Source organism: Arachis ipaensis, chromosome B6 (genome assembly GCF_059453495.1).
Source record: "Arachis ipaensis isolate K30076 ecotype BB chromosome B6, ASM5945349v1, whole genome shotgun sequence".
Taxonomy (NCBI): Eukaryota; Viridiplantae; Streptophyta; class Magnoliopsida; order Fabales; family Fabaceae; genus Arachis; species Arachis ipaensis.
This window is the reverse complement of record NC_142441.1, coordinates 51,052,224-51,124,312: the sequence shown is the minus strand read 5'-3', so window position 1 is coordinate 51,124,312 and position 72,089 is coordinate 51,052,224. Positions and strand designations below refer to the sequence as shown.

The 72,089-nt window shown below is 37.4% G+C and overlaps 3 non-coding genes across 3 annotated transcripts; 1 reads left to right on the top strand and 2 right to left on the bottom strand.

Annotated features, from left to right (window-relative positions):
- Positions 1-26,267: 26,267 nt before the first annotated feature.
- Positions 26,268-26,376, bottom strand: LOC148555539 (small nucleolar RNA R71). Its single transcript, XR_015888280.1, has one exon. It is a non-coding gene; the product is annotated as a small nucleolar RNA R71 (small nucleolar RNA).
- A 20,422-nt stretch (positions 26,377-46,798) lies between these two features.
- Positions 46,799-46,906, top strand: LOC148555538 (small nucleolar RNA R71). The gene has a single exon (XR_015887304.1). It is a non-coding gene; the product is annotated as a small nucleolar RNA R71 (small nucleolar RNA).
- A 7,986-nt stretch (positions 46,907-54,892) lies between these two features.
- On the bottom strand, positions 54,893-55,000 carry LOC148555537 (small nucleolar RNA R71). The gene has a single exon (XR_015888312.1). It is a non-coding gene; the product is annotated as a small nucleolar RNA R71 (small nucleolar RNA).
- Positions 55,001-72,089: the final 17,089 nt, after the last annotated feature.

The window sequence follows — 72,089 nt, the reverse complement described above, 5'->3', positions numbered from 1 at the left end:
ACTAAATCAACCACCAAACTAAAATTGCTCAATCCTTCAATCCCTGTGGGATCGACCTCACCGTGAGTTATTATTACTTGATGCGACCCGGTGCACTTGCCGGTTAGATTTGGGTGTCTTGGAGAAATTCGTTTCTCCGCAAAAATATCCCATCAAGTTTTTGGCGCCGTTGCCGGGGATTGATTAGATTGACAATGACTAAGTGAGGTGGTGATCTAGATCTAGCATTTTTATTTTCTGTTTCTCTAATTTTCAATTAACCCACTAACTGTTTGAATTTTTGCCTGAGATGACTGAAACTTCGCTTTAGCAACAAAGTGAAGTTTTCCGGGAAATTTCTGGCTCTATGCAATGCTCTTGCTTACACAAGAGACGCAATTTCTGCCACTAATCTCCCAAGTCCATCAACTGTTTGATACTTTGTGCCAGCTAACCTTCTGAATCACATTCTGAGCTTGAAAATATTCAATCATCACTTGAATTGTTTGTGACTGTGCAGATCATGGAGGGGAACTCAGCAAATTCTAGCAATCATGAGAGTAATATCCCCACCTTGGATGATAATGTAACCCATAGTTCGAAGCAACTATCCATAGCCATGAATGATGTTGCCCAATGGTTTGAAGCTTTTCCACAAGGAAGCATTATCGGATGGGAAGAACTGATGAGTGGACTCCTAGTCAAGTTGAACTCATCACAGAGAGTTGTTAAGCCAGTGGCAGAAGTGCATCCATTCACACAAGAGAAAGAAATTGAAGGTGCTCGTGCAGTCATAAACCAAAACAAGCAGATGCATCAGCAGACTCTACAACAACTAGACATGATGGCTAGAAAAATCACTGAGTTGAGACATGCTGTAGTACATACATACAACCTGACTCAAAGCTCATATGGGTGTAATCAAGCTGAACACAGTTTTGGGGCCATTAACCATGAGCAACAAAGTTATGAGCAACTACAGTCTCCAAGCAATCACTCTAGCATGCTCCAACACAGGCCTCAGAATGATGTGTACAATCCACCTTGGAGAACTCATTCTAATGGGAGGGGGGTTGAGAACCAAAACCAAAGACCAAGGGACTTCAACAGCAACAATCCCAGCTTCAAAAATCAACTTAAAACACACCCCCACAACAACAATCACACGCACTTCCAACCCCGTCCTACCTCACCATTCGCCCAAAATGACCTTCATCGACCACCACAATTGACACAGCCACAACCACTCCCAACCTTTCAAAGAATCTATATTCTAGAAATGCTGATGGAGAGGTCCATAAAAATTCAAAAAATGATGGCAATAGAGCAGGAAGAAATAAAGAAACATCAAGAGATGATAAGCAAGAACCAAGAGGCTTCACTCAGAAGACTTGAAAGGCAGATAGAACAACTGGTTCAAAACCTTGCTGAATTGGGAGAGAAGAAGGGGACTCTGAACCCAAAGAGCCATGAAAAGGATGCTGGATTAAAAGAGAAGGGAGTCATGGAGGAAAGTAAGAAGGCTATGGAAAGAGAAACAGAAAGAAGGAAGCCCATAGCAAGAGAAGGAAACCTAAGGCAACAGAAGCCTCAACTTCCATGATCAGAGGATGAAGGATGTCAAGCTAGTGACAATAAAAGAGCGCTTGTTGGGAGGCAACCCAACCTGAGGTAGTTTTCTGTTCATAACTATTTTAATAAAAAGGTTAAGTAGTTTTATCTATAATGCAAGAAGCTAAGTTGGTGTTGCACACCAAAACAATCTAAAGGAGAATGCAGGATTCTAAGTTTGGTGTTTCACCAAAATCCCATTATAAAACACATTCTCACTTTCTGCATAATGCTGGCTTCAAGCATGTTGGATGAACTAGTTAACTATTCTGCTGTTTCCTAGTTTTCAGTTTTATTGCTTTTGAAAAAGAAGAAGGAAAGAAAAAAAAAGTTATCACACATGGTTAATTTGATGCATGAAACCCATTGGCAAGGTACTAAGTTTGGTGTTCTCACACCAAAGTAAGTTCAAAAGCCCATAAATAAATCAGCCAGACTAACCATTGTTTCCAAGTGCTTGGGGAACAAGCAACTTTCTATATCATTGCAGAGGTCCATACAAGCTTTTGGAAGGATTAAGCATCATCAACCAAAGAAATGAAAGAGAAATGTGTGGATCAGTGATGATGATGATGAGGAGTAAAGCAAGCAATCTCCAAAAGGTTGTATTGTTAAGTGATTATCTTACATCAAACACTGCTATGATTGAGAGTGGTTTAGTTTCCCTGATTATCTGTCTGTTTAGCATGGTTTCTTTTCTGTAATTTAATAAGCAAGATGCTTGATCATTCACAACATTTTTCTCTTCAAAACTTGTTTGCACTCAATGTTCAAAAAAATTTTCATCACATGAAAGTTATTTGAAAAGAAGGATTGAAGAATTAAACAATTTTGAGGCAAGCAAAAGATTAGGAGAAGTGGCGGTTCTAGTTGTATGATTATGTATTGAGGTTGCATGCTTGTGAAAACTTGCATGGGAGCTCATAGGCAGGACATGAAGTTCAAAGAAGTATTGTGTAGATTCTCAAAAATCTATTGATCCAAGAAGCAGCAAACAAAACAAAAGAAAAGAAAGAAAATACAAAAACAAAAAGAACATGGCCCAAGGCTTTGAGCATCAATTACTAGGCAGAAAAGAAAGAAGAAACAATGACTCAGAGTTGTTAGCCTAGTAAATGCTTGTGGTTGAGTTGTGTCAAAGAAAGAAGCTTGAGCAAGTAAATCCATAGGGGTGCTTTAACACCTAATACCTTAAAACTAACTGGTTTAGGAGTATTGATTGAAAGCTTATTTAAAGAGCCGCTTTGAGACATGACACTTAGAGTCAAGGCCAAAGCAAAGAAACTATAAGCTGCTTCAAGGTGACTACATATAAAGAGATCTCCATGATACCATTTGGATGAAAATCCTAAGACCTAAGACTCCCAATATGTGAGGACTAGTGAGCACTGAAGTCCTTGCAAGAGCATATGATTTAGAGTTCACCCCATTGACACTTAATCACTTCACTCACAGGACCTTACAATTTATTCTTCAATCCGTCTTAAGTGAAAGAACCTATGAGCATAATTCATTTCTTGCTTGGGGACAAGCAAGCCTTAAGTTTGGTGTTGTGATGACAAGTCATCTTAGCCTAGTTTCACTAGCCTTTTTCTTTTGTTTTCAATTGAATTATGCACTTTCTTGAGCCAAAAGCAAGCCAATTGGGTAGATTTTCATGTTTCCTTTGATTTAATCAACCATGTATGAATTCATGCTATTTCATGAAGTTTTATGCTATAATTGTCATATATTATGAAAGAATGAATATCTCATGATTTTGAGCATAGCTTTGATGTGTTTGGTTGATTGATGATAGGTGAAGAAAGCTTGGAGAAAGGTTGATGCAAGAAGGAATGGCTAGGAGGAATGACTTGAGTCTTGAATTAATTATGAACCAGGAAGCAAAAGCTGGAGCAAAAGTTAGCCCCTAACTTTTTGGCTAACTTTTGGGCAAAAGTTGGAGCAAAAGTTAGCCCCTAACTTTTTGGCTAACTTTTGGCATGAAAAACACTCCCTGGATGCACCAAAAGTTTGCGCCAACGTTAGCCCCTAACTTTTTGGCTAACGTTGGCGCTTGAAAAACTCCCTAGGCTAGCAAAAGTTTGCGCCAACGTTAGCCCCTAACTTTCTGGCTAACATTGGCGCCATGAATAACTAAGGGGAGGCCAACGTTGGAGCAAAAGTTAGACCCCTAACTTTTGCCCCAACGTTGGTATCAGCAAAACAAGGGTGCTGATGTGAAAAGTTGGAGCAAAAGTTAGACCCTAACTTTTACTCCAACTTTTACTCAAGCTTTCATGATTCCAACCCGGTTCAATTCGGTTCTTCTCCAAACTCCAAGAGCAATCAACCAAGGCCTCTCTCAACCCAATTCCACCAAGAGCAAAGGCCCAATTGAAGGCTTGAAGACCATTTGAAGAAAGTGTATAAATAGATTAGAATTTAAGTTTTAAGAGAGCTTCCCTTTGAGTTTTCGGAGAGCTTTTCTTTTCTGGTTTGATTGAGAGCTCACTTTTATTTTTCTGAGCATTGTTGTTTTAATTCAAGAGAATTTGGGAGGAGAATTGATCTCTCTTCTTCCTTGTTCTTGCCCAGCACTCTTTACTTTTCTTGTCTTGGATTTTGGGTGGAGAATTGAAGAAATTCTGTTTCAATCTCACCTTGGAATCTTGTTTAATTTTCTGATTAATTGAATTTCAGTTTCGGTTAATTGTTCTTCATCTACTTTCTTTGCAATTTACAATTTCCTTTGCAATTGTTCTTGTTGGATCTAGGAAGGCATTGAGATCTAGACTTGGTTTTCTAGTCTCTTGGGTCCTGAGATCCGGATCCCATTCCCTGTTTACCGTTTTCATGCTCATTTACAATTCTGTTTCTAGATCTGATTCAATCCAAGTGTTCTTCTATTCCTCTGCTTGTTGAATTTTAATTTCCCTTGTTTAATTCCTGCAAATCCAACTCCCAATTCCCTTTACAATTCAAGCCATTTACATTTCTTGCACTTTAAGATTCTGCAATTTACATTTCTTGCGTTCTAAGTTTCTGCCATTTAATTTCTTGTTCTTTAAGATTCAGCACTTTAAATTTCAGCTCTCTTTAATTTCATGCCAATTGCCCATTCCCTTTACTTTCTATGCAATTTAAATTCTGCAAATCACAAATTTCTCAACCAAATCTTGATTCGCTTGACTAAATCAACCACCAAACTAAAATTGCTCAATCCTTCAATCCCTGTGGGATCGACCTCACTCCCGTGAGTTATTATTACTTGATGCGACCCGGTGCACTTGCCGGTTAGATTTGGGTGTCTTGGAGAAATTCGTTTCTCCGCAAAAATATCCCATCAGTTAGCGTGCCACACCTCTTGCACGTCTTCAAGGATCCTTCTCTGGAAAAGATGCCTGGCGTGCCATGCCCAGTGATGGGTTGGAAACGGATTCCAACACCTAAACTCACCGGTAAGTATACCGGGTCACATCAAGTAGTAAAACTCACATGAGTGAGGTCAATCCCACAGGAATTGATGGATCAAGCAACTTTAGTGGGTGATTAGTTTAGTCAAGCTAACATTGGTGATTTGAGTGAAATTGAGTAACAGAAAGGAAATTGCAAGGAATTTAAAATGCAAAAGGTAAATTGCAGTAAAAGTAAAGTGCAGAAAAGATAAATTGCAAGTAACTTAAAGAACAAGAAGTAAAATCTTAAATTGCTTGAAGAATAAAGGGATTTGGGTGCTGGGATTTAAAACTGAGCAAGAAAATATAAATTGCAGTGAACCAGAGAAATGTAAGATGAAGGGAATTACAGAAAAACTAAAACAGAATTTAAAAATTGCAAAAGTAGTAAAACAAGAACAATTGAGATCAGATCTTCAAATTCATGAAAACAAAAACAAAGGGAAATCAAAGGAAGACTCAACAATGGAGAGATCCAGAAGAATTCTCCAATCAAAGCTCCAAATTCAATGTCAGAAAGAAAATGGGAGTTGCAGAAGATAATGAAAATGAAAATAGCAAATGAAATTTGATCAAATTCCTTAATTCTCAGAATTATGCAGAAGGAGAACAAAAATGAATTTCAGATCAAGAATTGAAATAGAATTCCTTCAATCTCAATCCAAAATTTCAAGCAGAAAATAGAGGTTGCAGAAGAAATTAAAATGAAAACTAGAGAGCAAGACTCAGATCCAATCCCAGTTTCAGAGCTCTCTATCCTACTCCAAATGCTCTATAGTAGAGCCAGCCTTCTTACAAAAATGAAAATGATGCCTTATATAGGCTTTTTACAAAATTCTAAATTGAAATTGAAAATAAATTACAATTGAAATGAAATTCCTAATCTAATTGATCCTTGTGCCTTTGAGTCAATGGGCTTTGCTTGCTTTGGATTTGAAGAGGAGTGGATCCATTTGGCTTTTGATTGAAATTGAAAAATGGACCAAGGCACCTCCAGGGGAGCGTTCAGTTAACTAATCCAACTGAGTGCCCCCTTTGCTTTTGGCCTTCAAAAATTTGTTACGTCCAAGTTCCTTGTGCGTGCCTTCATAGCGCTAAGTTAACAAAGTTAACTCAGCGCCCTTGGTGCCTTGAGGTTCCCAGCTTCGAATTCTTGATGAGGCCACTTTGGGGCCAATTTCCCTTGGAGTTAAAGTAGTGGCGCTTCCTCTTAGTTCCTCATGTGCAAGGTTCGATCCTTGGTGGCTTCACTAGCAAATATTGCGCCTTGCATTTTCTCTTGCCAAGCCACAATAAAGTTAACTCTCTTAACTGAGCGTTATTGATTTTCATGGGTTCCTTGGGTGCTCAGTTAAGAGAGTTCACTTAGCGCCAAGCCTTTGCTCCCTTGGCCTTGGTGAAGCAAACTTGACACCAATAATTCATGAGGAGTGGTGCTCAGTGAAGTAAGGGAACTGAGCGCCCTTTATTGTGGAATGGAGCTCCAACTTCGAGCCTTGCCTCCAACATTTTCCTTGTGCCAATTTCCTTGTGAAGCATTGGCGCTCAGTTAAAACATTTAACTTAACGCCCTTGCTTTCCCTTGGTGCGCGTTGCTTTTTCCTTGGCCTAGCAATTCTTGGTGGCCCGAGGAAGTTAAATTATTGAACGGAGCGCTCCCTTTGATTTGATGAATACTAGCTCATTCATTTCCTTGCCCAATGAACGCTGGCCAATTGGTTTCATTCATTGGCATTTAAATGCATGCTTTGAATAATGCTTTGCCTAATGCATGCATGCTTTACCGTGAAGCTCTCTTTTATTTGTCAATTCATGCATGCATGTATAATGCTATTAATGCCTTGGCATTAATTTAAATCATTCTCAATTAAATGCATGCATGCTTTATTAGTTAGTAATGCCATTTTAGCGTGCATTCATGGATTGGCGTTAATTAAATGTATGCATAAATGATTAATGCATGCCATGGTTTCATGGTCATGGGGCACGCTTTTAAAAGCGTGGCCTATAGTTCCAAAGCGTACTCAAACTTCAAAGCGTGCCCCAAAATTCCTCTTTTCTTCTTTTTAGCTTATTTTGTGCTATTTTGCTTCTTTTTCTTCTTATTTCCTACAAAGTTTATCAAATCAAAAGGTCAAAGAAATATACCATTTAATCCCAAAAAAATGCAATATTTAAGCACTAATTATTAATTTCTTGTATGAAAAAGCATAGAAAAATATGACATGATGACATGTCATCACCCAGCAGTGGCGTGCCACGCCCATTGTAAATCTTAGAGTCCCTTCTCTGGAAAAGATAACTGGTGTGCCACGCCTGGCCTTGGCGTGCCATGCCCATTGAAATCTTCATGGACTCTCTCTAAAAGCAATAGCTGGCATGCCACGCCCTACTCTGGCATGCTACGCCTATAGAAACTTCTTCCATGTTGCTTCCTGGAATTGATAGCTAGCGTGCCACGCCCATTCAGATTGTTGGCGTTTGCACCAAGTGGCACGCGCACTACACACGCCCAGCTTATTTTTCTTACTTTCTTCCTCTTTTGTTGCTATTTTCATCTGAAATTAAAACAAGGTCCATTTCAAAGCAATGTACCATAAAATTCATCATTAGTTCAAGTAATTGCATCGATTGAATGAGATTTTACTACTTCTATGGTCCTTTTAGATAAGAAAAAGATGTAGATGATGTAAGTCATCACAACACCAAACTTAAGTTTTACTTGTCCCCAAGCAAATCACTGTGAATTATTCTTAATTGATTGAGACTTGACCCTTAAGAGAATATACTCACCATTAAGGATAGAGGCTAAGTATCAACTCATGCATGAACCCTATTATTACTTTCAAATCACAATGAACTCCTAGACTTTTGAGGACACTTTTAAGTGCTTGCTTCTAGAGTTCTTTCTATTGATTGTCACCTTGAAGTAGTAAGGTTTGTTATTATTTTTCTTTTCATTTCTCTTTTATTTCCTTGATTGACCATGACTCTAAGTGTTTTGTCTCAAGACGACCCTTTAGGTTAAGCTTTCAATTAGCACTCCCAAACCAGTTGGTTTTAGGGTACTAGGTGTTGAAACACCCCTAAGAATTTACTTGCGCAGGTCTTTCTTCTTGACACATCTTCACCACAAGCATCTACTAGGATTTTGGCTCTTTGAGCTATTTGTTTCTTTCCCTTATCCTAGTAGTTGATGCTCAGAGCCTTGGGTCTTACTTACTACTTCTTGGTTCTATGGATATCTAAGGGTCATCTTTAGCATCTACTTGTTATGTCCTCTATGTCTAATTGTTCATTATGGTCTATTCACTTCCAGATTTTTATTCATGATTCCATACTTGTTCCTCATCTCTAAATTTTGAATTATCTCACTTGGGTCTTAGTCTCTATCTCTTATTTTTGTAACAACACATCATTGATTCTTTTGGAAACAAACTACTTTTATTGATATGATGAAAACTTAACAAAAGGACATTTTCTTTCTCAATTTAAAAGAATGAAACTTAAAGGACTCATAGAAGGACTCTAAACTCATAAATAAATAACAACTACTATATCAAAATAAACTACTAAGCAGTAAATTCAGAAGATAAATTTCAACCATAGGACTCAACAACCTTGTACTCTTGAGCAGCTTCAATGCATAGGTCCCTTCCCCTTATCCTTCTTCTTGGAAGACTCATCACCATCCTTCTTCTTTGTGGAGGCTCCTTCTTGTGCAGGGGTGTCTTTTGGCTTCCAAAAGCCTAGCCTCCTCATGAAGGTCCTTTCATCTTCTTTGTGTTTGGCTAGTATCTCCTCTTGCCTAGCATTCAGCTCCTCCATTCCTTGCATAAAAGTTGGATAATTGGGATTGAGAGTTGCCACCACATTACACAAGTGATTCAGCTTTGCTTGTGTGTTTATGTCATATTGCCTTCTTGAAGTGGTCGTAGCCTCATAGAGGGACCTAAATTCAGCAAGGTTCCTCTGTTGCACTTGTTGTTGCTCCATGATCTTGTTGAGGTTGACTTGCATTTCTCCCCAATGAAACTGTCCTTGCTGCTCTTTCATATACTCTACACTCCCTTGGAGTTGTTGGATACCCTCTTGCATTTGCTCCCATTGTTTTTGCTGCTCCTTTAGTTGAGTGATGTTTTCTTGCATAAGGTTGATGTTCCCTTGTATTTAGTGAATGTTTCCCTACATTTCTTCCCAATTAAAGCCTTCTGGAAATTATGCTTGAAATTGTGGAGTTGGTGCTGGAAACTGTGGAAATGGTGCTTGAACATAGGCTTCTTCTTGTTGTGGTGGCCCCTGTGGCTCTTGCACATGAGCCCTATGTTCCCTGGCTCTTTGTAGTGGGTTGATGTCTACCACTTTCTACATCTTCTTAGCAATTATGGGCTTGTCTTGTTCAAGCAAGGTCTCATTTATCACCTTCTCCACTCCAGCCTCATCACAAAGTTGCTAAATGATGCTTGAGAAGGCAAGTCTTGTGCTATCTTTAGTGTTCTTCAGCACCCTGTGGATATTGGTTGCTATCATCTCCCCCACATTGATGTTCTCCCCCTTCATTATGCTGTAGATTAGTACAGCCCTTTCCAAAGTAACCTCCAAAGTGTTGGAGGTGGGATGAGGGATCTCCTCACAAAGTCTAGCCAACCTCTAGCTTGAGGGCACAAATATCTTCTTCTCAGCTGGTTTCGCCTCCCATCTTTATCATCAGTCTATTGGACTTTGAGAACACAAATTTCATTCAAGATCTCTTCAAAACCTGGATCAAGTCTCTTCATCCTTTCTTCATAGCTCCGGATGGAACTTGTGCGCCTCACCTCTAGCATCCTCTCATAGCTTTGGTAATCAATTCTCTTCCCCCTCACATAGCTTTGGTAATCTGGTTGTTGGCCTAGTTGTGGCATGGCATTGGCATAGAACTCCCTCACTAGACTTTTTACCACCTTCTTTGGTGGGTTGCATAGGATAGCCCAGCCCCTGTTGTTGATCTCATTAGTGATTTCCCTATGCTCATCTCTTCCTAGCTGGAAGCCCACTTTAGAGATTATTTTCCTATCACTCACCCACCCATAAAATCGGTTATGGTTGAAGGATGAAAGGAACTTATACTGATTATAGCTCACAGAGCCTGAGGAAGCTTCCTTGGTCTTGCTCTTCTTTGAAGTGGTGGCTTTTGGTGGTGCCATTTGAGTGTGATGAGAGGGGTAAAAAGGGTGATGAAAAGGGTAAAAAAAGAAAGAAAAGCAAGGAGTTTGCTCCAACACCAAACTTAGGACTTGATTGTCCCAATCAAGAATCAAAGAAAGAAGGAAGGAACGTAGAGAAAGGAGTGTGAAGGTTTTGGATGAGAGGAGGGAAGTTTGTAGTGTGGAGAAGAGGGGTGGGTGAGTGCATTATATAGAGGTGGAGGGAAAAGTTTGGAATGTGTGAATCGGAAAAAAAAAAATTAAAGCTTTCACACTTGGAAGTGGCGCCCAGCGTGGGGAGAAGCGCCAACCTAATATGTTCAGCTTTCCTCAGGCTTTTGAGTTCCAAAGTGTGAAGTATGCTTTGAACTCTTAACTTCTTGAGTGTTCAATGCCATGTGGGTCCCACCTCTCCTGAAAATTCAGTTACAAAATTCCTTAGTGATGAGCAGATAATTTATACGCTTTTTGGCATTGTTTTTAGTATGTTTTTAGTAGGATCTAGTCACTTTTAGGGATGTTTTTATTAATTTTATGTTAAATTCACATTTTTGGACTTTACTATGAGTTTGTGTGTTTTTCTGTGATTTCAGGTATTTTCTGGTTGAAATTGAGGGACTTGAGCAAAAATTAGATTCAAAGGTTGAAGAAGGACTGCTGATGCTGTTGGATTCTGACCTCTCTGCACTCAAAGTAGATTTTCTGGAGCTACAGAACTCAAAATGGCGCGCTTCCAATTGCGTTGGAAAGTAGACATCCAGGGATTTCCAGCAATATATAATAGCCTATAATTTTGCTGAGTTTATATGACACAAAAGGGCATTAAACGCCAGTTCTACGCTACAGTCTGGAGTTGAACGCCAGAAACACGTCACGAACCAGAGTTGAACGCCAGAAACACGTTACAACCTGGCGTTCAACTCCAGAAAGAGCCTCTGCACGTGTAAACTTCAAGCTCAGCCCAAGCACACACCAAGTGGGCCCCGGAAGTGGATTTATGCATCAATTACTTACTTTTGTAAACCCTAGTAACTAGTTTAGTATAAATAGGACTTTTTACTATTGTATAGACATCTTCGGATCATCTTAGGATTTTTTAGTTCATCTTTGGATCATATTGATCATGTTTGGGGGCTGGCCATTCGGCCATGCCTGAACCTTCATCACTTATGTATTTTCAACGGTAGAGTTTCTACACTCCATAGACTAAGGTGTGGAGCTCTGCTGTTCCTCATGAATTAATGCAAAGTACTACTGTTTTTCTATTCAATTCAACTTATTTCGCTTCTAAGATATTCATTTGCACTTCAATATGAATGTGATGAATGTGACAATCATCATCATTCTCCCACGAACGTGTGCCTGACAACCACTTCCGTTCCACCTTAGATTGGATGAGTATCTCTTGGATCTCTTAATCAGAATCTTCGTGGTATAAGCTAGATTGATGGTGGCATTCATGAGAATCCGGAAAGTCTAAACCTTGTCTATGGTATTCCGAGTAGGATTCAGGGATTGAATGACTGTGATGAACTTCAAACTCGCGAGTGCTGGGCGTAGTGACAGACGCAAAAGGATAGTAAATCCTATTCCAGTATGATCGAGAACCTCCAGATGATTAGCCATGCAGTGATAGCGCAATGGACCATTTTCACAGAGAGGATGGGATGCAGCCATTGACAACGGTGATGCCTCCAGATGATTAGCCATGCAGTGATAGCGCATCGGACCATTTTCACAGAGAGGATGAAAAGTAGCCATTGACAACGGTGATGCCCTTACATAAAGCCAGCCATGGAAAGGAGCAAGATTGATTGGATGAAGACAGCAGGAACGAACGCATCTCCATAAACTTATCTGAAATTCTCACCAAAGATATACATAAGTATTTCTATCTTTCTTTTCTGTCTATTTATTATTTATTTTTGAAAACTCCATAATAAATTATTATCCGCCTGACTGAGATTTACAAGATGACCATAGTTTGCTTCATACCAACAATCTCCGTGGGATCGACCCTTACTCACGTAAGGTTTTATTACTTGGACGACCCAGTGCACTTGCTGGTTAATTGTATCGAAGTTGTGAATGAAAAACGATTTATTAAGACGTGCGTACAGAGTTTTTGGCGCCGTTGCCTGAGATCACAATTTTGTGCACCAAGTTTTTGGAGCCGTTGCCGGGGATTGTTCGAGTTTGGAGAACTGACGGTTCATCATGTTGCTCAGATTGGGTAATTTTCTTCTTATTTTATTTTCAAAAAGTTTTCAAAAAAAAATTTTTCAAAAATCTTTCAAAAAAATTTCTCCTTTATTTTTGAAAAAAAATAAATAAAACAAAAAAAATTTCTTTTCAAAAAATTTTTATTATGTTCTTCAGAATTTTAAAAATGAATTCTAGTGTTTCATGAATTATGTTGAAGCCTTACTGGCTGTAAAGCCATGTCTAAATTCATTTGGAATGGGGCTCCCAACCCAATATTATCAAGAGCAAGCTAGTTGTTGCTAATCCACCTGCTGCTGTTCCTGATCCAAAAGATTTACATGCTAAAGCTTGACTGGCTATTAAACCATGTCTAACCCTCAGATTGGAGCTTTAGACTAAGAGTGCAAGATTCCTGGAATTCATATTAAAAATTTTGGAATCCTTATTTTTCTTTTTCAAAAATAATTTTCGAAAAGTACAAAAGAAATTAGAAAATCATAAAAATCAAAAATATTTTGTGTTTCTTGTTTGAGTCTTGAGTCAATTCTTAAGTTTGGTGTCAATAAAAAAAATTTTATGCATATTTTTTCGAAAAATTCATGCATTCATAGTGTTCTTCATGATCTTCAAGTTGTTCTTGGTAAATCTTCTTGTTTGATCTTGATGTTTTCTTGTTTTGTGTCTTTTCTTGTTTCTCATGTGCATTTTTGCATCCATAGAGTATAAGCATCAAAGATTTCTAAGTTTGGTGTCTTGCATGTTTTCTTTGCATAAAAAATTTTTCAAAAATAAGTTCTTGGTGTCCATCTTGATCTTCAAAGTGTTCTTGGTGTTCATCTTGACATTCATAGCATTCTTGCATGCATTCATTGTTTTGATCTAAAAATTTTCATGCATTGCATCATTTTCATGTTTTTCTCTCTCATCATAAAAATTCAAAAATAAAAAAAAATATCTTTCCTTTTTTCTCTCATAAATTTTGAAAATTTGGATTGACTTTTTCAAAAATTTTTAAAATTCAATTGTTTCTTATGAGTCAAATCAAATTTTCAATTTAAAAATCTTATCTTTTTCAAAATCTTTTTCAAAAATCAAATCTTTTTCATTTTTTTTATTTTCAAAAATTTTAAAAATAATTTTTTAAAAATCTTTTCTTAATTTTACATCATATTTTCGAAAATATCATCAACAATTAATGTTTTGATTTAAAAATTTCAAGTTTGTTACTCGTTAAAAAAGATTCAAACTTTAAGTTCTAGAATCATATCTTGTGAATTCTTGTGAATCAAGTCATTAATTGTGATTTTAAAAAAATCAAATCTTTTTCAAAACTAATTTCAATCATATCTTCTCAAAAATATCTTTTTATCTTATCTTTTTCAAAATCATATCTTTTTAAAACATATCTTTTTCAAAAATTTGATTTTAAAATATCTTTTCTAACCTCTTATCTTCTTATCTTTTCAAATTTGATTTTCAAAATTTGTTTCAACTAACCAACTAACTTTTTGTTTGTTTCTTATCTCTTTCAAAACTACCTAACTAACTATCCCTCTCTAATTTTCAAAAATACTTCCCTCTTTTTCAAAAATTCTTTTTAATTAATTAATTGTTTCAATTTTTAATTTTAATTTTAACTTTTTCCTAATTTTCGAAAATCACTAACCCCTTTTCAAAATTTTATTTTCGAAAATCCTCTTTCTCTCTCTTCTCCTTCTATTTATTTATTCATCTACTAACACTTCATCTCACCCAAATTCGAGCCCCCTCTTCCATTTGTGTTCGAATTTTCTCTTCTTCCCTTCTTTACATTAGATTCTTTTCTTCTTCTACTCACACAGGGGAACCTCTATACCTGGGCAAAAAGGATCCCTATTATTATTCTTCTTCTGTTCCCTCTTTTTCATATGAGCAGGAGCAAGGACAAGAACACTATTGTTGAAGCAGATCCTGAACCTGAAAGGACTCTGAAAAGGAAACTAAGAGAAGCTAAAATACAACAATCCAGAGATAACCTTACAGAAATTTTCGAATAGGAAGAGGAGATGGCAGCCGAAAATAATAATAATGCAAGGAGGATGCTTGGTGACTTTACTGCACTTAATTCCAATTTACATGGAAGAAGCATCTCCATCCCCACCATTGGAGTAAACAATTTTGAGTTGAAACCTCAATTAGTTTCTCTGATGCAACAAAACTGCAAGTTTCATGGACTTCCATCTGAAGATCCTTTTCAGTTCTTAACTGAATTCTTGCAGATCTGTGATACTGTTAAGACTAATGGAGTAGATCCTGAAGTCTACAGGCTCATGCTTTTCCTGTTTGCTGTAAGAGACAGAGCTAGAGTGTAGTTGGACTCTCAACCCAAAGATAGCCTGAACTCTTGGGATAAGCTGGTCACGGCTTTCTTAGCCGAGTTCCTTCCTCCTCAAAAGCTGAGTAAGCTTAGAGTGGATGTTCAAACCTTCAGACAGAAAGAAGGTTAATCCCTCTATGAAGCTTGGGAGCTATACAAGCAACTGACCAAAAAGTGTCCTTCTGACATGCTTTCAGAATGGACCATCCTGGATATATTCTATGATGGTCTATCTGAATTAGCTAAGATGTCATTGGATACTTCTGCAGGTGGATCCATTCACCTAAAGAAAATGCCTGCAGAAGCTCAAGAACTCATTGACATGGTTGCTAATAACCAGTTCATGTACACTTCTGAGAGGAATCCTGTGAGTAATGGGACGCCTCAGAAGAAGGGAGTTCTTGAAATTGATACTCTGAATGCCATATTGGCTCAGAACAAAATATTGACTCAGCAAGTCAATATGATTTCTCAGAGTCTGAATGGAATGCAAGCTGCATCCAACAGTACTCAAGAGGCATCTTCTGAAGAAGAAGCTTATGATCCTGAGAACCCTGTAATAGCAGAGGTGAATTACATGGGTGAACCATATGGAAACACCTATAATCCCTCATAGAGAAATCACCCAAATCTCTCATAGAAGGATCAACAAAAGCCTCAACAAGGCTTTAATAATGGTGGAAGAAATAGGTTTAGCAATAGCAAACCTTTTCCATCATCCACTCAGCAACAGACAGAGAACTCTGAACAAAGTACCTCTAATTTAGCAAACTTAGTCTCTGATCTATCTAAGGCCACTGTGAGTTTCATGAATGAAACAAGATCCTTCATTAGAAATTTGGAGGCACAAGTGGGACAGCTGAGTAAGAAAATCACTGAAATCCCTCCTAGTGCTCTCCCAAGCAATACAGAAGAAAATCCAAAAGGAGAGTGCAAGGCCATTGACATAGTCAACACGGCTGAACCTAGAGAGGAAGGGGAGGACATGAATCCCAAGGAGGAAGACCTCCTGGGACGTCCAGTGATCAATAAGGAGTTTCCCTCTGAGGCTCATCTAGAGGTCATAGAGATTCCATTGAACCTCCTTACACCCTTCATGAGCTCTGATGCGTATTCTTCTTCTGAAGAGTATGATAATGTTACTGAAGAGCAGGTTGCCAAGTTCCTTGGTGCAATCATGAAGCTGAATGCCAACTTATTTGGTAAAGAGACTTGGGGAGATGAACCTCCCCTGTTCACCAATGAACTAAATGCATTGGATCAACTAAGATTGCCTCAGAAGAAACAGGATCCTGGAAAGTTCCTAATACCTTGTACCATAGGCACCATGACCTTTGAGAAGGCTCTATGTGACCTTGGGTCAGGAATAAACCTCATGCCACTCTCTGTAATGGAGAAACTGGGAATCTTTGAGGTGCAAGCTGCTAGAATCTCATTAGAGATGGCAGACAATTCAAGAAAAAAGGCTTATGGACAAGTAGAGGACGTACTAGTAAAGGTTGAAGGCCTTTACATCCCTACTGATTTCATAATCCTAGATACTGGGAAGGATGAGGAGGAATCCATCATCCTTGGAAGACCCTTCCTAGCCACAGCAAGAGCTGTGATTGATGTTAATAGAGGTGAACTAGTCCTTCAATTGAATGAGGACTCCCTTGAGTTTAAAACTCAAGGACATCCTTCTGTAAACATGGAAAAGAGGCACAGTAAGCTTCTCTCAAATCAGAGTCAACCAGAGCCCCCACAGTCAAACGCTAAGTTTAGTGTTGGGAGGCCACAACCAAACTCTAAGTTTGGTGTTGAACTCCCATATCCAAACTCTAAGTTTGGTGTTGGGGAGTCTCAACAATGCTCTGAACATCTGTGAGGCTCCATGAGAGCCCACTGTCAAGCTATTGACATTAAAGAAGCACTTGTTGGGAGGCAACCCAATTTTTAATTAATTATATTTTTTATTAGTTATATGTCTTCATAGGTTCATGATCATGTGGAGTCACAAAAACAACTGAAAAAAATTGAAGAAAAATAAAAAACAGCATTAAAAACAGCACACCCTGGAGGAGGAGTTCACTGGCGTTCAAACGCCAGTAAGGAGCATCTGGCTGGTGTTCAACACCAGAACAGAGCATGGAGCTAGCGCTGAATGCCAGAAACAAGCATGAAGCTGGCATTCAATGCCAGAAATATGCTGTATCTGGGCATTGAACACCCAGAATTGCATGCAAAGGCATTTTACATGCCTAATTGGTGCAGGGATATAAATCCTTGACACCTCAAGATCTGTGAACCTCACAAGATCATCTCAGGATCTGTGGATCCCACAGGATCCCTACCTTCCCTCCTCATAATCCTAGTTTCTTCCACATCTTCTTCTTCATCTATTCTTTCTTCTCCTGCTCGAGGGCGAGCAACATTCTAAGTTTGGTGTGGTAAAAGCATTGCTTATTTTGCTTTTCCATAACCATTGATGGCACCTAAGGCCAGAGAAACCTCAAAAAAAAAAGAGAGAAGAGAAAAGGGAAGACAAAAGCTTCCACCTCCAAGTCATGGGAGATGGAGAGATTCATGTAAAGGATCTATAGCTCAGTGGTAGAACATTTGACTGCAAATCAAGAGATCCCTGAGATACCTCAGGGGATACATTTTCCCCCACACAATTATTGGGAGCAACTAAGGATAGGAGCACCAAAATCACTAGGGATCAAGCAACAGAGACAAGGAAGTGACATAGAAGAGCTCAAGGACATCATTGGTTCCTCAAGGAGAAAACACCACCATCACTAAGGTGGACTCATTCCTTGTTCTTAAATTTTCTATTTTTCGTTTTCTTATGTTAAATGTTTATCTATGTTTGTGTCTTTATTACATGATCATTAGTGTCTAAGTGTCTATGCCTTAAAGTAGTAAATATGAATCCATCACCTCTCTTAAATGAAAAATGTTTTTAATTCAAAAGAACAAGAAGTACATGAGTTTCGAATTTATCCTTGAACTTAGTTTAATTATATTGATGTGGTGACAATACTTTTTATTTTCTGAATGAATGCTTGAACAGTGCATATGTCTTTTGAAGTTGTTGTTTATGAATGTTAAATATGTTGGCTCTTGAAAGAATGATGACAAGGAGACATGTTATTTGATAATCTGAAAAATCATAAACTTGATTCTTGAAGCATGAAAAAGCAGTGAATACAGGAAGCTTGCGAAAAAAAATAGAAAGAAAAAGAAAAAGCAAGCAAAAAAAGCCAAAAGCTCTTAAAACCAAACGGAAAGAGTAAAAAGCCAATAACCCTTAAAACTAAAAGGCAAGGGTAATAAAAAGGATCCCAAGGCTTTGAGCATCAGTGGATAGGAGGGCCTAAAGGAATAAAATCCTGGCCTAAGCGGCTAAACCAAGCTGTCCCTAACCATGTGCTTGTGGCGTGAAGGTGTCAAGTGAAAACTTGAGACTAAGCGGTTAAAGTCAAGGTCCAAAGCAAAAAAAAAAAAAAGAGTGTGCTTAAGAACCCTGGACACCTCTAATTGGGGACTTTAGCAAAGCTGTGTCACAATCTGAAAAGGTTCACCCAGTTATGTGTCTGTGGCATTTATGTATCCAGTGGTAATACTGGAAAACAAAGTGCTTAGGGCCACGGCCAAGACTCATAAAGTAGCTGTGTTCAAGAATCAACATACTGAACTAGGAGAATCAATAACACTATCTGAACTCTGAGTTCCTATAGATGCCAATCATTCTGAACTTCAATGGATAAAGTGAGATGCCAAAACTATTCAAGAGGCAAAGAGCTACAAGTCCCGCTCATCTGATTGGAGCTATGTTTCATTGATATTTTGCAATTTATAGTATATTCTCTTCTTTTTATCCTATTTGATTTTCATTTGCTTGGGGACAAGCAACAATTTAAGTTTGGTGTTGTGATGAGCGGATAATTTATACGCTTTTTGGCATTGTTTTTAGTATGTTTTTAGTAGGATCTAGTTACTTTTAGGGATGTTTTTATTAATTTTATGTTAAATTCACATTTCTGGACTTTACTATGAGTTTGGGTGTTTTTCTGTGATTTCAGGTATTTTCTGGCTGAAATTGAGGGACTTGAGCAAAAATCAGATTCAGAGGTTGTAAAAGGACTGCTGATGCTGTTGGATTCTGACCTCTCTGCACTCAAAGTGGATTTTCTGGAGCTACAGAACTCAAAATGGCGCGCTTCCAATTGCGTTGGAAAGTGGACATCCAGGGATTTCCAGCAATAGTTAATAGTCCATACTTTGGCCGAGTTTATATGATTCAAAAGGGCGTTGAACGCCAGTTCTACGCTACAGTCTAGAGTTAAAAGCCAGAAACACGTCACGAACCAGAGTTGAACGCCAGAAACACGTTACAACCTGGCGTTCAACTCCTGAAAGAGCCTCTGCACGTGTAACTTCAAGCTCAGCCCAAGCACACACCAAGTGGGCCCCAGAAGTGGATTTATGCATCAATTACTTACTTTTGTAAACCCTAGTAACTAGTTTAGTATAAATAGGACTTTTTACTATTGTATAGACATCTTCGGATCATCTTAGGATTTTTTAGTTCATCTTTGGATCATATTGATCATGTTTGGGGGTAGGCCATTTGGCCATGCCTGAACCTTCATCACTTATGTATTTTCAACGGTAGAGTTTATATACTCCATAGACTAAGGTGTGGAGCTCTGCTGTTCCTCATGAATTAATGCAAAGTACTACTGTTTTTCTATTCAATTCAACTTATTCCACTTCTAAGATATTCATTCGCACTTCAATATGAATGTGATGAACGTGACAATCATCATCATTCTCCCACGAACGCGTGCCTGACAACCACTTCCGTTCCACCTTAGATTGGATGAGTATCTCTTGGATCTCTTAATCAGAATCTTCGTGGTATAAGCTAGATTGATGGCGGTATTCATGAGAATCCGGAAAGTCTAAACCTTGTCTGTGGTATTTCGAGTAGGATTCAGGGATTGAATAACTGTGACGAACTTCAAACTCGCGAGTGCTGGGCATAGTGACAGACGCAAAAGGATAGTAAATCCTATTCCAGTATGATCGAGAACCTCTAGATGATTAGCCATGCAGTGACAGCGCATTGGACCATTTTCACAGAGAGGATGGGATGCAGCCATTGACAACGGTGATGCCTCCAGATGATTAGCCATGCAGTGACAGCGCATCGGACCATTTTCACAGAGAGGATGAAAAGTAGCCATTGACAACGGTGATGCCCTTACATAAAGCCAGCCATGGAAAGGAGTAAGATTGATTGGATGAAGACAGCAGGAAAGCAGAAGTTCAGAGGAACGAACGCATCTCCATACACTTATCTGAAATTCTCACCAATGATATACATAAGTATTTCTATCTTTTTTTTCTGTCTATTTATTATTTATTTTCGAAAACTCCATAATCAATTATTGTCCACCTGACTGAGATTTACAAGATGACCATAGTTTGCTTCATACCAACAATCTCCGTGGGATCGACCCTTACTCACGTAAGGTTTTATTACTTGGACGACCCAGTGCACTTGCTGGTTAGTTGTATCGAAGTTGTGAATGAAAAATGATTTATTAAGACATGCGTACAGAGTTTTTGGCACCGTTGCCTGAGATCACAATTTTGTGCACCACTTAGTGATCAAAACTTGCTTCAAATTCCTCTAATTAAATAGCAATTAATTCGTGTCTCTTGGACACCAAACTTAAGTTCATTGTATATAGTAATTGGTTTCATGATTGAACTTTATTGTGTACATTATGAATGGAATAAAATTAATTCCTTCATACTCTTCTACTTTCACTTCAGATGTATACAATTAAGTAGCCCTTTCATTCACCCCACTAATATACTATATACAATAGGATATTAATTAATTGGGCTGATCTTTGAAAGCACGCATGGATCTTTCCTGGTGGTGGCCACACCAAACTTAGTTTTGGGTTTGCTCTTGAGATCAATTTAGCTTTGTTATGTAAGCTCAAAATAAGTGGGTTGGTGGCCACACCAAACTTAGCTTTTTAGCCAGTTTCTCAACCCAATTAACAACATCATGTATTGTAGCAAGTAAGGTTGCACTTTTAACACACTAGAAACTTTTGGAGCTTAAATCAAAGAAATTATCAACTAAATAACTAACAACTGAAACTGAAAAATAAACAACCTAAGTGACTAAATATAAGCTAATCTAAAAATCTTGAAATTGAAAGGATATGAATGTTGGAGTTCCTCTCAACTAGCACTTCTTTAACGTCACTAGCTTGACGATTCTTCCTCTTCAACTGAGGTTATAGTTAATTCTTTGCTCATCCAATGAGTCTCCAAGTAGTGTTTAAGCCTATGGCCAATGACAGTAAAAGTCCTCTGTGTTTTGTCATCCATGAGCTCCACATGACCATAGGGAGAGGCCTTGATGACTGTGAATGGTCTAGAGCATCTTGACTTCAACTTCCCTGGGAAAAATTTGAGTATTGAGTTGTATAGCAGCACCTTTTGCCCCTCTAAAAACTCTCTTCTTGCTAGCTTTTGATCATGTCATTTCTTTGCTTTCTCCTTGTAAATCTTGGCATTTTCGTAGACCTGAGATCTGAATTCTTCTAACTTATTGAACTGCAGCAATCTTCTTTCACCAGCAGCTTGATTATCAAAGTTCAACAACTTTAGAGCCCAAAATGCTCTATGTTCAAGCTTCACTGGTAGATGACAAGCTTTTTCAAACACTAATTGGTATGGAAACATGCTAATAGGTGTCTTAAAAACTGTTCTATAAGCCTACAATACATCATCTAGCTTCTTGGACCAATCTTTTCTTGAGTTCCCAACAGTCTTCTCAAAGATTCTCTTGAGCTCTCTATTTGAAATTTCAGCTTGACCATTGGTTTGTGGATGTTGATGACCGGAATTCACTCCCCATATAAAATGAATTCGTTCTTTGGCAAGCACACCAAATATCATCAAGTAATAACCCAGCAGGAGTGGGGTCGAATCCCACAAAGATTAACGGATTAAGCAAGCAATAGTTAGTTGATTAGCCTAGTTAGACTATCATAATTGGATGATGAGCAACAAGAAAATATAAATGACATAAAAGTAAAGAAAAGCAATAAAGTGCAAGAAAGTAAATGGCAAAGAAAGTAAAGTACAAGAAAGTAAAGTGCTGAAAATGTAAAGTGCAAAAAATGTAAATAACCATAAAGTAAATAAAAGAAAGAAAGATAAACTAAACATTGGGATCAAGAGATATTGCATACTTCGGATTATTTGATTTCATCTCATCTTCAATCACGCAACTCATTGACCTCTTGGCAATCATGATTGATTGAGCCCTAATTCCTTGGTGACTCAATCTCTCAAATCTTGATCAATAGCCAATTCCTTGGTCTAATTGCTCATTGATGAGCGGATATTTTATACCTATTTTGGCATTGTTTTTACATAGTTTTTAGTATGTTTTAGTTATTTTTATTATATTTTTATTAGTTTTTATACAAAAATCACATTTCTGGACTTTACTATGAGTGTGTTTATTTTTCTGTAATTTTAGGTATTTTCTGGCTGAAATTGAGGGACTTGAGCAAAAATATGATTCAGAGGCTGAGAAAGGACTGCAGATGCTATTGGATTCAGACCCTCCTGCACTCAAAGTGGATTTTCTGGAGCTACAGAAGCCCAATTGGCACGCTCTCAACCGCGTTAGAAATTAGACATCTTGGGCTTTCCAGAAATATATAATAGTCCTTGCTTTGCTCGAGATTTGATGGCCTAAACTGGCGTAAAACGCCAGCCAGAGACCTCTTTTTTGGCGTAAAACGCCAGAACTGGCACCAAAACTGGAGTTAAACGCCCAAACTGGCACCCAAGCTGGCGTTTAACTCTAGAAATGGACTATGCACGTGTAAAGCTCAATGCTCAGCCCAAGCACACAACAAGTGGGCCCCGGGAGTGAATTTCTGCACTATCTGCACTTAGTTACTAATTTTCTGTAAACCCTAGTAACTAGTTTAGTATAAATAGCACCTATTACTATTATATTCGTATCTTTTGATCATCAAGCTTATGCCATTGTTCACGTTTGGAGGCTGGCCATTCACCCATGCCTAGACTTTCTTCTCTTATGTATTTTCTACGGTGGAGTTTTTACACCTCGTAGATTAAGGTGAGGAGCTCTACTGTTCTTCATGAATTAACGCAAGTACTATGATTTTTCTTTCAATTCATGCTTACTTCTTCTCCAAGATATACTCTCGTACTTAATTTAGTTAAGTCAGAATGAAAGGGTTACCCGTGACAATCACCCACTATCTTCGTTACTCGCTTAGCCAAGATCCGCGTGCCTGACAACCACAAGCGGTCTACATGATGTTCAACGTAGTCATTGGATGATAGCCGGAGTATATTCTCTTGGGTCTCTAATCCACGATTTGCATCGACTCTCCAGACAACAGAGCATCTAAATCCGTGATTAGAACCTTCGTGGTATAGGCTAGAACCAATTGGCAGCATTCCTGAGATCCCGAAAGTCTAAACCTTGTCTGTGGTATTCCGAGTAGAATCTGGGAAGGGATGACTGTGACGAGCTTCAGACTTGCGAATGTTGGGCGCAGTTACAGTGTGTAAAAGGATAGAGAGATCCTATTCCGACGCTAGTGAGAACCGACAGATGATTACCCGTGCGGTAGCTGTACCTGGTATTTTTCATCCGAGACGAGAAATCCGACAGTTGATTATCTTATTTTATGTTTTATTTATCTTTTAATTATCAAAACCTCATAACCATTTGAATCCGCCTGACTAAGATTTACAGGATGACCGTAGCTTGCTTCAAGCCGGCAATCTCCGTGGGATCGACCCTTACTCACGTAAGGTATTACTTGGACGTCCCAGTGCACTTGCTGGTTAGTTGTGCGGAGTTGTGAAAAGTGTGATCACAGTTTCATGCACCAAGTTTTTGGCGCCGTTGCCGGGGATTATTCGAGTTTGGACAACTGACGGTTCATCTTGTTGCTTAGATTGGGTAATTTTATTTTATGTTTAAGCTTTTTTATTTTTAATTTTCAAAAAAAAATGTGTTCTTCAAAATTTTTTAAGAATGAATTCTAGAGCTTCATGGGATATGTTGAAGCCTGGCTGGCTGTTAAGCCATGTCTAATCTTTTGGACTGAGGTTTCCACTTTTCACTGTAGAAAGGACATGTCTGTATTTGTTATGCTAAAGCTTGACTGGCCATTTGGCCATATGTAATTCTTTTGGACCGGAGCTTTAGAATAACATTGCATGAGCCTTTGGATTCTTAAATCTAATATTGTTATTTACAATGTTTTGCTAAAGCTTGGCTGGCCATTTGGCCATGTCTAATTCTTTTGGACCGAAGCCTTATACTAACATTGCATGAATCCTGGAATTCTTATTAAAAAAATTATGAATTTCTTTATTTTCTTTTTCCAAAATAATTTCGAAAAATATACAAAAAATCAATAAAATCATAAAACCAAAAAAAAAAAAATTTGTGTTTCTTGTTTGAGTCCTGTGTTAAATTTTAAGTTTGGTGTCAATTGCATTTTTTTTACTTTACTTAAAATTTTCAAAATATATGCATTGTGTTCTTCATGATCTTCAAGTTGTTCTTGATGATTTTATTTGCTTAATCTTGTGATTTTCTTGTTTTGTGTTCTTTGTTGTTTTTCATATGCATTTTCGAATTCATAGTGTCTAAACATTAAAAATTTTTAAGTTTGGTGTCTTGCATGTGTTTCTTTTCTTAAAAATTTTCAAAAATATGTTCTTGATATTCATCATGATCTTCAAAGTGTTCTTGGTGTTCATCTTGACATTCAAAGTATTCTTGCATGCATTATTTGTTTTGATCTTAAATTTTTATGTTTTGTTTCATTTTGATGTTTTTCTCTCTTCTCATTAAAAATTCAAAAATAAAAAAATATCTTTTCCATATTTCACTCATAATTTTCGAAATTTTGGGTTGACTTAGTCAAAAATTTTTAAAACTTAGTTGTTTCTTCTTAGTCAAGTCAAAATTTCAATTTAAAAATTCTATCTTTTCAAATATTTTTCATTTTCTTTTAATATTTTCGACTTCTTTCTTAAAATTTTTCTAAATTTTCTCATTTTTTCTTTTAATGTTTTCGAAAATCTTTAAACAAACTTTTTAAATCTTTTTCCTAATTTTATTTCATAATTTTCGAAATCTTTGCTAGCATTCAATGCTTTGATTCAGAAATTTCAAGTTTGTTACTTTTCTGTTAAAAAAAGTTCAATCTTTAAATGCTAGAATCATATCTTTTAGTTTCTTGTTAGCCAAGTCATCAACTTTAATCTTGAAATTCAAATCTTTTTAATTTCTTTTTCAATCTTTTTCAAAATAAATTTCAAATCATATCTTTTTCAAAATTTTAATTTCAAAATCTTTTTCTAACTTCTTATCTTTTCAAAATTTTCAAATCTTTTTCAATTAACTACTTGACTTTTTGTTTGTTTTAATTTTAAAAGGTTTACTATTTCTTATCTTTTTAAGAACAACCTAACTACTTTTCTCTCTCCAATTTTCAAAATCCACTAATAACTTTTTTACAAAATTCTTTTTAATTAAATAATTATTTTAAATTCTAATTTTATTTTATTTCTTTTAATATTTTCGAATTCTAACTTATAATTAAAATAAAAACAAAAATATTTTTCTTTTCTTTTAGACTAATATTCGAATACTCTCTCTCTCATCTCTTTCTATTTATTTATTTATTTACTAACATTTCTCTTCTTTTCATAATTCGAACCCTCTCCCTCTCTCTGTGATCGAATTCTTCTTATTCTCTCTCTACCTCATTCTTCTATTCTTCTAATCCTCTACTTACATAAAGGAATCTCTATACTGTGACATAGAGGATTCTTCTTCTTTTCTGTTCTCTTCTTTTTTATATGAGCAGGAGCAGGGAGAAAGACATCCTTGTTGAAGCTGATCCTGAACCTGAAAGGACTCTGAAGAGGAAGCTAAGAGAAGCTAAAGAACAACACTCTAGAGAATACCTTACAGAAATTTTTTAAAAAGAAGTAGACATGGCAGCCGAACCCAATAACAATGATGGAGAAGCAAAGAAGATGCTTGGTAACTTTACTGTACCAACTTCTGACTTCTATGGAAGAAGCATCTCAATTCCTGCAATTGGAGCAAACAACTTTGAGCTTAAGCCTCAATTAGTTTCTCTAATGCAGCAGAATTGCAAGTTTCATGGACTTCCATTAGAAGATCCTCATCAGTTTTTAGCTGAATTCTTGCAAACCTGTGACACTGTTAAGACCAATGGGGTTAATCCCGAGGTCTACAGACTTATACTTTTCCCCTTTGCTGTAAGAGATAGAGCTAGGATATGGTTGGACTCACAACCTAAAGAAAGCCTGAACTTTTGGGAAAACTTGGTCAATAATTTCTTGGCCAAATTCTTTCCACCTCAAAAGATGAGCAAGCTTAGAGTGGAAGTCCAAACCTTCAGACAGAAGGAATGTGAATCCCTCTATGAAGCTTGGGAAAGATACAAGCAATTAATCAAAAGGTGTCCTTCTGACATGATTTCAGAATGGAGCATCTTATGTATATTCTATGATGGTCTGTCTGAATTGTCCAAGAGGTCATTAGACCACTCTGCTGGCGGATCTCTTCATCTGAAGAAAACGCCTGCAGAAGCCCAGGAACTCATTGAAATGGTTGCAAATAACCAGTTCATGTACACTTCTGAAATAAATTCTGTGAATAAAGGGATGACTTAGAAGAAAGGAGTTCTTGAGATTGATACTCTGAATGCCATATTGGCTCAAAATAAAATATTGACTCAGCAAGTTAATATGATTTCTCAGAATCTAACTGGATTGCAAGCTGTATCTGGCAATACTAAAGAAGCCTCCTCTGAATGAGAAGCTTATGATCTTGAGAATCCTGGAATGGAAGAAGTGAATTATATAGGAGAATCCTATGGAAACACTTACAATCTTTCATGGAGGAATCATCCAAATTTCTCATGGAAGGATCAACAAAAGCCTCAACAAGGCTTCAATAATAATAATGGTGGAAGAAATAGGTTTGGCAATAGCAAGCCTTTTCCATCATCTGACTTAGCAACCATAGTCTCTGATCTATCTAAGACCACTCTCAGTTTTATGATGGAAACAAGGTCCTCCATTAGAAATTTGGAGGCACAAGTGGGTCAGCTGAGTAAAAGAGTTACTGAAACTCCTCCTAGTACTCTCCCAAGCAGTACAGAAGAGAATCCCAAAAGAGAGTGCAAGGCCATCAATATACCCAAAGTGGCCGAACCTATAGAGGAGGAAGAGGCAGTGATTTCTAGTGAGGAAGACCTCAATGGACGTCCACTGACCACTAAGGAGTTCCCTAATGAGGAACCAAAGGAATCTGAGGCTCATACAGAGACCATATAGACTCTACTGAACTTACTGTTGCCATTCATGAACTCTAATGACTATTCTTCCTCTGAAGAGGATGAAAATATTGTTGAAGAGCAGGTTGCTCAGTTTCTAGGAGCAATCATGAAGCTGAATGCCAAGCTATTTGGTAATGAGACTTGGGAGGATGAACCTCCATTGCTCATTAATGAACTGAATGCTTTGGTTCAACTAAAATTACCTCAGAAGAAACCGGATCCTAAAAAATTCTTAATACCCTGTACCATAGGCACTATGACCTTTGAGAAGGCTTTGTGTAACCTGGGGTCAGGAATAAACCTCATGCCACTCTCTGTAATGGAGAAACTAGGGATCTTTGAGGTACAAGCTACAAGAATCTCACTAGAAATGGCAGACAAATCAAGGAAATAGGCTTATGGACTTGTAGAGGATGTCTTAGTGAAGGTTGATGGCCAGTACATCCCTGCTGATTTCATAATCCTAGACACTGGGAAGGATGAGGATGAATCCATTATCCTTGGAAGACCCTTCCTAGCCACAGCAAAAGCTGTAATTGATGTGGACAGAGGAGAGTTAATCCTTCAATTGAATGAGGACTACCTTGTGTTTAAGGCTCAAGGATCTTCTTCTGTAACCATGGAGAGGAAGCATGAAAAGCTTCTCTCAATAGAGTCAAACAGAGCCCCCACACTCAACTTCTAAGTTTGGTGTTTGGAGGCCACCATTAAGCTTTGAGTCTCTGTGAAGCTCTCTAAGAGCTCACCGTCAAGCTATTGACATTAAAGAAGCGCTTATTGGGAGGCAACCCAATGTTAGTTAATTATATTTATTTTTATAAACATTTTTTCCATTATCATGTTATGTTTTCTTTAGGTAGATGATCATGTGGAGTCACAAAAATAACTACAGAATTAAAATGGAATAAAAAATAGCATAAAAAATAGCACACCCTGGAGGACAGGCTTACTGGCGTTTAAACGCTAGTAAGGATAGCAGAATGGGCGTTTAACGCCCAGTCTGGCAGCATTCTGGGTGTTAAACACCAGAATTGGCAGACAGACTGGCGTTTAACGCCAAAAAAGGGTGTCTAGCTGTCTCACCGGTGTTAAACGCAAGAATTGGCAGACAGATTGGTGTTTAACGCCAGAAAAGGGTGTCTGGTTGGCGTTAAATACCAAAAAAGGGCATCAGCCTGGCGTTTAACACTAGGAAAGGTAGCAGAGTTGGCGTTAAATGCTAGAATTGGCACACAGAGGGCGTTTAAACGCCAGAAAGATGCAGGGACCTAATTTTCTTGACACCTCAGGATCTGTGGACACCACAGGATCCCTACCTACCCCACTGCTCTTTCTCTCCATTTCACACATTTCCATAACACTCTTCCCCAAACAACATTCACCTATCAAATCCTACCCTCTTCCCCATAATCTCTTCACCACTCATATCCGTCTACTATTCCCCAAAACCCATCATAAAACCCCACCTACCTTACCATTCAAATTCAAAACATTTCCCTTCCAAACCCAACCCCTCCATACACGACTTATCTCTCTCTCTTACCCTATAAATATCCTTCCTTACCACCTTCACTTTCACACATCATACACACTTAAAACCCCTACTTGGCCGAATCCAAAACACCACTCTATCTCCTCCATTTCTTTTTCTTCTCCTCCTTTCTTTCTTCTTTTGCTCGAGAACGAGCAAACCTTTTAAGTTTGGTGTGGGAAAAAGCTCTGCTTTTTGTTTTTTCATAACCATTAATGGCACTAAGGCCAGAGAAACCTCTAGAAAGAGGAAAGGGAAGGCAATTGCTTCCACCTCCGAGTCATGGGAGATGGAGAGATTCATCTCAAAAGTCCATCAAGACCACTTCTATGAAGTTGTGGCAAAGAAAAAGGTGATCTTCGAGGTCCCCTTCATGCTCAAAAATAGTGAATATCCGGAGATCTGACGTTATGTTCGGAGAAGAGGTTAGGAAACTCTCACCAACCCCATCCAACAAGTCGGAATCTTAATGGTTCAAGAGTTCTATGCTAATGCATGGATCACTAAGAACCATGATCAAAGTTTGAACCCGAACCCAAAGGATTGGCTCACAATGGTTCGGGGGAAATTCTTGGATTTCAGTCTGAAAACTGTAAGGTTGGCATTCAACTTGCCAATAATGAGAGGAGTTCCTCATCCTTTCACTAGAACCGTCAACTTTGATCAAAGGTTGGACCAAGTCCTCATGGACATCTGTGTGGAAGGAGTGCAATGGAAGAGAGACTCCAAAGGCAAGCCGGTTCAACTGAGAAGGCCTAACCTTAAGCCCGTGGCTAGAGGATGGTTGGAGTTCATCCAACGCTCTATCTTTACTACTAGCAACAGATCCGAAGTAACTGTAGACCGGGCTATCATGATCCATAGTATCATGATTGGAGAGGTAGTAGAAGTTCATGAGATCATATCTCTAAAACTATACAAAGTAGCTGACAAGCCCTCCACTTTGGCAAGATTAGCCTTTCCCCATCTCATCTGTCACCTATGCAATTCAGCTGGAGTTGTCATAGAGGAAGACATCCTCATTAAAGGGGACAAACCCATCACTAAGAAAAAGATGGAGCAAACAAGAGATCCCACTCATGGACCTCAACAAGAGCATGAGGAAGTCCCTCATTAAGAAATCCCTAAGATGCCTCAAAGGATGCATTTCCCTCCACACAACTATTGGGAGCAACTCAACACCTCTTTAGGAGATTTGAGTTCTAACATGGATCAACTAAGGATGGAGCACCAAGAGCACTCCATTATCCTTAATGAAATCAGAGAGGACCAAAAGGCCATGAGAGAGGAGCAACAAAGACAAGGAAGAGACGTGATGCCAGGGCATTTTGGCCAATTTCACTGACCTTTTATTTACTATTTTTAAGGTAGTTTCATGCATTTTATTAGAAAATAAGCGAGTTTTGGGTAGATATTCACTTACATCTTGATTCAAGCAAACATTGTGCACTTTACATGATTTCATGAGAATTTTGCATGAATTATATGATAAATTGGATGATGCATGATCTCATGATTAAGAGCAAGACTTTGATGCACTTTGTTTGATTGATTTCAGGCCAAAAGAAGAAGAGAAGAGCCACGTTAGTGGCTACGTTAGTTACACTAACATGGGCATTAATGTGGAAGGAAGGAAATCCCCAACGTTAGGGAGAAAAGTTAGTGGCATTAACTTTGAAGAAGGAGAGCATGGAACGATAGCAAGGAAGACCCACGTTAAGAGTCATGTTAGCTACACTAACGTGAACTCTAACGTAGGGACAAAAGGCACCAAGCAACGTTAATGGGGAAGGTGAGCCCCAATAACGCTTGCGAAAAGGGTATATGCCAACGTTAGTGGAAAAAGAGAGTGCCACTAATGTTTGCGAAGGCTAGAAGACCCAGGTTAGTCTCCACGTTAGTGAGATTAACGTGGGAACTAACGTGGAAGGAAAGGGGAATGCCAACGTTAGTGGAAAAGGTGAGTTCCACTAACGTTGGCGAAGCAAAAAGACCCACGTTAACTTCCATGTTAACTAAGTTAACGTGGTAGTTAACGTGGGGAAAAGTTCCACCTGGCAGCCTGACCATGCCTTCTTCAAACACGCATAACTTGAGCCACAAAGCTCCAAATGAGGTGATTCTAGTGGCATTAGAAAGTAGGATTCCAGAGCTTTCCAAGCATATATGGCACTACATGGTTGAACTAAATTTGAGGGAGAAAACCTACCCTGAAAGTGCAATGATAAACATGGTATCAACCTGTATTAAGGCCAACTGACCTCTTCACCTTCCAAGAAGTGTAACTCGAGTTGTAGAGCTCCAAATGATGCGCTTCCAAAGGCGTTGGAAAGTAGACATCCAGAGCTTTCCAAAAATATATAATAGTATGGGGTGGACATTGATTTTGAGCTCCAGAACCTGGAAATATTAAGCCCCTGGTCGCTAGCGTTATCGGGACTCACGTTTTCCATTAACGCTAGCGACTATGCCAGCGACCATGTCCACTTCAAAGGAGCATAACTTGAGTTATAGAGATCCAATTGAGGTGATTCCAGTTGCATTAGAAATCTGACATTTAAAGCTTTCCAACGATATATTATACTCTATAGTGGGCATGAAATTGGAGCACAAACAAGAGGCATCTTTTAAGCCCCAAAAACACCAACTGGGCAGCAAGTGCAACGTTAGCCACAATAACTTTAGCACTAACGCCACACTTGTAGCGTTAGTGTGGCTAACTTTAGTACTAACTTTAGCACCTGGACCTCAACTTGACTCACTTCTCCCTCAAGTCCACTTCAAAGCTCAAGCAAGCAAGCCCACAATTGTCAACCAATCAAGACCACAAGAAGCATCTAGAATAGGAATTTTCATTTAATTGTAATTTGCTTTTAATTTCATTTTTAATTTAGGAGAGCCTATATAAAGGCCTTAGTTTTTACATTGAAAGCATTCTGGAAATTGAAGGAAGGGGTAGAGAGTGAAGACCAATTCGAACTTCAGTGAATTGGCACACTGCAAGGGGAGTGGGTCTTCGGACCCCTCCCCTCCTACACTCTTCTTCCTTTTCTCTTCTTTTTCTTTACTTAGTAGTAGTTTAATTCTAGTTTGTATTTTTCATTTATGAACTTTGAAGTTTCAATTTCAGTTTTAATCTTCATCTTTACTTTTCTGCACTTTCTTTCTTTTCTATTTTGGTCGAGCAATGATCAACTAACTCTTTTCATTGGGTTAGAGAGCTCTATTGTGATTCAATGGATTAAGTGTAGTTCTTATTCTTCTTCTTCTATCTTTTCTTTTGATTTTGCTTGAAAGCTTTTGATCTTCATCCAATTGGGTAGTTATCTTGGAAAAGAAGCTATTCATACTTGGATCTCTTCTGAACCTTGAAAGAGGAATGAAGAGATCATGCTAGAAATGCTTTCTCATGCTGGACCAAATTGGGTTTGGAAGGATATGTGACTATAATCCTACCAACACTTGATTTGGGAAATGCATGTGGTATAATCAGTGACCATACTTCATCTCTTCTCATGAGCAATTGACCAAGGAATTGGCTATTGATCAAGATTTGAGAGATTGAATTCCAAGAAATTGGAATTCGATCAATTAAGATTGCCAAGGAGATCAATGAATGCATTGATTGAGGAAGAGATGGAATGAACTTGATCCGAAGGATTGCAATATCTCTTGATCCCAATGTTCATTTTATTTTTTAGTTCTTACATTTACTTTTCTTGCCATTTTACTTTTCTGCACTTTATTGCTTTCTTTACATTCATGTAATTTACATTCTCTTTTTACTCATCATCCAAATCTGAATCATCTAACTAGGATAATCAATCAACTATTGATTGCTTAATCCGTTAATCTCTGTGGGATTTGACCTCACTCTTTTGTGAGTTATTACATGACGACAAATTCGGTACACTTGCTGAAGGAAATTTGTTATGAGACAAGTTTCCACGCATATCAAGACATAGAGGAGCTCAAGCACTCCATGGGATCTTCAAGAGGAAGAACTAGCCACCGTCACTAAGGTGGACCCGTTCTTTAATTTCCTTGTTCTTATTTTTCTATTTTTCGTCTCTATGCTTCATGTTTTGTCTATGTTTGTGTCTTCATTACATGATCATTGGTGTTTAGTATCTATGTCTTAAAGTTATGGATGATTCCATGAATCTTTCACCTTTCTTAAATGAAAAATGTTTTTATTTGCAAAAGAACAAGAAGTGCATAATTTTGAAATTTATCTTCAAAATAGTTTAATTATTTTGATGTGGTGGCAATACATTTTGTTTTCTGAATGAATGCTTGAATAGTGCATATTTTTGATAGTGAAGTTTATGAATGTTAAAATTGTTGGCTCTTGAAAGAATAATAAAAAAAGAGAAATGTTATTAATAATCTGAAAAATCATAAAATTGATTCTTAAAATAAGAAAAAGCAGTGAAAAACACAAAGCTTGCAAAAAAACAACAAAAAAAAACAAAAAAAAAACAAAAAAAAATGGCAAAAAAATAAAGAAAAAGAAAAAAAAAGAAAAAGCAAGCAGAAAAAGCCAATAGCTCTTTAAACCAAAAGGCAAGAGCAAAAAGCCAATAAACCTTTAAACTAAAAGGTAAGGGTAAAAATGATCCAAGGCTTTGAGCATTAATGGATAGGATGGGCCCAAAGGAATAAAATCTTGGCCTAAGCGGCTAAATCAAGCTGTCCATAACCATATGCTTGTGGCGTGAAGGTGTCAAGTGAAAAGCTTGAGACTGAGCGGTTAAAGTCATGGTCCAAAGCAAAAAGAGTGTACTTAAGAACTCTGGGCACCTCTAACTTGGGACTCTAGCAAAGCTGAGTCACAATCTAAAAAGGTTCACCCAGTTATGTGTTTGTGGCATTTATGTATCCGGTGGTAATACTGGAAAACAAGATGCTTAGGGTCACGGCCAAGACTCATAAAGTAGCTGTGTTCAAGAATCAACATACTGAACTAGGAGAATCAATAACACTATCTGAGTTCTGAGTTCCTATGGATGCCAACCATTCTGAACTTCAAAGGATAAAGTGAGATGCCAAAACTATTCAGAAGCAAAAAGCTACTAGTCCCACTCATCTAATTAAAACTAAGCTTCATTGATATTTTGAAACTTATTGTATCTTCTCTTCTTTTTAACCTATTTTGTTTTTAGTCGCTTGGGTACAAGCAACAATTTAAGTTTGGTATTGTGATGAGCGGATATTTTATACCCTTTTTGGCATTGTTTTTACATAGTTGTTAGTATGTTTAGTTACTTTTTATTATATTTTTATTAGTTTTTATGAAAAAATCACATTTTTGGACTTTACTATGAATGTGTGTGTTTTTCTATAATTTCAGGTATTTTCTGGCTGAAATTGAGGGACCTGAGCAAAAATCTGATTCAGAGGCTGATAAAGGACTGCAGATGCTGTTGGATTCTGACCCTGTTGCACTCGAAGTGGATTTTCTGGAGATAAAGAAACCCAATTGGTGCGCTCTCAATTGTGTTGGAAATTAGACATCTTGGGCTTTCCAGCAATATATAATAGTCTATGCTTTGCCCGAGATTTGATGGCACAAACTGGCGTAAAACGCCAGTGAGAGACCCCTTTTTTGGCGTAAAACACCAGAACTGGCACCAAAACTGGAGTTAAATGCTCAAACTGGCAACCAAGCTGGCGTTCAACTCTAGAAATGGCCTATGCATGTGTAAAGCTCAATGCTCAGTCCAAGCACACACCTAGTGGGCTCCAGGAGTGGATTTCTGCACTATCTGCACTTAGTTACTTATTTTCTGTAAACCCTAGTAACTAGTTTAGTATAAATAGCACTTTTTACTATTATATTCATATCTTTTGATCATCAAGCTTATGCCATTGTTCACATTTGGACGCTGGCCATTCGGCCATGCCTAGACCTTCTTCTCTTATGTATTTTCTACGGTGGAGTTTCTACACCTCAGAGATTAAGGTAAGGAGCGCTCGCTGTTCTTCATGAATTAATGCAAGTACTATTGTTTTTCTTTCAATTCATGCTTACTTCTTCTCCAAGATATACACTCGTACTTAATTCAGTTAAGTCAGAATAAAGGGGTGACCCGTGACAATCACCCACTATCTTCGTTACTCGCTTAGCCAAGATCCGCGTGCTTGACAACCACAAGCGGTCTACATGATGTTCAACGTAGTCATTGGACGACAGCCGGAGTATATTCTCTTGGGTCTCTAATCCATGATTTGCATCATCTCTCCTGACAATAGAGCATCCAAATTCGTGATTAGAACCTTCGTGGTACAGGCTAGAACCAATTGGCAGCATTCCTGAGATCCGGAAAGTCTAAACCTTGTCTGTGGTATTCCGAGTAGGATATGGGAAGGGATGACTGTGACGAGCTTCAAAATTGCGAATGTTGGGCATAGTGACAGTGTGCAAAAGGATAGAGAGGTCTTATTCCGACGCTAGTGAGAACCGACAGATGATTAGCCGTGCGGTAGCTGTACCTGGTATTTTTCATCCGAGACAAGAAATCCGACAGTTGATTAGCCGTGCAGAAATTGTACCTGGTATTTTTCATCCGAGAGGATCATATAGCTTGCCATGGAAGCGAGCACGCATGATAGGAAGAAGACAATAGGAAGGCAGAGGTTCAGAGGTAATAAAGCATCTCCAAATGCTTATCTGAAATTCCTACCAATGAATTACATAAGTATCTTTATCTTATTTTATGTTTTATTTATCTTTTAATTATCAAAACCTCATAACCATTTGAATCCACCTGACTAAGATTTACAGGATGACCATAGCTTGCTTCAAGCCGACAATCTCTGTGAGATCGACCCTTACCCACGTAAGGTATTACTTGGACGACCTAATGCACTTGCTGGTTAGTTGTGCGGAGTTGTGAAAAGTGTGATCACAGTTTCGTGCACCAAGCTTTTGGCGCCATTGCCGGGGATTATTCGAGTTTGGACAACTGACGGTTCATCTTGTTGCTTAGATTGGGTAATTTTATTTTCTGTTTAAGCTTTTTTATTTTTATTTTTCAAAAAAAAATGTGTTCTTCAAAATTTTTTAAGAATGAATTCTGGAGCTTCATGGGATATGTTAAAGCCTGGCTGGCTGTTAAGCCATGTCTAATATTTTAGACTGAGATTTCCACTTTCCACTATAGAAAGGACATGTCTGTATTTATTATGCTAAAGCTTGGCTGGCCATTTGGCGATATGTAATTCTTTTGGACCGGAGCTTTAGAATAACATTGCATGAGCCTTTGGATTCTTAAATCTAATATTGTTATTTACAATGTTTTGCTAAAGCTTGGCTGGCCATTTGGCCATGTCTAATTCTTTTGGACCGAAGCTTTAGACTAACATTGCATGAATCCTGGAATTCTCATTAAAAAAATTTTGAATTTCTTTATTTTCTTTTTCCAAAATAATTTCGAAAAATATACAAAAAATCAATAAAATCATAAAACAAAAAAAAATTTGTGTTTCTTGTTTGAGTCTTGTATCAAATTTTAAGTTTGGTGTCAATTGAATTTTTTTTACTTTACTTAAAATTTTCGAAAATATATGCATTGTGTTCTTCATGATCTTCAAGTTGTTCTTGATGATTTCCTTTGCTTAATCTTATGATTTTCTTGTTTTGTGTTCTTTGTTGTTTTTCATATGCATTTTCGAATTCATAGTGTCTAAACATTAAAAATTTTTAAGTTTGGTGTCTTGCATGTGTTTCTTTTCTTAAAAATTTTCAAAAATATGTTCTTGATGTTCATCATGATCTTCAAAGTGTTCTTGGTGTTCATCTTGACATTCAAAGTGTTCTTGCATGCATTATTTGTTTTGATCTTAAATTTTTATGTTTTGTTTCATTTTGATGTTTTTCTCTCTCCTTATTAAAAATTCAAAAATCAAAAAAATATCTTTTCCATATTTCACTCATAATTTTCGAAATTTTTGGTTGACTTAGTCAAAAATTTTTAAAACTTAGTTGTTTCTTCTTAGTCAAATCAAAATTTCAATTTAAAAATTCTATCTTTTCAAATCTTTTTCATTTTTCTTTTAATATTTTTGAATTCTTTCTTAAAATTTTTCTAAATTGTTTTCATTTTTTTCTTTTAATGTTTTCGAAAATCTTTAAACAAATTTTTTAAATCTTTTTCTTAATTTTATTTCATAATTTTCGAAATCTTTGCTAGCATTCAATTCTTTGATTCAGAAATTTCAAGTTTGTTACTTTCCTGTTAAGAAAAGTTCAATCTTTAAATGCTAGAATCATATCTGATGACATGTCACCGTGTCATGTTTTTCTATGCTTTTTCATACAAGAAATTTATAATTAGTGCTTAAATATTACATTCTTTGGTGCTTAAATGGTATATTTCTTTGATCTTTTGATTTGATAAACTTTGTAGGAAATAAGAAGAAAAAGAAGCAAAAAGAGCACAAAATAAGCTAAAAAGAAGAAAAGAGGAATTTTGGGCACACTTTGAAGTTGGAGAACACTTTGGAGGCTTAGGCCACGCTTTTAAAAGCATGGCCCATGACCAAATCAAGGAAGAGAAGTGTGGCCCAAAGGAAGAAAACCGTGGCTCAAAACAAGGAGCAAGAACACAAAGCTCTTGCCAAGAGCTTAAAAGCTCTTGCCAAGAGCTTTATCAAGAACACATGAAGAAGGAACCAAGAGCCAAGCTCTTGGCAAAGAGCTTTGAAGCTCTTGCCAAAGAGCTTTTTCGGGCTTGCCTCAAGGAAAATGAGCTTGGAGGCAAAAATTTTCGCTAAGTTAAACTTGGGCACTTACAGCATGACCATGCCTCCTTCAAAGGGCCATAACCTGAGCTACTGAAGTCTGATTGATGTGCTTCTAGTTGTGTTGGAAAGATGACATTCAGAGCTTTCCAACGATGTATGGCAATCCATATTTGGCATGAAATTGAGGCACAAGTGAAAGGCATCTTTAAGGGCTAAAAACAAGCAAAAATGAATCAAAGTGCTTCCACCAGGATTTGACGAGGGATACCAAGGGAAGACACTAGGCGCTACTCTTGTGCCAAGGAAAATGGCCAGCAAATGCTTCACCCAAGACTTGAACCATGGACCTCAAGGACAAGTAAAGCTCTTGGGCAAGAGCTTTTAAGCTCTTGCAAAGAGCTTTGTTCTCTTGTCACACTTTGGCAAGGAAGGGAACCAAAGCTCTTGGCCAAAGCTCTTGCCAAGAGCCGAGCTTTCCCCTGGGAGGTGGACCATGGGCCAAAATTCAACCAAAATTTCAATTAAATTCAATTCTTCACCAAATTGAATTGAGGCCAACCAAACCCATCTCTCTTCAACTCCAAAGCAAGCAAAGCCCACATCATCACTCAAAGGCACAAGAACAAGCTAGAATTAGGATTTTTATTTAATTTATTTTTCATTTCAATTTCATTTTATTTTGTAAAAAGCCTATATAAAGGCATCACTCTCATTTTCAAAAGGGGAGCTCCATTAGAGAGAGGAGGAGGCTGGCTCCACTGAGGAGCATTAGAATTTGAGAGCTCTCTCTTAGTTTTCATTTCTGTTTTAAATTTTGGATCAAGAATTGAAGGAATTCTGTTTCACTTGATCTGAAATCTCTTTGTTCCTCTTCTGCATAAAATCTGAGTTTCCTTTATTGCTTTCATCTTCTTTTTCTTCTGCAATATTGTTTTCTTGTTGGATCAAGGAAGGATTTGAGATCTAGACTTGTTTTCTAGTCTCTTCCACTCCTGAGATCTTCAACCTTCTTTTAAATTGCTGCAAATTAAGCATAGTCTTTCTATTTTCATTCTTCAAGCAGTTTCACTTTCTGTTGCATTGCTTCCAATTTACATTTCCTGCAATTTACAACTCTTGCAATTGCTCTAAGTTCTTATTCACTAAAATTTTGCTTCTCTGTTTACATTGCTTCCAGCACCCAGCCCTTTACATTTTATGCAATTTACATTTCTTGTCATTTAAGATTCTTGCAATTTACATTTCTTGCTCTTTAAGTTTCAATGCAATTTATTTTCTGCAACTTCAATTTCTCTTGCCATTTACTTTCTGTTGCTTCAATTGTCACTCGAATCACTCAATGTTAGCTTGACTAAACTAATCACCCACTAAAGTTTCTTGATCCATCAATCCCTGTGAGATCGACCTCACTCTAAGTGAGTTTTACTACTTGATACGACCCGGTACACTTGCCGGTTAGTTTTAGGTGTTTTGGATAATTCGTTTTTCCACAAAAATACCATCAAGTTTTTGGTGCCGTTGCCGGGGATTGATTTAGATCAACAATGATTAAGTGGGTGAGAAGTCTAGATCAAGCATTTTATTTATTTTTGTTCTTTGTTCTAAGTTGAAACCAAGGTGTTTGAGTTATTGCCTCACTAAGAAATTCATCTCTGAGATATGAATTTCAATTTTCCTTGGTGTTGTGTTTTACAATATTCAAATGGAGTTCAACTCATCTTATGATCAAACTAATTTTCTGGGATATCTCCTACCATCACAAATCTCTAATGGTGGCTGGGAATATCACCAAGAATTTACAGATTCTAAGCACTCCAATCCATGGATATGTGCTTCAGAGCCACAAGATGAGCAAGAGAATCATATGGGATACTTCCCACCACCACAAAATGATTCAAGTCATTATTCTAATGGTGGCTGGGAGTATCACCAAGGAATGAAAGAGCATCCACCCTCACATCCCAGTTTCTCATTTGAAAGTTCTTCATCACTTGATTTTGCCTCAACACAAACCTCCACGAGCCAAAGACTCTCAAAACTTGAGTCCAGGTTCAACAGAATGGCAGAGGAATATCAACAATCCCGGAGGGAACTAGAAATCCTTTCTCAGGAGACGGATAAGCAATTGGAGGACACAGATAAACACTTAGAACTACTAAGCAAGGAAAATGAAGACCAATTGATGGATGTGAAGGATAAAGTGAAAGAGCAAGATGAGGAGGCTACTACATCAAGTGAACTTTCAATGAAGAATGAGGTGGTTGAAAATGAAACTGCACTTGAGGTGACAAGGGAACATGAAGACTCACAACTCTCACAAACCTCCCTGACCCAAAAACTCTCAACAATTGAATCTGTGATTGAAAAATATGAAGAGGAGATGAAGAAATGTTGGGAAGATCAACAAACCTCCTCAATGAAAAAGCTATTAAGTCAAATGTTGGGTGCAAAGAAAGGAGTGGAGGAGCAAGAAAGTGAGGAAGTCATTCCAAAAAATTTACACTCAAGTGAGGCAGAGAAGTACATGAAGGAAGAGTTCATGGAACCACCAATTCAAAAGGCTCAGGATGAAGACAAAACTCCAATAATCACACAGCAACCAAGTCTTGAATCCAAAGGAGTGAAGGCAACTAGCAAGAGCACCAACCCTGTCCCTGATCCAGCAAGCAAGGTCAATCAAGCCATGTGCAAAAGGAAGCTTGCTGAGGAAAGGCTAAAACAAGGGACAGTAGCTGAATATTCTCCCCCCTTAAGGTCATTCCTCTTAACAAACTAGAAGAAGAGGAAGAAAGTGAACAACATGTCAACCGTAGGTATAATTTCTCTTCTCTGCTTTGTTTTCTCTCTTTACTTTGTTTAAATTCAATAAAATGGCATATGGTTACATTCTAAGTTTGGTGTTGGCTTGCAACAAATTATTTTCAATCTTTTTGGATGATTGCATCAAATAAAAAAAATGAAAGTGACACACCAAGATTCTAAGTTTGGTGTGCCACTTATTTTTCGATGCAAATCATTCAGCAACACCACTTGTTTGCATAATCATAATGTTCTTTGAACTATTATTTTTCTTTTAGTTAGACAATTTTAGTTTTCTATTTATTTTTAGTCATTTCTTTGTTTTAAATGCTTTCTTTTATTTACTGTGTTTGTTAATACACTACCAAGAGAGCTTTATTCATGACAGATTCTTGGCTTGGTGATTGTATTTAACATATAACAGTTTCTTTCGTTTAGTTTTATTTCAAATAAATTGACATGTGGTTGCATTCTAAGTTTGGTGTTGCTATGCAACAAAATTTGGTTCTAATCCTTACAAGATACTTGCATCAATTCCAAGTGAAAGTGTCACAATAAGTTTGGTGTGCCACTTATTCTTTATGCAAAGTATTATGCTCACCTTCTTAAGTTTGCAATCACAATGTCTCTGTCTCTTGTAACTTGATTATTATCTTTAATTTTGCTTGCTTAGAACACATGTACTACTAACTTTTCATTGTGTAAGACATTCATGGTCCATCTTAGCCCCATAGCCATTGTTCTAATTGTTGCTTGAGGATGAGCAAGCATTTTGAGTTTGGCAAGGGAAGGAGGAAGAATAGAGGAAAAAGGACAACAATAATGAAGATGAACTACAAGGTTGTAGAGTTCCTTTTCTCCTCATTTGTTTCCAACACTTAAAATGCATGATTGTCTTTATATTCTCTGTATGCATGTGTGGTATGAATAAGCATAGCTTGAATATTGATTTGTAACATGTTGCCATGCCATTATGACTACTGGTGCACGAAATTGTGATGTCCAGGCTCTAACAATCCCTGGTAATGGCTCCAAATCTTGGTGCTTTGATCTTAATTCATAATTGTCACAACTTCGATACAACTAACCAGCAAGTGCACTGGGTCGTCCAAGTAATACCTTACGTGAGTAAGGGTCGAATCCCACGGAGATTGTTGGTATGAAGCAAGCTATGGTCACCTTGCAAATCTCAGTCAGGCGGATTTAAACATGATACTTTATTAGATTAAAATAAACAATAAAAGGGATAGAGATACTTATGTAGATTCATTGGCAGGGATTTCAGATAAGCGAATGGAGATGCTTTTCGTTCCTCTGAACCTCTGCTTTCCTGCTATCTTCATCCAATCAGTCTTACTCCTTTCCATGGCTGGCTGTATGCAAGGGCATCACCGTTGTCAGTGGCTACATCCCCTCCTCTCAGTGAATCATATGCTCACGCACCCTGTCACGGCACGGCTATTCATCTGTCGGTTCTCGATCATGCTGGAATAGGATTCACCCTCCTTTTGCGTCTGTCACTAACGCCCAGCACTCGCGAGTTTGAAGCTCGTCACAGTCATTCAATCATTGAATCCTACTCAGAATACCACAGACAAGGTTTAGACCTTCCGGATTCTCTTGAATGCCGCCATCATTCTAGCTTACGCCACGAAGATTCCTGTTAGGAGATCTAAGAGATACTCATTCTAGCTTAATTCATGTAGAACAGAAGTGTTTGTCAGGCACGCGTTCATAAGGGAGAAGGATGATGAGCGTCACACATAATCATCACCTTCATCACGTTCTTGGGTGCGAATGGCTATCTTAGAAGCGAAATAAGAAGAATTGAATAGAAAACAGTAGTACTTTGCATTAATCTTTGAGGAACAGCAGAGCTCCACACCTTAATCTATGGAGTGTAGAAACTCTACCGTATGAAAATACATAAGTGAAGGTCCAGGCATGGCCGAGATGGCCAGCCCCCTATTGTGATCTAAGATAGTATACAACTGATCCAAGATTAAAAGCTGATCAAAAGATGCTCAAAAAGACTAGTAAGAGGTCCTATTTATAATAAACTAGTCACTAGGGTTTACATGAGTAAGTAATTGATGCATAAATCCACTTCCGGGGCCCACTTGGTGTGTGTTTGGGCTGAGCTTAAGTGTAGCACGTGCAGAGGCCATTTGTGGAGTTGAACGCCAGTTTCTGTGCCAGTTTGGGCGTTCAACTCTGGTTTTGGATCCTTTTCTGGCGCTGGACGCCAGATTTGGGCAGAAGGCTAGCGTTGAACGCCAGTTTACGTCGTCTATTCTTGGCCAAAGTATGGACTATTATATATTTCTGGAATTCCCCGGATGTCTACTTTCCAACGCAATTGGAAGCGCGCCATTTCGAGTTCTGTAGCTCCAGAAAATCCACTTTGAGTGCAGGGAGGTCAGAATCCAACAGCATCAGCAGTCCTTTTTCAACCTCTGAATCTGGTTTCTGCTCAAGTCCCTCAATTTCAGCCAGAAAATACCTGAAATCACAGAAAAACACACAAACTCATAGTAAAGTCCAGAAATGTGAATTTAACACAAAATCTATTAAAAACATCCCTAAAAGTAACTAGATCCTACTAAAAACATACTAAAAACAATGTCAAAAAGCGTATAAATTATCCGCTCATCACAACACCAAACTTAAATTGTTGCTTGTCCCCAAGCAACTGAAAATCAAAATAGGATAAAAAGAATAGAATATACTATAAATTCCAAACTATCAATGAAACAGAGCTTCAATCATATGAGCGGGACTTATAGCTTTTTGCCTCTTGAATAGTTTTGGCATCTCACTTTATCCATTGAGGTTCAGAATGATTGGCATCTATAGGAACTTCAGATTTCGAATAGTGTTATTGACTCTCTTAGTTCAGCATGATGATTCTTGAACACAGCTTCTTTATGAGTCTTGGTCGTGGCCCTAAGCATTTTGTTTTCCAGTATTACCACCGGATACATAAATGCCACAGACACATAATTGGGTGAACCTTTTCAGATTGTGACTCAGCTTTGCTAAAGTCCCCAATTAGAGGTGTCCAGGGTTCTTAAGCACACTCTTTTTTTTGCTTTGGACCTTGACTTTAACCGCTCAGTCTCAAGTTTTCACTTGACACCTACACGCCACAAGCACATGGTTAGGGACAGCTTGGTTTAGCCGCTTAGACCAGGATTTTATTCCTTTAGGCCCTCCTATCCACTGATGCTCAAAGCCTTGGGATCCTTTTTATTTGCCCTTGCCTTTTGGTTTTAAGGGTTATTGGCTTTTTGCTCTTGCCTCTTGGTTTTAAGAGCTTTTGGCTTTTTCTGCTTGCTTTTTCTTTCTATTTTTTTTTTCTGCAAGCTTTGCTCTTTGCTGCTTTTTCTTGCTTCAAGAATCATTTTTATGATTTTTCAGATTATCAAATAACATGTCTCCTAGTCATCATTCTTTCAAGAGCCAACATATTTAACATTCTTAAACAACAACTTCAAAAGACATATGCACTGTTCAAGCATACATTCAGAAAACAAGAAGCATTATCACCACATCAATATAATTAAACTAAGTTCAAGGATAAATTCAAAACTCATGTACTTCTTGTTCTTTTGAATTAAAACAGTTTTTATTTTAAGAGAGGTGATGGATTCATAGGACATTCATAACTTTAAGACAGAGTTACTAACTACTAATGATCATGTAATGAAGACACAAACATAGATAAGCACATAACATAGAGAATGAAAAACAGAGAAAGTAAGAACAAGGAATGAGTCCACCTTAGTGATGTCCTTGAGCTCTTTTATGTCTCTTCCTTGCCTTGGCTGCTCCTCCTTCATTGCTTTTAGATCTTCTCTGATTTCATGAAGGATGATGGAGTGCTCTTGATGTTCCACCCTTAGTTGCTTCCAATAATTGTGTGGAAGAAAATGTATCCCCTGAGGTATCTCAGGGATCTCTTGATTTGCAGTCAAATGTTCTACCACTGAGCTATAGACCCTTGATGGAAGCTTTTGTCTTCCCTTTCCTCTTTCTAGAGGTTTCTCTGGCCTTAGGTGCCATCAATGGTTATGGAAAAAACAAAAAAGCTATGCTTTTACCACACCAAACTTAGAATGTTGCTCGCCCTCGAGCAAAAGAAGAAAGAATAGAAGAAGAAGAAGAGGATATGGAGGAGATGGATGGAGGTGTGTATTCGGCTATATGGGTGGGATTGGGTGGGAGAGAGATGTTGAATTTTGAAGGTAGTGGTTGTATGGATGTGAGTGGTAAATGGAAAAAAAAAGAAGGGATGATCATGAATGGAAAGAGAGATGATGAGGTAGGTGGGGATCCTGTGGGGTCCACAGATCCTGAGGTGTCAAGGCATTTACATCCCTGCACCAATTTAGGCATGTAAAATGCCCTTGCACACAACTCTGGGCGTTTAGCGCCAGGTTGGTGCCCATTTTTGGCGTTCAACGCCCCTTTGCTGCCATTTCTGGCGTTGAACGCCAGAACCATGCTTGTTCTGGGCGTTCAGCGCCAGGATGCTCCCATTCTGGGCGTTCAGCGCCAGAACTATGCTCTGTTCTGGCGTTTGAACGCCAGACAGATGCTCCTCCAGGGTGTGATTTTTCTTCTGCTGTTTTTGATTCCGTTTTCAATTTTTATATTTATTTTGTGACTCCACATGATCATGAACCTAAAAAAACATGAAAAACAATAAAAATAAGAATTAGATAAACATTGGGTTGCCTCCCAACAAGCGCTTCTTTAATGTCAATAGCTTGACAGTGGGCTCTCATGGAGCCTCACAGATGTGCAGAGCTTTGTTGAGACTCTCCAACACCAAACTTAGAGTTTGGATATGGGAGTTCAACACCAAACTTAGAGTTTGGTTGTGGCCTCCCAACACCAAACTTAGAGTTTGACTGTGGGGGCTCTGGTTGACTCTGCTTGGAGAGAAGCTTTTCCTGCTTCCTCTCCATGGTTGCAGAGGGAGATCCTTGAGTTTTGAATACAAAGGAGTTCTCATTCCATTGAAGGACTATTTCACCTCTGTCAACATCAATCACAGCTCTTGCTGTGGCCAGGAAAGGTCTTCCTAGGATGATGGATTCATCCTCTTCCTTTCCAGTATCCAGGACTATGAAATCAGCAGGGATGTAAAGGCCCTCAACCTTTACTAAAATGTCCTCTACTTGTCCATATGCCTGTTTTCTTGAGCTGTCTGCCATCTCTAATGAGATTTTAGCAGCTTGCACCCCATAGATTCCCAGTTTCTCTATTACAGAGAGGGGCATGAGGTTTATCCCTGAACCAAGGTCACACAGAGCCTTAAAGATCATGGTGCCTATGGTACAAGGGATTATGAACTTTCCAGGATCCTGTCTCTTCTGAGGCAATGTCAGTTGATCCAGATCACTTAGTTCATTGATCAACAAGGGAGGTTCAACTTCCCAAGCATCAATGCCAAATAATTTGGCATTCAGCTTCATGATTGCACCAAGAAACTTGGCAGTTTGCTCTTCAGTAACATCCTCATTCTCTTCAGAAGAGGAATACTCATCAGAGCTCATGAAGGGCATAAGGAGGTTCAATGGAATCTCTATGGTCTCTAGATGAGTCTCAGATTCCTTTGGTTCCCCAGAGGGAAGCTCCTTATTGATCACTGGACGTCCCAGGAGGTCTTCCTCCTTGGGATTCACGTCCTCTCCTCTCCTCACAGGTTCGGCCATGGCGCTTATGTCAATGGCCTTGCACTCTCCTTTTGGATTCTCTTCTGTATTGCTTGGGAGAGTACTAGGAGAGATTTCAGTGATCCTTTTACTCAGCTGGCCCACTTGTGCTTCCAGATTTCTAATGGAAGATCTTGTTTCATTCATGAAACTGACAGTGGCCTTAGATAGATTAGAGACTAGATTTGCTAAATTAGAAGCATTTTGTTCAGAGTTCTCTGTCTGTTGCTGAGTTGATGATGGAAAAGGTTTGCTATTGCTAAACCTGTTTCTTCCACCATTATTAAAGCCTTGTTGGGGCTTTTGATCCTTCCATGAGAAATTTGGATGATTTCTCCATGTTGAGTTATAGGTGTTTCCATAAGGTTCACCTAAGTAGTTCACCTCTGCTATTGCAGGGTTCTCAGGATCATAGGCTTCTTCTTCAGAGGATGCCTCTTGAGTACTGTTGGATGCAGCTTGCATTCCATGCAGACTCTGAGAGATCATATTGACTTGCTGAGTCAATATTTTATTCTGAGCCAATATGGCATTCAGAGTATCAACTTCAAGAACTCCCTTCTTCATAGGCGTCCCATTACTCACAGGATTCCTTTCAGAAGTGTACATGAACTGGTTATTAGCAACCATGTCAATGAGTTCTTGAGCTTCTGCAGGCGTTTTCTTTAGGTGAATGGATCCACCTGCAGAAGTGTCCAGTGACATCTTTGATAGCTCAGATAAACCATCATAGAATATATCCAGGATGGTCCATTCTGAAAGCATGTCAGAAGGACACTTTTTGGTCAACTGTTTGTATCTTTCCCAAGCTTCATAGAGGGATTCACCTTCTTTCTGTCTGAAGGTTTGAACATCAGCTCTAAGCTTGCTCAGCTTTTGAGGAGGAAAGTACTTGGCTAAGAAAGCCGTGACCAGCTTATCCTAAGAGTTCAGGCTGTCTTTGGGTTGAGAATCCAACCACAATCTAGCTCTGTCTCTTACAGCAAAAGGGAAAAGCAAGAGCCTGTAGACTTCAGGATCTACTCCATTAGTCTTAACAGTATCACATATCTGCAAGAATTCAGTTAAGAACTGAAAAGGATCTTCAGATGGAAGTCCATGAAACTTGCAGTTCTGCTGCATCAGAGAAACTAATTGAGGTTTCAGCTCAAAGTTGTTTGCTCCAATGGCAGGAATGGAGATGCTTCTTCCATGTAAATTGGAATTAGGTGTAGTAAAGTCACCAAGCATCTTCCTTACATTATTATTATTTTCGGTTGCCATCTCCTCTGCCTGTTCGAAAATTTCTGAAAGGTTATCTCTGGATTGTTGTATTTTAGCTTCTCTTAATTTTCTCTTCAGAGTCCTTTCAGGTTCTGGATCTGCTTCCACAAGAATGTTCTTATCCTTGCTCCTGCTCATATGACAAGGAAGAATGGACAGAAAAATGATAATAATAATAGAGATCCTTTATACCACAGTATAGGGATCCCTTTGTGAGTGGAAGAGAAGGGGGAGACAAAGAATGTGATGTAAAGGAAGAAATGCAACTGTACGAATGGAAGAGATGTGAGATGAGATGTTAGGATATGAATGAATAAATAGAATGAGATGGGGGAGGGATAATTTTCGAAAATTATTTTGAAAAAGAGTTAGTGATTTTTGAAAATGGTTTTTTTGAAAATTGTTAGTATATTTTTTTTTTTTTCGAAAATTTTTGAAATTAAAAATAAAAAATAATTAGTTAATTAAAAAGAAATTTTTGAAAAAAAGGGGGAGATATTTTCGAAAATTAGAGAGAGAGAGTTAGTTAGGTAGTTTTGAAAAAGTTAAGAAACAAACAAAAAGTTAGTTAGTTAGTTGAAACAAATTTTGAAAAGATAAGAAGTTAGGAAGTTAGAAAAGATATTTTGAAAAGATATTTTTGAAAAAGATAAGATAAGAAGATATTTTTGAAAAGATATGGTAAAATTAGTTTTGAAAAAGATTTGATTTTTTTAAAATCACAATTAATGACTTGATTCATAAGAAATCACAAGATATGATTCTAGAACTTAAAGTTTGAATCTTTCTTAACAAGCAAGTAACAAACTTCAAATTTTTGAATCAAAACATTAATTGATTATGTTATTTTCGAAAATTTAGTCTAAAAATAAGACAAAGATTTTTGAAAAATATTTTTGAAATTTTCGAAAATAACTAAGAATTTTGAAAAAGATTTGATTTTTGAAAAAGATTTTGAAAAAGATAAGATTTTCAAATTGAAAATTTGATTTGACTCATAAGAAACAACTTGATTTTAAAAATTTTTGAAAAAGTCAACCCAAATTTTCGAATTTGATGAGAGAAAAAGGGAAAGATATTTTTTTGATTTTTTGAATTTTTATGAAAACATGAAAATTATGCAATGCATGAAATTTTTAGATAAAAACAATGAATGCATGCAAGAATGCTATGAATGTCAAGATGAACACCAAGAACACTATGAAGATCATGATGAACATCAAGAACATATTTTGAAAAATTTTTAATGCAAAGAAAACATGCAAGACACCAAACTTAGAATTCTTTAATGCTTAGACACTAAGAATTCAAGAATGCATATGATAAACATGAAAAGACACAAAACAAAAAATCATCAAGATCAAACAAGAAGACTTATCAAGAACAACTTGAAGATCATGAAGAACACTATGAATGCATGATATTTTCGAAAAAATGCAAGATGCATATGCAAGTGACACCAAACTTATGATATGACTCAAGACTCAAACAAGAAATAGAAAAATATTTTTGATTTTTATGATTTTCTAATTTTTTTTTTTTTGGATTTTTTTTTCATATTTTTCGAAAAAATTATATGAAAAAGAAAAAATAAGGATTCCAAAATTTTTAATATGAATTCCAGGAATCTTGCCATGTTAGTCTAAAGCTTCAGTCCAGGAATTAGACATGGCTCACTAGCCAGCCAAGCTTTCAATGAAAGCTCCAGTCCAAAACACTAGACATGGCCAATGGCCAGCCAAGCTTTAGTCTTTAACACGAGAGTATATTGCTCTTTGATAACAAATTGCAAGCCTCAGTCCAAAAGAATTTAGACATGGCTTTACAGCCAGCCAGGCTTCTCATGCTTCATGAAACACTAGAATTCATTCTTAAAAATTTTGAATAAATTTTTGAAAACATTTTTAATTTTTTCGAAAACAGATGAGAAAAGTTTTGAAATATTTTTGAAAAATTTTTAAAAAGAAAATAAAAAGAAAATTACCTAATCTGAGCAACAAGATGAACCGTCAGTTGTCCAAACTCAAAAAATCCCCAGCAACGGCGCCAAAAACTTGGTGCACGAAATTGTGATGTCCAGGCTCTAACAATCCCTGGTAATGGCTCCAAAGCTTGGTGCTTTGATCTTAATTCATAATTGTCACAACTTCGATACAACTAACCAGCAAGTGCACTGGGTCGTCCAAGTAATACCTTACGTGAGTAAGGGTCGAATCCCACGGAGATTGTTGGTATGAAGCAAGCTATGGTCACCTTGTAAATCTCAGTCAGGCGGATTTAAACATGATACTTTATTAGATTAAAATAAACAATAACAGGGATAGAGATACTTATGTAGATTCATTGGCAGGGATTTCAGATAAGCGAATGGAGATGCTTTTCGTTCCTCTGAACCTCTGCTTTCCTGCTATCTTCATCCAATCAGTCTTACTCCTTTCCATGGCTGGCTGTATGCAAGGGCATCACCGTTGTCAGTGGCTACATCCCCTCCTCTCAGTGAATCATATGCTCACGCACCCTGTCACGGCACGGCTATTCATCTGTCGGTTCTCGATCATGCTGGAATAGGATTCACCCTCCTTTTGCGTCTGTCACTAACGCCCAGCACTCGCGAGTTTGAAGCTCGTCACAGTCATTCAATCATTGAATCCTACTCAGAATACCACAGACAAGGTTTAGACCTTCCGGATTCTCTTGAATGCCGCCATCATTCTAGCTTACGCCACGAAGATTCCTGTTAGGAGATCTAAGAGATACTCATTCTAGCTTAATTCATGTAGAACATAAGTGTTTGTCAGGCACGCGTTCATAAGGGAGAAGGATGATGAGCGTCACACATAATCATCACGTTCTTGGGTGCGAATGGCTATCTTAGAAGCGAAATAAGAAGAATTGAATAGAAAACAGTAGTACTTTGCATTAATCTTTGAGGAACAGCAGAGCTCCACACCTTAATCTATGGAGTGTAGAAACTCTACCGTATGAAAATACATAAGTGAAGGTCCAGGCATGGCCGAGATGGCCAGCCCCCTATTGTGATCTAAGATAGTATACAACTGATCCAAGATTAAAAGCTGATCAAAAGATGCTCAAAAAGACTAGTAAGAGGTCCTATTTATAATAAACTAGTCACTAGGGTTTACATGAGTAAGTAATTGATGCATAAATCCACTTCCGGGACCCACTTGGTGTGTGTTTGGGCTGAGCTTAAGTGTAGCACGTGCAGAGGCCATTTGTGGAGTTGAACGCCAGTTTCTGTGCCAGTTTGGGCGTTCAACTCTGGTTTTGGATCCTTTTCTGGCGCTGGACGCCAGATTTGGGCAGAAGGCTGGCGTTGAACGCCAGTTTATGTCATCTATTCTTGGCCAAAGTATGGATTATTATATATTTCTGGAAAGCCCTGGATGTCTACTTTCCAACGCAATTGGAAGCGCGCCATTTCGAGTTCTGTAGCTCCAGAAAATCCACTTTGAGTGCAGGGAGGTCAGAATCCAACAGCATCAGCAGTCCTTTTTCAACCTCTGAATCTGATTTCTGCTCAAGTCCCTCAATTTCAGCCAGAAAATACCTGAAATCACAGAAAAACACACAAACTCATAGTAAAGTCCAGAAATGTGAATTTAACACAAAATCTATTAAAAACATCCCTAAAAGTAACTTGATCCTACTAAAAACATACTAAAAACAATGTCAAAAAGCGTATAAATTATCCGCTCATCAACTACCAACTTGAGTTTTGTAAAGCTTAAAGCAGTAAAGTATCATGATCATAAACAAACAAGGAATTAAAGAAGAGTTTAGCATGTGCATATAAGTTTTGGAAAGCTAGTATGATTAATTGTTGCTCAATTGCATTGGATTTTATTTAATTGAAGTTTTTATCTAGTACATTTTGTGAAATCTTTTGAAAATCATAAAAACCTTGAAGAAGCAAATACAAATTAAGGCAAAAAAAAAAAAAGAAAAAGGGAAAGAATGAGAAAGCTGAAGGCTCTGAGTACCAATGGCAATTTATTTGATAAGTACTTGTGGTGTTTATGTATCAATCCAAATGCTTGAAAACAAAACACTTAGAAGTCAAGGCTAGGCTCAAGTGCAAAAGCACTCCCTCAAAGCTCAAGGTTCTGAGCATCAATGATTAGAGAGTCAAGAAAAGAAAAGAAAAATAAGCTTAATGAAGTCCTCTAAATCAAATGCTTGTGGTGCTTATGTATCAAGTGGTAATACTTGAAAACAAAGCATTTAGAATCGTAGCTTTGTTATCAACTCATGGGGCAAAGCACCCAAAAGGAGAAGCTAATAAGAAAATCAAAAGCTTGTTTCAAGGAAGAAAATATAAGAGAAAGATTTCATAAAATGAGCTAGATAGAAGCATCAATCATTTATATCTCTTTTGTGATTGTAGCATGCTTAGAAAACTAGCCTACCATGAACATTGAGTTGCTATTCTTCTTACCTTGGATTGTCAATCTTAATTGCATGATTCTTTTCTTGCTTGGGGACAAGCAAGGTTTAAGTTTGGTGTTGTGATAACATGTCACCATGTCATGTTTTTCTATGCTTTTTCATACAAGAAATTTATAATTAGTGCTTAAATATTGCATTCTTTGGTGCTTAAATGGTATATTTCTTTGATCTTTTGATTTGATAAACTTTGTAGGAAATAAGAAGAAAAAGAAGCAAAAAGAGCACAAAATAAGCTAAAAAGAAGAAAAGAGGAATTTTGGGCACACTTTGAAGTTGGAGTACACTTTGGAGGCTTAGGCCACACTTTTAAAAGCATGGCCCATGACCAAATCAAGGAAGAGAAGTGTGGCCCAAAGGAAGAAAAGCGTGGCTCAAAACAAGGAGCAAGAATACAAAGCTCTTGCCAAGAGCTTAAAAGCTCTTGCCAAGAGCTTTATCAAGAACACATGAAGAAGGAACCAAGAGCCAAGCTCTTGGCAAAGAGCTTTGAAGCTCTTCCCAAAGAGCTTTTTCGGGCTTGCCTCAAGGAAAATGAGCTTGGAGGCAAAAATTTTCGCTAAGTTAAACTTGGGCACTTACAGCATGACCATGCCTCCTTCAAAGGGCCATAACTTAAGTCCGATTGATGTACTTCCAGTTGCGTTGGAAAGCTGAGATTCAGAGCTTTCCAACGATGTATGGCAATCTATATTTGGCATGAAATTGAGGCACGAGTGAAAGGCATCTTTAAGGGCTAAAAACAAGCAAAAATGAATCAAAGTGCTTCCACCAGGATTCGAAGAGGGATACCAAGGGAAGACACTAGGCGCTACTCTTGTGCCAAGGAAAATGGCCAGCAAATGCTTCCTTTGTTCTCTTGTCACAAGGAAGGAACGTGCGCACACTTTGGCAAGGAAGGGAACCAAAGCTCTTAGCCAAAGCTCTTGCCAAGAGCCGAGCTTTCCCCTCGGAGGTGGACCATGGGCCAAAATTCAACCAAAATTCCAATTAAATTCAATTCTTCACCAAATTGAATTGAGGCCAACCAAACCCATCTCTCTTCAAATCCAAAGCAAGCAAAGCCCACATCATCACTCAAAGGCACAAGAACAAGCTAGAATTAGGATTTTCATTTAATTTGTTTTTCATTTCAATTTCATTTTATTTTGTAAAAAGCCTATATAAAGGCATCACTCTCATTTTCAAAAGGGGAGCTCCATTAGAGAGAGGAGGAGGCTGGCTCCACTGAGGAGCATTAGAATTTGAGAGCTCTCTCTTAGTTTTCATTTCTGTTTTAAATTTTGGATCAAGAATTGAAGGAATTTTGTTTCACTTGATCTGAAATCTCTTTGTTCCTCTTCTGCATAAAATCTGAGTTTCCTTTATTGCTTTCATCTTCTTTTTCTTCTGCAATATTGTTTTCTTGTTGGATCAAGGAAGGATTTGAGATCTAGACTTGTTTTCTAGTCTCTTCCACTCCTGAGATCTTCAACCTTCTTTTAAATTGCTACAAATTAAGCATAGTCTTTCTGTTTTCATTCTTTAAGTAGTTTCACTTTCTGTTGCATTGCTTCCAATTTATATTTCCTGCAATTTACAACTCTTGCAATTGCTCTAAGTTCTTATTCACTGAAATTTTGCTTCTCTATTTACATTGCTTCTAGCACCCAGCCCTTTACATTTTATGCAATTTACATTTCTTGTCATTTAAGATTCTTGCAATTTACATTTCTTGCTCTTTAAGTTTCAATGCAATTTATTTTCTGCAACTTCAATTTCTCTTGTCATTTTCTTTCTGTTGCTTCAATTGTCACTCGAATCACTCAATGTTAGCTTGACTAAACTAATCACCCACTAAAGTTGCTTGATCCATCAATCCCTGTGGGATCGACCTCACTCTAAGTGAGTTTTACTACTTGATACGACCCGGTACATTTGCCGGTTAGTTTTAGGTGTTTTGGAAAATTCGTTTTTCCACAAAAATACCATCAATATCTTTTAGTTTCTTGTTAGCCAAGTCATCAACTTTAATCTTGAAATTCAAATCTTTTTAATTTCTTTTTCAATCTTTTTCAAAATTTTAATTTCAAAATCTTTTTCTAACTTCTTATCTTTTCAAAATTTTCAAATCTTTTTCAATTAACTACTTAACTTTTAGTTTGTTTTAATTTTAAAAAGTTTACTATTTCTTATCTTTTTAAGAACCACCTAACTACTTTTCTCTCTCTAATTTTCGAAAACCACTAATAACTTTTTTTTCAAAATTCTTTTTAATTAACTAATTGTTTTAAATTCTAATTTTATTTTATTTCTTTTAATGTTTTCAAATTCTAACTTATAATTAAAATAAAAACAAAAATATTTTTCTTTTCTTTTAAACTAATATTCGAATACTCTCTCTCATCTCTTTCTATTTATTTATTTATTTACTAACATTTCTCTTCTACTCATAATTCGAACCCTCTCCCTCTCTGTGTGATCGAATTCTTCTTATTCTCTCTCTACCTCATTCTTCTATTCTTCTAATCCTCTACTTACATAAAAGAATCTTTATATTGTGACATAGAGGATTCCTCTTCTTTTCTGTTCTCTTCTTTTTCATATGAGCAGGAACAGGGATAAAGACATCTTGTTGAAGCTGATCCTAAACTTGAAAGGACTCTGAAGAGGAAGCTAAGAGAAGCTAAAGCACAACACTGTAGAGAAGACCTTACAGAAACTTTTGAAAAAGAAGTAGACATGGCAGTCAAACCCAATAACAATGATGGAGATGCAAGGAAGATGCTTGGTGACTTTACTGCACCAACTTCCGACTTCTATGGAAGAAGCATCTCAATTCCTGCAATTGGAGCAAACAACTTTGAGCTTAAGCCTCAATTAGTTTCTCTAATGCAGCAGAATTGCAAGTTTCATGGACTTCCATTAGAAGATCCTCATCAGTTCTTAGCTGAACTCTTGCAAACCTGTGACACTGTTAAGACCAATAGGGTTAATCCTGAGGTCTACAGACTTATGCTTTTCCCTTTTGCTGAAAGAGACAGAGCTAGGATATGGTTAGACTCACAACCTAAAGAAAGCCTGAACTCTTAGGAAAAATTGGTCAATGCTTTCTTGGCCAAATTCTTTCTACCTCAAAAGATGAGCAAGCTTAGAGTGGAAGTCCAAACCTTCAGACAGAAGGAAAGTGAATCCCTCTATGAAGCTTGGGAAAGATACAAGAAATTAATCAAAAGGTGTCTTTCTGACATGCTTTCAGAATGGAGCATCTTATGTATATTCTATGATGGTCTGTCTGAATTGTCCAAGATGTCATTGGACCACTCTGCTGGCGGATCTCTTCATCTGAAGAAAACGCCTGCAGAAGCCCAGGAACTCATTGAAATTGTTGCAAATAACCAGTTCATGTACACTTCTGAAATAAATTCTATGAATAATGGGATGACTCAGAAGAAACACTACAAGAAAAACGCGTATTTGTAACAAAAAAATTGTTACAAAACGTTGAAATTTTGAAACAAAAATTTTTTGTAACAAAAAAAGGGGCTGTTGCAGTACGTCCCGTTACAAAAAGTTTTTGTAACGAAAAATGGAACTGTTACGATTCAATATGATATTTTGTAACAATTTTTTCTGATACAAAAACCAGAAGCCGTTACAAAAGTGGTAACAAATTTTGATCTTCAAGGTATTTTTCGTGACAATCTATTTTTTCCTATAAAAAAATTTTGTTACAAAATATAACTTGATTTTGTAACATTTTTTTCTTTAGTTACAAAAGTAAAATAATTATTTTGTAACATTTTTTTAATTAACTAATATATTAACTATTTTATTAAGCTAGTCTACATTTATATAATATGTAAAAACATACATAATTCAAACATACCTCATTTAGCTAAAATTATTTTAAAACAAAATAACATTAGTGAGTACATTGATTAGTTCTACAAGTTATATGTCTTGCACAAGTTCAACCAAAAGTTAAAAGTTCTAACATAGATTAGTGTCTCTATGAATCAAAATATTCTTGAGTCCTCAAAGTAGCATGTGATTACCATTTCAGCACTCCTATAAATAACCAAATTCGAAACAAAAAATTAGGTGCATAATCAAAAGAAATATCTTGAGGCAATCAGAAATCATGTAGCAAACAAGGGTCTATTTTGACATAAAATTCGTCAAATAGAACTTGTTTGCTCAAACAACACAATACAGTTTAATTGAGCAACCAAATAGGACAACAACCAAATAGTGAATAACAAAACCCGAAGCTTCCACCTTCCAACAAACAAAACAATGAAGCACTTACCCGGATAATCGATCAATTGAGCTTAGCAACAGTTGAAAACCAAAAGAAATTAAATACCAACTCAATTAATTGAATCAAAGATGAATATTGAAAACAGCTTAAGATAAATTCGGGCAGCATTTCAGCAGTAAATTTTCCTATTTCACAATTTCAATCAATCAATTCAAATTCCATATGAATTCTTTGACAATTCCTAGGAAGGAAGTAAATAAGCCAATTCCAGTAAGAAAACATGAGAAAACAATTAAAACCAATCCAACCAGCAAGAAGCAGAGCAGCACTCAGCAGAACAGCAATCAATAGCCCATCATACAGCACCCAAAATAGTAAAATGAACAAAGGTAATGGATTCAGGCAGCATTCTATTCATTAAAGTCAATAACCATTATACTTGCAAGCAGCAGGGGCATAGCAGTTTATCCATTAATTCAACAGAAAAATCAATCAAGACAAACTAAACGATTTCAGTAACAGATTTATCAATAAAACTAATCTCAGTTCAGCAACCATCATCTATTCCAACACAAACAACAATAACTCAGCAGCATTTCCATTCTCATTTAATTTAACAATCATTCAACAAGCAAGCAATGAGGGGGGAAATCAGCAGCAACCAACAGCAAGTATAGAGTAGCAATAACAACTTAATGTGAGAAATTATTCAACAACAAATGCACACACAAATATAAGGATTACTTAAATGACTCATCATGCTTATCCATATAAGTCTGCAGTGAAACCACTTACCGTTTCACTTAAGAGGCTTGTAACAACATCTTTTTTATCAACTTCTTCTCATTCTCCCTTTCAGGCTCACTGTCAGTACTGGTAGGAGGTGGAAGTGCTGAAGCACCAAACATGGCTTCGTCATGAGCAGCCTGGATTTGTTCCTCCCTTCTTGCCTTGATAAGAAAATGGATTCGATCTATGTTTAGTCTTCCATACATAGATGATGCATGTATGTTAACAAGGAACAAAACTGACTATTCATGAATATAAGAAGAGGTATATACCTCTATTTTAGAATACCAGAAACTTTGGCCAATTTGCTTGACCAAGGAAGCATCATCTTCAGCCACTGTAGATAGGTGGGCAAATACAATCAGTTCAATTAAGTTTCAGATTGCAAATCCTTGCTCTCATCAACATTAATCAACTCAGATTTTACACCTTCAACCTCATTCATCTTATCCCGATCTTCAGTATTGCTAACCTTTTTGATCGATTAAACGCTATCTTCATTCTTATCCACTAAATCTTGATGTTCCATGGTTAAAAATTTAAAATGAACCTAAGATTTCCTCGTCAACAATGCAAAAAACTGAAAGTTTACCCAATAAAACATAAGCCCTGCGATATTGCCAGTTACCAGTCCATATTACTATATATACAAAAAAGATTTAAAATACTAATCATCTGATTGTTCTAATTTTAGACGGTAGCAGAAAAATATAGTAAGATTAAGACTAAGAACTAGAGCAACAGTGAAGTATTCCAATTCCAATAGCAGAACATATCGAATAATCAGGACTACGAGAATACAAACAAAACAAAACACAGTTCAAGGTGCGGGCAACTCACTGTAAAAAGAAGAATGACAGAAGTGGAGCGGCGGCACCCATGGCGACCTCCGGCAGCGGCGACAGAGACAGCTTCACAGACGGTGACGTGGTTTGGCGATAGGCGGACTGGTGGCGATAGATCTGACGCGCGTCTCCTCTCTCCATGGCTGAGCTCCCTCGCGGTTCTGTTTCCTCCCTCGTGCGTCCTTCTCTTGTGACAGAACAGTGGCAGCGACCGCATGGAGCACGGCGTGGCGGTGGTAACAAGGCCTGGTGAAAACCAGCGATGACAATAACGACGCAGCTGATGGCGATGGCTTCACGGACTGCGATGGCTTCACGGACGGTGACGCGGCTGACGGCGCGACTCCCTCTCCTCGCGGTTCTGGCGGTGGCAGCAGCGTGACCCTCTCTCACCCTCGGATGTCCTTTCTTCTCTCTCCCCTTTCTCCCTCTTCGTGCTTCCCCTCTTCCCCTTTCTTTCTTTTATTTCTTTTCCAACTGCTGTTAGGTTTCTTTTTGTGTGTATTGAGTGTGAGTGTGTGACCAATTGCTGTTAGGTTTTTTTTTATGTGTATTGAGTGTGAGTGTATGACCGTGGGTGAGTGAGTGAGGGATGTGGCTGCTGTTTTTGTGTTAGAGGGTTACGATAGAAAATTAGGTTCAAGTAAAATTGGGATTAAGTTAGGGTTTAGTGTTTTGAGAGTGTAAATTAAAGTTTTGTTTAATTTAGAGTAAAATTATTAATAAAGTAATAAAGTAAAGTAATAATTTAAAACCAAATTAAATATAAAGTAATTATTTTTGAAATACCGTTTAATTACTAATTTAAAATTTATCTTTAAATAAATATTAATTCAATGAAAATTGATAATAATTAAATTAATTCTCCTTTATTTATAAAATAAGGTTAAAAATCTAAATATTTAAAAGTAAGATATATAAAATATTTACTATTTATTTATTTATTTTTTTATAAAAACTCTAAATAATAAATAAAAATTTACTCAACTTTTGTATAAAAATTTCTAAAAATATAATCGTAAATAAATATAATAGATCATAAATAATTAATTAATAACTTTTCAAAATTAGGGGTCTTAGACATTGTGCTTGGTGGAGTAGACGGCGTAGAGATGAGTGAGGCGCTGCTTCACCCTATTACTTTTTACATTCAGCAAACTTAGTGTCTTAGTTTTTTTTTCTTTTATATTTAATTATTGTTCTTTATAAATATAATTTTAAATTTTTGTATGCTTTCACAAATTAATTTCTAATTAACATTAGAAATCTTATTATGAATAAAAATTAATGAATATGAACAATATGTAAAAAATTTTAATTTTTGAAACAAAATAAAATTATTTTGAAAAAATTATATAAACAAATTTTTTAGCATGTTTAGCATTTTGAAAAAAAAATTGTTATAAAATATATTTACATTTTGTGACAAACAAATAACTTATTACAAATAATGTTGAATTTGTGACAAATTAATTTTTTGTTATAAAATATTACGAATTTTTGCAACTTCTTTATTTTTTCTTACAAAATATTATAATATTTCGTAACAAAACAAATGTTTGTTACAAAAACTAACATAATTTGTAACAACAAAATTTAGGTTGTTACAAAATATTAGCATGTTTTGTAACAATTTGTAATGTTATTACAAAAAATTATTCTTTTGTAACAATTACCAATTATTATTACAAAAAATTATTTTTTGGTAACAATTTTAAATTTGATACAAAATTTTTGTTACAAATGTTCCATTTTCTTGTAGTGAAAGAAGTTCTTGAGATTGATACTTTGAATGCCATATTGGCTCAGAATAAAATATTGACTCAGCAAGTCAATATGATTTCTCATAATCTAACTGGATTGCAAGCTGTATCTGGCAGTACTAAAGAAGCCTCCTCTGAATGAGAAGCTTATGATCTTGAGAATCCTAGAATGGAAGAAGTGAATTATATGGGAGAATCCTATGGAAATACTTACAATCTTTCATGGAGGAATCATCCAAATTTCTCATGGAAGGATCAACAGAAGCCTCAACAAGGCTTCAATAATAATAATGGTGAGAGAAATAGGTTTGGCAATAGCAAGCCTTTTCCATTATCTTCTCTGCAACAGACAGAAAATTCTAAGCAGAGTCTCTCTGACTTAGCAACCATAGTCTTTGATCTATCTAAGACCACTCTCAGTTTCATGACTAAAACAAGGTCCTCCATTAGAAATTTGGAGGCACAAGTGGGTCAGCTGAGTAAAAGAGTTATTAAAACTCCTCCTAGTACTCTCCCAAGCAGTACAGAAGAGAATCCCAAAAGAGAGTGCAAGGCCATCAATATACCCAAAGTGGCCGAACCTATAGAGGAGGAAGAGGCAGTGATTTCTAGTGAGGAAGACCTCAATGGATGTCCACTGACCACTAAGGAGTTCCCCCTAATGAGGAACCAAAGGAATTTGAGGCTCACACAGAGACCATAGAGACTCCACTGAACATATTGTTGCCATTCATGAACTCTAATGACTATTCTTCTTCTGAAGAGGATGAAGATATTGCTGAAGAGCAGGTTGCTCGATTTCTAGGAGCAATCATGAAGCTGAATGCCAAGCTATTTGGTAATGAGACTTGAGAGGATGAACCTCCATTGCTCATTAATGAACTGAATGCTTTGGTTCAACTGAAATTACCTCAGAAGAAACCAGATCCCGAAAAATTCTTAATACCCTGTACCATAGGCACTATGACCTTTGAGAAGGCTCTGTGTGACCTGGGGTCAGGAATAAACCTCATGCCACTCTCTGTAATGGAGAAACTAGGGATCTTTGAGGTACAAGTTGCAAGAATCTCACTAGAAATGGCAGACAAATCAAGGAAACAGGCTTATGGACTTGTAGAGGATGTCTTAGTGAAGGTTGATGGCCTGTACATCCCTATTGATTTCATAATCCTAGACACTGGAAAGGATGAGGATGAATCCATTATCCTTGGAAGACCCTTCCTAGCCACAACAAAAGCTATGATTGATGTGGACAGAGGAGAGTTAGTCCTTCAATTGAATGAGGACTACCTTGTGTTTAAGGCTCAGGGATCTTCTTCTATAACCATGGAGAGGAAGCATGAAAAGCTTCTCTCAATACAGGTTAAACAGAGCCCCCACACTTAACTTCTAAGTTTGGTGTTGGGAGGCCACCATTATGCTTTGAGTCTCTGTGAAGCTCTCTATAAGCTAACTGTCAAGCTATTGACATTAAAGAAGCGCTTATTGGGAGGCAACCCAATGTTATTTAATTATATTTATTTTTATAAACATTTTTTCCATTGTCATGTTATGTTTTCTTTCGGTAGATGATCATGTGGAGTCACAAAAACAACTACAGAATTAAAACGGAATCAAAAACAGCATTAAAACAGCACACCCTGGAGGACAGGCTTACTGGCGTTTAAACGCCAGTAAGGATAGCAGAATGGGCATTTAACACCCAGTCTAGCAACATTTTGGGCGTTAAACGCCAGAATTGGCAGACAGACTGGCGTTTAACGCCAGAAAAGGGTGTCTGGCTGTCTAGCTGGCGTTAAACGCCAGAATTGGCAGACAGATTGGCGTTCAACACCAGAAAAGGGTGTCTGGTTGGCGTTAAATGCCAGAAAAGGGCATCAGCCTGGCGTTTAACGCCAGGAAAGGTAGCAGAGTTGGCGTTAAACGCCAGAATTGGCACACAGAGGGCATTTAAAAGCCAGAAAGTTACAGGGACCCGAATTCCTTGACACCTCAGGATCTGTGGACCCCACAGGATCCCCACCTACCCCACCTCTCTTTCTCTATCCTTTACACCTTTCCATAACACTCTTCTCCAAACACTATTCACCTATCAAATCCTACCCTCTTCCCCATAATCTCTTCACCACTCATATCCATCCAATATTCCCCAAAACCCATCATAAAACCCTACCTTCTTACCATTCAAATTCAAAACATTTCCCTCCCAAACCCAACCCCTTCATACACGACTTCTCTCTCTCTCTTACCCTATAAATACCCCTCCTTACCACCTTCACTTTCACACATCATACACACTTAAAACCCCCACTTTGCCAAATCCAAAGCACCCCTCTATCTCCTCTATTTCTTCTTCTTCTCCTCCTTTCTTTCTTCTTTTGCTGGAGGACGAGAAAACCTTTTAAGTTTGGTGTGGGAAAAAGCTCTGATTTTTGTTTTTCCATAACCATTAATGGCACCTAAGGCCGGAAAAACCTCTAGAAAGAGGAAAGGGAAGGCAATCGCTTCCACCTCCGAGTCATGGGAGATGGAGAGATTCATCTCAAAAGTACATCAAGACCACTTCTATGAAGTTGTGGCCAACAAAAAGGTGATCCTTGAGGTCCCCTTCATGCTCAAAAATGGTGAATATCCAGAGATCCGACTCGAGGTTCGGAGAAGAGGTTGGAAAACTCTCACCAACCCCATCCAACAAGTCGGAATCTTAATTGTTCAAGAGTTCTATGCTAATGCATGGATCACTAAGAACCATGATCAAAGTGTGAACCCAAACCCAAAGAATTGGCTCATAATGGTTTGGGGGAAATACTTGAATTTCAGTCCGGAAACTGTAAGGTTGGCATTCAACTTGCCAATAATGAGAGGAGTTCCTCATCCTTTCACTAGAAGAGTCAACTTTGATCAAAGGTTGGACCAAGTCCTCATGGACATCTGTGTAGAAGGAGTGCAATAGAAGGGAGACTCCAAAGGTAAGCTGGTTCAGCTGAGAAGGCCTGACCTTAAGCCCGTGGCTAGAGGATGGTTGGAGTTCATCCAACGCTGTATCATTCCTACTAGCAACAGATCTGAAGTAACTGTAGACCAGGCTATCATGATCCATAGTATCATGATTGGAGAGGAAGTAAAAGTTCATGAGATCATATCTCTAGAACTATACAAAGTAGCTGACAAGCGCTCCACTTTGGCAAGATTAGCCTTTCTCCATCTCATCTGTCACCTATGCAATTCAATTGGAGTTGTCATAGATGAAGACATCCTCATTGAAGGGGACAAACCCATCACTAAGAAAAGGATAGAGCAAACAAGAGAGCCCACTCATGGACCTCAACAAGAGCATGAGGAAGTCCCTCATTAAGAAATCCCTGAGATGCCTCAAGGGATGCATTTCCCTCCACATAACTATTGGGAGCAACTCAACACCTCTTTAGGAGATTTGAGTTCTAACATGAAGCAACTAAGGATGGAGTACCAAGAGCACTCCATTATCCTCAATGAAATCAGAGAGGACCAAAAGCCCATGAGAGAGGGGCAACAAAGACAAGGAAGAGACATAGAGGAGCTCAAGCACTCCATGGGATCTTCAAGAGGAAGAACTAGCCGCCGTCACTAGGGTGGACCCGTTCTTTAATTTCCTTGTTCATATTTTTTTGTTTTTTGTCTCTATGCTTCATGTTTTGTCTATGTTTGTGTCTTCATTACATGATCATTAGTGTTTAGTATCTATGTCTTAAAGCTATGAATGATTCCTTGAATCCTTCACCTTTCTTAAATAAAAAATGTTTTTATTTACAAAAGAACAAGAAGTGCATAATTTCAAAATTTATCTTGAAAATAGTTTAATTATTTTGATGTGGTGGCAATACTTTTTGTTTTCTGAATGAATGCTTGAATAGTGTATATTTTTTATTGTGAAGTTTATGAATGCTAAAATTGTTGGCTCTTGAAAGAATAATGAAAAAAGAGAAATGTTATTAATAATCTGAAAAATCATAAAATTGATTCTTGAAGCAAGAAAAAGCAGTGAAAAACACAAAGCTTTCAAAAAAAAACAAAAAAAGAAAAAACAAAAATGGTAAAAAATAAAAAAAAAAGAAAGAAAAAGAAAAAGCAAGCAGAAAAAGCCATAGCTCTTTAAACCAAAAGACAAGAGCAAAATGCCAATAACCCTTTAAACTAAAAGGCAAGGGTAAAAAGAATCCAAGGCTTTGAGCATTAATGGATAGGAGGGGCCCAAAGGAATAAAATCTTGGCCTAAGCGGCTAAATCAAGCTGTCCATAACCATGTGCTTGTAGCGTGAAGGTGTCAAGTGAAAAGCTTGAGACTGAGCGGTTAAAGTCGTGGTCCAAAGCAAAAAGAGTGTGCTTAAGAACTCTGGGCACCTCTAACTGGGGACTCTAGCAAAGCTGAGTCACAATCTAAAAAGGTTCACCCAGTTATGTGTCTGTAGCATTTATGTATCCGGTGGTAATACTGGAAAACAAGATGCTTATGGTCACGACCAAGACTCATAAAGTAGTTGTGTTCAAGAATCAACATACTGAACTAGGAGAATCAATAACACTATCTGAATTCTGAGTTTCTATGGATGCCAACCATTCTGAACTTTAAAGGATAAAGTGAGATGCCAAAACTATTCAGAAGCAAAAAGCTACTAGTCCCGCTCATCTAATTAAAACTAAGCTTCATTGATATTTTGAAACTTATTGTATCTTCTTTTCTTTTTATCCTATTTTTTTTTAGTTGCTTGGGTACAAGCAACAATTTAAGTTTGGTGTTGTGATGAGCGAATATTTTATACCCTTTTTGGCATTGTTTTTACATAGTTTTTAGTATGTTTTAGTTACTTTTTATTATATTTTTCTTAGTTTTTATGAAAAAATCACATTTCTGAACTTTACTATGAGTGTGTGTATTTTTCTATAATTTCAGGTATTTTCTGGCTGAAATTTAGGGACCTGAGCAAAAATCTGATTTAGAGGCTAAGAAATAACTGCAGATGCTGTTGGATTCTAACCCTGCTGCACTCGAAGTGGATTTTCTGGAGCTACAGAAACCCAATTTGCGCGTTCTCAATTGAGTTGGAAATTAAACATCTTGGGTTTTCCAGCAATATATAATAGTCCATGCTTTACCCGAGATTTGATGGCCCAAACTGGCGTAAAACACCAGCCAGAGACCCTTTTTTTTGCGTAAAATGCCAGAACTGGCACCAAAACTAGAGTTAAATGCCCAAAATGGCACCCAAGCTGGCGTTCAACTCTAGAAATGAACTATGCATGTGTAAAGCTCAATGCTCAGCCCAAGCACACACCAAGTGGGCCCCGGTAGTGGATTTCTGCACTATCTGCACTTAGTTACTTATTTTCTATAAACCCTAGTAACTCGTTTTGTATAAATAGCACTTTTTACCATTATATTCGTATCTTTTGATCTTCAAGCTTATGCCATTTTTCATGTTTGGAGGCTGGCCATTCGGCCATGCCTAGACCTTCTTCTCTTATGTATTTTCTAGGGCGGAGTTTCTACACCTCATAGATTAAGGTGAGGAGCTCTGCTGTTCTTCATGAATTAATGCAAGTACTATTGTTTTTCTTTCAATTCATGCTTACTTCTTCTCCAATATATACTCTCGTACTTAATTCAGTTAATTCAGAATGAAGGGGTGACCCGTGACAATCACCCACTATCTTCGTTACTCGCTTAGCCAAGATCCGCGTGCCTGACAACCACAAGCGGTCTACATGATGTTCAACGTAGTCATTGGACGACAGCCGGAGTATATTCTCTTGGGTCTCTAATCCACAATTTGCATCGTCTCTCCTGACAACAGAGCATCCAAATCCGTGATTAGAACCTTCGTGGTATAGGCTAGAACCAATTGGCAGCATTCCTGAGATCCAGAAAGTCTAAACCTTGTCTGTGGTATTCCGAGTAGGATCTGGGAGGGGATGACTGTGACGAGCTTCAAACTTGCGAATGTTGGGCGTAGTGACAGTGTGCAAAAGGATAGAGAAATCCTATTCTGATGCTAGTGAGAACCGACAGATGATTAGCCGTGCGGTAGCTGTACCTGGTATTTTTCATCTGAGACGAGAAATCCGACAATTGATTAGCCGTGCAGAAATCGTACCTGGTATTTTTCATCCGAGAGGATCATACAGCTTGCCATAGAAGCGAGCACGCATTATAGGAAGAAGACAATAGGAAAGCAGAGGTTCAGAGGCAACAAAGCATCTCCAAATGCTTATCTGAAATTCCTACCAATGAATTACATAAGTATCTTTATCTTATTTTATGTTTTATTTATCTTTTAATTATCAAAACCTCATAACCATTTGAATCCGCCTGACTAAGATTTACAGGATGACCATAGCTTCCTTCAAGCCGACAATCTCCGTGGGATCGACCCTTACCCACGTAAGGTATTACTTGGACGACCCAGTACACTTGCTGGTTAGTTGTGCGGAGTTGTGAAAAGTCTGATCACAGTTTCGTGCACCAAGCTTTTGGCACCGTTGCCAGAGATTATTCGAGTCTGGACAACTGACGGTTCATCTTGTTGCTTAGATTGGGTAATTTTATTTTGTATTTAAGTTTTTTTATTTTTATTTTTCAAAAAAAAAGTGTTCTTCAAAATTTTTATTAAGCCATGTCTAATCTTTTGGACTGATGTTTCCACTTTCCACTGTAGAAAGGACATGTTTCTATTAGTTATGCTAAAGCTTGGCTGGCCATTTGGCCATGTCTAATTCTTTTGGACCGAAGCTTTACACTATTATTGCATGAATCCTGGAATTCTTATTAAAAAAATTTTGAATTTATTTATTTTCTTTTTCCAAAATAATTTCGAAAAATATACAAAAAATCAATAAAATCATAAAACCAAAAAAAAAAAAAATTGTCTTTCTTGATTGAGTCTTGTGTCAAATTTAAAGTTTGGTGTCAATTGCATTTTTTTTACTTTACTTAAAATTTTCAAATATATATGCATTGTGTTCTTCATGATCTTCAAGTTGTTCTTGATGATTTCCTTTGCTTAATCTTATGATTTTCTTGTTTTGTGTTCTTTGTTGTTTTTCATATGCATTTTCGAATTCATAGTGTCTAAACATTAAAAATTTTTAAGTTTGGTGTCTTGCATGTGTTTCTTTTCTTAAAAATTTTCAAAAATATGTTCTTGATGTTCATCATGATCTTCAAAGTGTTCTTGGTGTTCATCTTGACATTCAAAGTGTTCTTGCATGCATTATTTGTTTTGATCTTAAATTTTTATGTTTTTTTTTTCATTTTGATGTTTTTCTCTCTCCTCATTAAAAATTTAAAAAAAAATATCTTTTCCATATTTCACTCATAATTTTCGAAATTTTGGGTTGACTTAGTCAAATATTTTTAAAACTTAGTTGTTTCTTCTTAGTCAAGTCAAAATTTCAATTTAAAAATTCTATCTTTTCAAATCTTTTTCATTTTTCTTTTAATATTTTTGAATTCTTTCTTAAAATTTTTCAAAATCTTTTTCATTTTTTTCTTTTAATGTTTTCGAAAATCTTTAAACAAATTTTTAAAATCTTTTTCTTAATTTTATTTCATAATTTTCGAAGTCTTTGCTAGCATTCAATGCTTTGATTCATAAATTTCAAGTTTGTTACTTTCCTGTTAAGAAAAGTTCAATCTTTAAATGCTAGAATCATATCTTTTAGTTTCTTGTTAGCCAAGTCATCAACTTTAATCTTGAAATTCAAATCTTTTTAATTTCTTTTTCAATCTTTTTCAAAATTTTAATTTCAAAATCTTTTTCTAACTTCTTATCTTTTCAAAATTTTCAAATCTTTTTCAATTAACTACTTGACTTTTTGTTTGTTTTAATTTTAAAAAGCTTACTATTTCTTATCTTTTTAAGAACCACCTAACTACTTTTCTTTCTCTAATTTTCGAAAACCACTAATAACTTTTTTTCAAAATTCTTTTTAATTAACTAATTGTTTTAAAGTCTAATTTTATTTTATTTCTTTTAATGTTTTCGAATTCTAACTTATAATTAAAATAAAAACAAAAATATTTTCTTTTTTTTTGAACTAATATTCGAATACTCTCTCTCTCATCTCTTTCTATTTATTTTTTTTACTAACATTTCTCTTCTACTCATAATTCGAACCCTCTCCCTCTCTCTGTGATCGAATTCTTTTTATTCTCTCTCTACCTCATTCTTCTATTCTTCTATTCCTCTACTCACATAAAGGAATATCTATACTGTGACATAGAGAATTCCTCTTCTTTTCTGTTATCTTCTTTTTTATATGAGCAGGAACAGGGATAAAGACATCCTTGTTGAAGCTGATCCTGAACCTGAAAGGACTCTGAAGAGGAAGCTAAGAGAAGCTAAAGCACAACACTCTGGAGAAGACCTTACAGAAATTTTCGAAAAAGAAGTAGACATGGCAGCCGAACCCAATAACAATGATGGAGATGCAAGGAAGATGCTTGGTGACTTTACTGCACCAACTTCCGACTTTTATGGAAGAAGCATCTCAACTCCTGTAATTGGAGCAAACAACTTTGAGCTTATGCCTCAATTAGTTTCTCTAATACAGCAGAATTGCAAGTTTCATGGACTTCCATTAGAAGATCCTCATCAATTCTTAGCTGAATTCTTGCAAACCTGTGACACTGTTAAGACCAATGGTGTTAATCCCGAGGGCTACAGACTTATGATTTTAACCTTTGCTATAAGAGACAGAGCTAGAATATGGTTGGACTCACAACCTAAAGAAAGCCTGAACTCTTGGGAAAAATTGGTCAATGCTTTCTTGGACAAATTCTTTCCACCTCAAAAGATGAGCAAGCTTAGAGTGGAAGTCCAAACCTTCAGATAGAAGGAAGGTGAATCCCTCTGTGAAGTTTGGGAAAGATACAAGCAATTGATCAGAAGGTGTCCTTCTGACATGCTTTCAGAATGGAGCATCTTATGTATATTCTATGATGGTCTGTCTGAATTGTCCAAGATGTCACTGGACTACTCTGCTGGTAGATCTCTTCATCTGAAGAAAATGCCTGCAGAAGCCCAGGAACTCATTGAAATGGTTGCAAATAACCAGTTCATGTACACTTCTGAAATAAATTCTGTGAATAATCGGACGTCTCAAAAGAAAGGAGTTCTTAAGATTAATACTCTGAATGCCATATTGGCTCAGAATAAAATATTAACTCAGAAAGTCAATAAGATTTCTCAGAATCTAACTGGATTACAAGCTGTATCCGGCAGTACTAAAGAAGCCTCCTCTAAATGAGAAGCTTATGATCTTGAGAATCCTGGAATGGAAGAAGTAAATTATATGGGAGAATCCTATGGAAACATTTACAATCTTTCATGGAGGAATCATCCAAATTTCTTATGGAAGGATCAACAGAAGCCTCAACAAGGCTTCAATAATAATAATGATGGGAGAAATAGGTTTGGCAATAGCAAGCCTTTTCCATCATCTTGTCAGCAACAGACAGAGAATTCTAAGCAGAGTCTCTCTGACTTAGCAACCATAGTCTCTGATCTATCTAAGACCACTCTCAGTTTCATGACTGAAACAAGGTCCTCCAATAGAAATTTGGAGGCACAAGTGGGTCAGTTGAGTAAAAGAGTTACTGAAACTCCTCCTAGTACTCTCCCAAGCAGTACAGAAGAGAATCCCAAAAGAGAGTGCAAGACCATCAATATACCCAAAGTGGCCGAACCTATAGAGGAGGAAGAGGCAGTGATTTCTAGTGAAGAAGACCTCAATGGACATCCACTGACCACTAAGGAGTTCCCTAATGAGGAACCAAAGGAATCTGAGGCTCATACAGAGACCATAGAGACTCCACTGAACTTACTGTTGCCATTCATGAACTCTGATGACTATTCTTCCTCAGAAGAGGATGAAGATATTGCTGAAGAGCAGGTTGCTCAGTTTCTATGAGCAATCATGAAGCTGAATGCCAAGCTATTTGGTAATGAGACTTGGGAGGATGAACCTCCATTACTCATTAATGAACTGAATGCTTTGGTTCAACTGAAATTACCTCAGAAGAAACCGGATCCCGGAAAATTCTTAATACCCTGTACCATAGGCACTATGACCTTTGAGAAGGCTCTGTGTGACCTGGGGTCAGGAATAAGCTTCATGTCGCTCTCTGTAATGGAGAAACTAGGGATCTTTGAGGTACAAGATGTAAGAATCTCATTAGAAATGGCAGACAAATCAAGAAAACAGGCTTATGGACTTGTAGAGGATGTCTTAGTGAAGGTTGATGGCCTGTTGGTGCGCAGAAATTATGATTACACTTTAATTATGTAAAATTCATCGCTCTTTCTTTCCCTGGTAATGGCGCCAAAAACATGATGCCAATACCATGGTTCACAACTTCGCACAACTAACCAGCAAGTGCACTGGGTCGTCCAAGTAATACCTTACGTGAGTAAGGGTCGAATCCCACGGAGATTGTTGGTAAGAAGCAAGCTATGGTCACCTTGTAAATCTCAGCCAGGCGGATATAAAATAGTAATGGGGTTTTTGAAAATAATTAATAAAATAGGAATAGAAATACTTATCTAAATCATTGGTGAGAATTTCAGATAAGCGAATAGAGATGCTTTCGTTCCTCTGAACCTCTGCTTTCCTGCTATCTTCATCCAATTAGTCTTACTCCTTTCCATTGCTGGCTTTATGTGATACATCACCACTGTCAATGGCTACTTTCGGTCTTCTCTCGGGAAAATGATCCAAATGCCCTGTCACGGCACGGCTAATCGTCTGGAGGCATCACCCTTGTCAATGGTTTCATCCTATCCTCTCAGTGAAAATGGTCAACGCACCTTGTCACGGCACGGCTATTCATCTGTCGGTTCTCGATCATGCTGGAATAGGATTTACTATCCTTTTGCGTCTGTCACTACGCCTGGCAATCGCGAGTTTGAAGCTCGTCACAGTCATCCAATCATTGAATCCTACTCGGAATACCACAGACAAGGTTTAGACTTTCTGGATTCTCTTGAATGCCGCCATCATTCTAGCTTACACCACGAAGATTCCGATTAAGAGATCTAAGAGATACTCATTCAATCTAATGTAGAACGGAAGTGGTTGTTAGGCATGCGTTCATAAGGAATGATGATGATTGTCACGTTCATCACATTCAGGTTGAAGTGTGAATGAATATCTTAAAAGCGAAATAAGATGAATTGAATAGAAAACAGTAGTACTTTGCATTAATTTTTGAGGAACAGCAGAGCTCCACACCTTAATCTATGGAGTGTAGAAATTCTACCGTTAAAAATACATAAGTGAAGGGTCCAGGCATGGCCGAATGGCCAGCCCCTCTGATCTAAGAACCAGGCATCCAAAGATGATTCCAAAGTTCCAAAGATGTCTAATACAATAGTAAAAGGTCCTATTTATAATGAACTAGTCACTAGGGTTTACAGAAATAAGTAATTGATGCATAAATCCACTTCCGGGGCCCACTTGGTGTGTGCTTGGGCTGAGCTTGAGTGTTGCACGTGTAGAGGTCTTTCTTGGAGTTGAACGCCAGCATTTGTGCCAGTTTGGGTGTTCAACTCTGGTTTTGGATCCTATTCTGGCGCTGGACGCCAGAATTGGGCAGAGAGCTGGCGTTGAATGCCATTTTGCCTCGTCTATTCTTGGCCAAAGTATGGACTATTATATATTGCTGGAAAGCCCTGGATGTCTACTTTCCAACGCAATTGGAAGCGCGTGTTCTGTAGCTCCAGAAAATCTAATTTGAGTGCAGGGAGGTCAGAATCCAACAGCATCAGCAGTCCTTCTTCAACCTTTGAATCTGATTTTTGCTCAAGTCCCTCAATTTCAGCCAGAAAATACTTGAAATCACAGAAAAACACACAAACTCATAGTAAAGTCAAGAAATGTGAATTTAACATGAAAACTAATGAAAACATCTCTAAAAGTAACTAGATCATATTAAAAACATACTAAAAATAATGTCAAAAAGCGTATAAATTATCCGCTCATCACAACACCAAACTTAAATTGTTGCTTGTCCCCAAGCAACTGAAAATCAAATAGGATAAAAAGAAGAGAATATACTATAAATTCCAAACTATCAATGAAACAGAGCTTCAATCATATGAGCGGGACTTATAGCTTTTTGCCTCTTGAATAGTTTTGGCATCTCACTTTATCCATTGAGGTTCAGAACGATTGGCATCTATAGGAACTCAGAGTTCAGATAGTGTTATTGATTCTCCTAGTTCAGTATGATGATTCTTGAACATAGCTATTTTATGAGTCTTGGCCGTGGCCCTAAGCACTTTGTTTTCCAGTATTACCACCGGATACATAAATGTCACAGACACATAATTGGGTGAACCTTTTCAGATTGTGACTCAGCTTTGCTAAAGTCCCCAATTAGAGGTGTCCAGGGTTCTTAAGCACGCTCTTTTTTTGCTTTGGACCTTGACTTTAACCGCTCAGTCTCAAGTTTTCACTTGACACCTTCACGCCACAAGCACATGGTTAGGGACAGCTTGGTTTAGCCGCTTAGGCCAGGATTTTATTCCTTTAGGCCCTCCTATCCACTGATGCTCAAAGCCTTGGGATCCTTTTTATTACCCTTGCCTTTTGGTTTTAAGGGCTATTGGCTTTTTGCTCTTGCCTCTTGGTTTTAAGAGCTTTTG